The sequence below is a fragment of the Helobdella robusta genome (assembly GCF_000326865.2).
Source record: "Helobdella robusta unplaced genomic scaffold HELROscaffold_9, whole genome shotgun sequence".
Taxonomy (NCBI): domain Eukaryota; kingdom Metazoa; phylum Annelida; class Clitellata; order Rhynchobdellida; family Glossiphoniidae; genus Helobdella; species Helobdella robusta.
In genome coordinates this window covers 3,325,567-3,387,625 of record NW_008705512.1, presented here as the reverse complement: position 1 = coordinate 3,387,625, position 62,059 = coordinate 3,325,567, and the positions used below count along the sequence as shown (strand labels likewise).

The 62,059-nt window shown below is 33.2% G+C and overlaps 3 protein-coding genes across 3 annotated transcripts in view; all 3 read left to right on the top strand.

Moving 5' to 3' along the window:
* The window catches only part of HELRODRAFT_166252 (hypothetical protein), a gene marked incomplete at both ends in the record, with an annotated part of 5,840 nt that extends 4,122 nt beyond the window's left edge, over positions 1–1,718 (top strand). The window contains one exon of the mRNA XM_009033225.1: positions 234–1,718. Within this exon, the coding sequence (XP_009031473.1) occupies positions 234–1,718 (1,485 nt within the window). The remainder of the gene's footprint in view (positions 1–233) is intronic.
* Positions 1,719–17,402: 15,684 nt separating this feature from the next.
* Positions 17,403–43,774, top strand: HELRODRAFT_96557 (hypothetical protein). The gene is made up of 25 exons (XM_009033224.1): positions 17,403–17,515; positions 20,790–20,982; positions 23,478–23,613; positions 24,567–24,658; positions 28,951–29,020; positions 29,306–29,374; positions 29,918–30,002; positions 30,896–31,018; positions 31,414–31,489; positions 33,420–33,494; positions 34,457–34,561; positions 35,131–35,202; positions 35,315–35,480; positions 35,961–36,055; positions 37,010–37,103; positions 37,403–37,589; positions 39,579–39,728; positions 41,043–41,166; positions 41,331–41,399; positions 41,650–41,824; positions 42,153–42,192; positions 42,445–42,503; positions 42,637–42,728; positions 43,037–43,562; positions 43,587–43,774. Exons 1-24 carry the CDS (start codon positions 17,412–17,414, stop codon positions 43,121–43,123), a joined length of 2,538 nt encoding a protein of 845 aa, XP_009031472.1. The 5' UTR covers positions 17,403–17,411; the 3' UTR covers positions 43,124–43,562; positions 43,587–43,774.
* A 4,250-nt stretch (positions 43,775–48,024) lies between these two features.
* Positions 48,025–51,079, top strand: HELRODRAFT_189900 (hypothetical protein; the record flags this gene model as incomplete). The annotated part of the gene is made up of 9 exons (XM_009033223.1): positions 48,025–48,282; positions 48,371–48,448; positions 48,652–48,774; positions 48,909–49,063; positions 49,432–49,603; positions 49,754–49,935; positions 50,155–50,319; positions 50,443–50,608; positions 50,717–51,079. 9 exons carry the CDS (start codon positions 48,025–48,027, stop codon positions 50,765–50,767), a joined length of 1,350 nt encoding a protein of 449 aa, XP_009031471.1. The 3' UTR covers positions 50,768–51,079.
* Positions 51,080–62,059: the final 10,980 nt, after the last annotated feature.

The window sequence follows — 62,059 nt, the reverse complement described above, 5'->3', positions numbered from 1 at the left end:
CCATCGAGTATGTTGTCGAGAAAATCAACGCTAAAAAATTATTTGCGGTAAGTAGTACTAGGTTGAAGAGGAATGTGGACGATATTAAGGAGGATGATGATGAAGAAGAAAAAGATGATGATGATGAAGAAGAAGAAGATGATGGTGATGATGAAGATGATGATGATGGTGATGATGAAGATGATGATGATGATATCATTCTCAATAACAATGATGATGACGATGAACGTGAGGATGGCAATGATGATGAAGATCGCGATGGTGGCAAGGACGATGACGTCATTTTGGAGAATGTCAATAATAATTATTATGGTGATGGTTATTATTATAATACTTTGACCGGCAAAAAGAGTATTAACGGACCTAAAGATGAAAGATCAAATAAAGTTGGTCGTGATATTTGGGATAGTAATAATGATAATAATAATAATGATAATAATAATGATGATGATAATAATAATAATAATAATAGACTTTCTATGAGCCACAGCAAAAAAACTGAAGCTGATAACAGCCCCGACAACAAAAATAACATTCACGACAACGCAATCAGCAAAGCATACCCCAGCAGCAGCAACAACGACGCCACGAGTTCTGTGGCTCATAATTCAGCCGCACCAAAAAACGAAGGCAATCAAAAAATTTTAAATGACTATTCTGCAAGAGCAGATCAGACATACGATGATGCCAGCGTATTCAAAAGGCCTAATGTAAATTTAAGAGCGGTCGATGATAACATCTCTAAAAAAGCCATTCATGCAACACCATTCAAATCGTCGTCGTCGCCATCTTTGTTGTCTTCGTCTTCATCATCTTTACTCTCATCATCTGCATCACCATCGTCGTCATCATCTGCATTATTCTCGCAGTCATCTACTCACTCAGAACATTCTCGTAGAGTAAAACGATCTCGAAATAATTTAAAATCTTCCTCCTCCTCCTCCTCGTTCTCATCTCAATCGACTCCATCTGAGAACTCACTGTTGCCATCAGATAAACTTCCATCTCGTTCTTCATCAGAAATATCACCATCAAAAACATCAGCATTAGAACCTTCAGAAACACTACTAGCAGCAACCACAACAACTACAGCCCACACAGCCACAACCACAACAGCCACAAAATACATCATCAAACTCATCTACGCCGACTCGAAATGTAGCGATCGGTTTGCGCCCATTGCCGCAATAGACATGTACGTCAACAAATCGGTCCAAGCCTTCCTCGGACCGACATGCGAATTTGCACTGGCACCGATTGCTCGATACGCAGCTTTCTGGAACATTCCTATTTTATCCGCGGGAATCGGAAGTGCTGCAAAGGCTTTCAACGATAAACAAGAAGTCTTCCGAATGCTGACCAGAATGACCAGTTCCTTCCGTCAGCTGGGCAAATTTTTGGTGGAAAGTCTACGGCAGGAGTTTGGTTGGAAGTACATGCCGATCCTCTACGAGAAATACTTTGATGGAGTGCACAGCAGTCTGGGAAGTGCGAGTGATGAGTGTGTTGGGTGCGAGAGAGAGGCGAGAAACATCAAGAGCAGAAGGAAGAACAACAACAGCAAGAAAGAGGACAACCGTCCCCAGCCATGCTACTTCACGATGGAGGCCATCTTTGATGAGCTGACGACGGGGGGAAGGTCATTGTACAGGGCCGAGGTGGACTCCACAAACATCTATGAACGTGTTCACAATGTGTCTAAACGGGGCAGAAGTTAGTCGTAAAATTCTTCAGACAAAATAAAAACATATGAAAAATTGAAAACAATATTTTTGGCATGGGTGTGTATGTTATTTAATTCATTCGAACGCATTTCTTCATCTGGCTGGATGTCGTTGATTTCTTTTGGACAGTCATCCAACCATCAATCAAATTTTAAAAAATTAATTTTCACGATTGGTTGGAGCGTGAGATGGAAGTTTGTGATTGAATGTTTAACGAAGAAGAGGTTTCGTACTGATCAATGAGATCCTGAGCTGACGCAACTAATGAAATGAATATATTCAATGTTTATTTGATAGCATGATTAAATTTAATGCGTTTCTTAAACAAATTGCCTAAAAAATTAATATTCGATGTTTGAGTTTTAAAAATTGATGAGTGTCATAAACAGATTCAAAGTTATAAGCCATGCAAAGAGTTATGAAAATGATGACAATCAAACAAACTAAAAATTATAAAAAGGTACGATCACTTATTTCTTAAATTATTCAATTGTAATCGGTTTTTGAATTTGTAACAAATTATTCTTAGAAGCTCTAGCCACAAACAAACACACGCATACACGCAAACATCGGTACGGTACATGCATATACAACAGCTGGTAGATTAATGAGTATACTCCAGAACAATTTGTACCTCTGGTTCTTCCGTACGTTTTGAGATGTTGAGTTTTGCACCTCTGAATAGGCAGCACGTATCGCCGAGCATTGTCCCTTTGCTAATTGAACTCTTTTTCATTCGGGGCAGATGAGTGAGTGAATGTAAAAATGAAAGAGCGAAGAAAAAACTAACGTATGAATGAGCAAAGAAATTGACAAATGAAAAATTAAATTAAACAAAGAATTGAAAGAATAACGGATTTGTTTCTAAAAAAAAAATGTTCAACATAACAGACGAATCAATTTGCGAACTTGTAAAATTTTCCTTGCGCACCTTCCACTAGCCAGCTTAGTTGCATGAAGTTAAACACCTGTGCTACTGGCTGAACCTCACCACACCACACAAACTTCACCTTCACACACATTTTTTTATGTTTATTCGCGTGTCACAGTATACCCACAAGGTGTTTGATAGTCCTTAAACATTGCGTAGAGTATTTGCGTCGGGTCAGTGCGTTCTATAAAAACGACGACTGAAGCATGAAACTTCTGACGTGTCCGAAAATTTTTTTATGGGAGACTGTTGTAATTTTTGCTGATTCAAGTTTCCACTTTCATTGGTTTAATTTTTGTGTTGATATTTTAATATTTTCATTATAATAGTTACTGTGTTGTTGAAGTTTATTTGATTGAATGAGCACTCACGGTTGTGCAGCCAAGCAGCAATGAAATCATAAACCAACATCTCCGTAACCAAACATTTCGTAATTTTAGACATTTTTTCGCTACTAAATTATTGTCTACTGCACTGCAAGTTATTTTAAAAAATAACTTCCAAATAAAGAAGTAAGAAACATTTTTATGTGTGCAATGTTTATTCCATGCACAAATTTCATTATCATACGTTTAAATGTTGTTATCTTTTTTTAACAATTTTATTTATTGTTAATTGCTTAATTTTATAAACGATCGTAAAAAAATAGTTTGAGATATTTTTGCTGGATGTATGTGCGTGAGTATGTGAGATTAAGCAAAACTAGTTTGGATTTATACGTTTGTATTTGTATATCTGTATAATCATGTGTACACATGTATGTGATTATGCGTTTCAGTTTGTATGCATGTGTTTGTATGTATGTGTTTGTTTGTATGTTTGCGTGTGTCTGTATGTATGTATGTATTTGTTTGTATGTACGTGTTTGCATGAGATAAGAGCGCCGAACTATTTTTTATTTCCACGTTTTCATCAGATGTTTTCCGTCAAATTTGTCGTCAAATATTTTTTTTTCGGTTGATACGGCGAGTTTCCTGTGTTTATATAATTTGATGGGCGCTTGTAGGTATTTAATTTATCTTTGCTACGTTCATGTCTGCTGTTTTTATATCCAGGTTTCGGTTTTTCTGACATTATTGTTTGTCTCATCATTGAATCTGCCTGCTCTGTAAGATGATTGATAACGTATTCACTCGTTTGCCACATTCCAATGTTTATTAATTTTTAAGGTTTTATTAATTATTTTTATGTTAATTTTGTAAAACAAGGTCTGCTTGCATGCTAAGAAGGCACATTTAAATGATGTCCTACGTTGCAGTGTTGTTGTTGTCAATGATGGTGGTGGAGAAGAGGATGAATAAAGATGGAGTGAACGTGTTAATCCGCCAGCGTTATGTATAATCACATGCTTTCCTTGTCCTATATATTTATATCTGCCTATATTTCCATGTATTTGTGTAATTTATTTGTTTTATTTGCATACTTCCACGCTGTAATGCCTCTACAACTTTTTATTTATTTATTTATCTACCGGCATTAAACTATCACGAAATTTAAAATAAAAAAAATAGCCATGGTGTTCCATGTTGCAAGTAACGTGATCTCGTAGAAGACATGTGGCAAAATTAAATGCGTTTGTGAGTGTCGTACAATTAAATTTGGTAGTGTTACACTCCACACTTGCTTCTTCTTGCACTCCATTAACTTGCAGGACGCACCGCATCACATAAATTTTGTGGCCGGTAGCAGTGCTTCGCGTATGGATTCTTGATAGAGCAAAATGTTTTTCTGGGTTGTGGCAGTTGAATCAAATGTATATTCGTAATTGAATTGGATACTGAAATTTGATATTCTAAAAATTCAATGGATTTGAGTGTTTAAAAAAATGCATACACGTGGGTACATGTTTAACACCATCTGTCTTTGCAGTTAAAAAAAACTGCTTGAAGTGGCCGGGTAAAAAGCTGGTAAGCACGCTACAGAAAAAGAGTTCAATAAAATGTTTCAGACTGCTGAAGAATGTTTGTAACGAAAAAAAATTTGATCAAATATCATATATCAATGCAGCGAACACGGGAAATATATCTGTCTCCAACGTTATTTGCTTGCTGAAACAAATTTTCATATATGCCACTGCTTCCATACTATCATTTGTACAATATTATTATATAAAACTCAAATCTCTTAAAGTATTTATGATTATGACTTGTTCATTTTATCACATTTACAAAGGAAAGGTGTATATTTCTTAGCAAAACATTGAACTTATTGTAGTCTCAACAACAGAAATTGTGTAACAACCGTTAAACTGTTCTTCACATAACTCTCCCAACTTCAAAATTGTCACATCGGCACATAGGTATTTAGAATATTTATATTGATAAGTGCATAAGTATACTAAATGTTTCACAATTAAGTCATTTGTGAGGTTCATTTGCCTGCCTGGCGGGTTTGTTTGTACGAACGTAGTGAAATAATCATCAGACATATGTTTGGAAGAGGATGCTAAGTAAACATGTGTTTGCTTGCACGGGGTCGCCGTTCTTTTGTGTGTGTGCGTGTGTGTGTTTGTGTGTGTGTGTGTGTAATACATGTCTGTTGGTTGATTATTACGTTTTGTTTGCGTGTTATATGTTGTTGCAGTCAGTATCTGAAGCGTATGGATGTACATATTTTTAACACTTATTTATTCATGCTTATATCATAGGTATGTATTTGCATGATTTGTACGTAATATTTACGTATTTATGAATGTTTGTACGTAGGTTAAAACAAATCCATAATGTATGTATGTATGTATGTATGTATGTATGTATGTATGTATGTATGTATGTATGTATGTATGTATGTATGCATGTATGTATGTATTTATGTATGTATATATGGATGGATGTATGTATGTATGGATGTATGTATGTATGTATGTATGTATGTATGTATGTATGTATGCATGTATGTATGTATTTATGTATGTATGGATGGATGGATGTATGTATGTATGTATGTATGTATGTATGTATGTATGTATGTATGTATGTATGCATGTATGTATGTATTTATGTATGTATGTATGGATGGATGTATGTATGCAATGGAAGCCAACAACGAGAAAGACGACAAACACTTGAAATTAAAGAGATAAAATCTTCTCCTATGGCTCCCAAGTCAGTTACTGTCGTTTTAATAGCAGCTTTCAATGAACAATTAATTTAAATTTCGCAAATTTTTAGCTAAATGAATGTTTAACTTTTTTTTAAATTGTTTTTAAATTTAATTTAAATCTCATTCCAAATGTCTTATTTCAGTTCATTTCCTTTGAATCAGCCATTATCCAATTCTAACAATTAGCAATGTATAGAGCAGTGCACTACGTTACGATTCAGTTTAGAGTAAATCCCCCACCACCCACCAGCACACACATCGCGTCGTCTCATTATTTTTATCAAATTGATTTGATGTGAATAAAAAAAATTGATAAAAAAATATCAATCTGATCGGTTAAAATTATTTTTCTCAGCTTCTTTTCCCAACTAATCCATTCTTCCATTTTTTGTTTATTTTTCCCCATTTTATCTTTCTTCTCTTTCCCACTTTGATTTTTTTTCTTTCTCTATCTTTCTTTTTTGTTCTCTCTTTCTTACGCTCTTTCTCTTCAACCCTATCTCTCTCTCTTTCTCTCTCTCTCTCTCTCGTCCTCTCTCTGTCTCCCACTCTATTTATGTGAAGTGTATCGAAATACATGTGAATGTGCACGTAGTTGTGTGTGTGTGTTTGTGTGCGTGTGTGTGCATTAGAATGTGTATGTCAATTATTTGTCGTAATCCTATGTTTTATGCTGACTCATACATTTTACATCGAGTTATTAATCTGTTTCTATTTCTTAGTATTAAATAAACATTGAGATGGACGAGAGAGAGAGAGAGAGGGAGAAAGAGTGTGTGTGTGTCTGTGTGTATGTGTTGTGTTTGTGTGTTGTTTATTTGTGTGTGTGTTCAAGTTCGTAAGTATATACTACGTATAAAAAACTTTTATCATTAATGAATCTATATGCATAGCATACATCGCCTAGATTTATATACATGCATATATGTAAGTGATCCATTTATTGATATGATTCTTGTTAAGAAAAATCGAGATAATGATGAAAAGATGGAATGATGATGGATGGATGGTGATAAATGAGTAAAATGAGTGATGGATGGGAAGAGAAACGAGTTTTGGAAGAATGGAAAACATGTTGGAATGAATGGGTGAATAGAGGAAACAATTGAGATTGATGTTAGGTTGGTGTTAAGTGGGGTGACAATCAAAATGGTGATAGTTTTGATGATGATGACGAAAACGAAGATGATTTAAACGTACTTATGATAATAGTTATGAAAACTTCGGCTTCAAAAAATTTGTTTCAAAACATTTTTTTGCAGTTTGTCTTTCTTTAAATATTTTTACTTCAAATTTGTTGCTTATCTCAATTTGTGATGAACTTCTTTACTTAATTTTATGATTTGCACACCTGTTTTTAACTATTGTTTATTGTTACTGTTGTTCGTTTCGTTTTGTTGATAAAGTGCAGATCTAGTTAGTGTATTTTAATTTTCAAAAAAAACAACTTTCCTCTGATATCTATTGAGACCTGAAGAGTTTGAGCGTTTGAAAGAGAGCTTTACTCAAGTGTTATGATTGAAATGCAATCAAATAAACAACGATTACATATGAATATTCCACTTTTGAAATACTAAAATTCAAGTTATGTTTAATTTTTCAATATTTCTCTTTTCAGTAAGCACATTTCGATTAAAAAATAGAGAATTCTCTACTGAATAATTTAAATAACGACTGCAATTCTATAGATTTCTTAACTAGAAAATGGATAATTTTGTAGTAATAAATTTTTTTTTCTTGATTACATTTTAATTTTTCTAATTGCTCGGCACCAGGCGAGTCATTTCTGGAACTAACACGACATGGTACATTAATGTTTTGCTTACATTTTGGTTTTTTTCGACAAAATCTTCTTTCACGATGTCTGATTGTTTTTGTTTGTCAAGCGAAACATAACATAACGAACCATAACATAACATGACATAAGAAGAGTAGTGACACCCAAAGCATATGTTCTTATTTTTGTGCTTATTCCTAACTATAATAATCTTTTTCATTATAAAATAATGATAAAAAGAAAATTATTATTATTATTATTATTAAATGATATAAATGATATATAGTAATAATAACTGATTATTTATTTGTAATTAATCATTTGTATTATTTGACGTTTAGCTTTATTTATTGTTAATTTTCCATGTTGGTTATTTTTCAATATGTTGCATAAATGCTTGCCCGTACCGTTGTGCTTTCGTTCGTTCGTTCGTTTGTTTGTTTGTCTATATTTCTGCATTTTTTGTATGAAGAAACACTTAATCGCTGGGCTGCACGAATGTTTGTTTTAATGATTAATAAATGTTTTTCTATGTCTGCATGTCTGTATGCGTGCGTGTGTTTGTGTGTGTGTGTTCGTGTGTGGGTGTGCTTGTGTGTTTGTGTTTGCGGGTGTGTGGGTGCGTGTGCGTGTGTCTGTACGTCATCTCCATTAAATATTATCACATTAACAACAGAACTACAGAAAGCAATAAAACAGCAGTTGTTATTATTGTCATTCATCACCTTTAAAAAACGAACGAATTTAGATATGAAGCCATCAAACATCTCGTCGAAATGTGTAATAAACAATGAGGAAACATCACCAATCATATCACCACCCAGAGATCAACATTATCACCTATCGAAAAAACGTTCGCACCTCATTTACAAGAGACCAGCCATCAACACGTCAACTTTTGCATTCAACAACAATTGTGTAAATATAACAACAACAGCAACAACACCAAATAAACAACATCTTAAACTGAGTAAACAAAAAATAATCAACCTCACAATCAGCAACACATTCAACGACAGCACAATTAATAACACCACCAACAATAATACGATCATTAACATCAACACCACAAACAACAACACAACAGCATCACCGCAAAGGCCAGACAGCGCATAAATGCTATCGCCTTCTTGACACACAACTTCCTTTCAAGTCATATTTATAAGATGAAATATTATCTTAGACCAAATAATAGGGTGAAACCATCCAAGCAAACAACCGTTTAACCAATATTCAACCATTCAATCAACTAACAAACCAACTGTCTAACCAACAAACTAACCAACCAGCCAACCAACTATCCAACCAACTAACCAATCAATCAATCAATCAACCAACCAACTAACCAACCAGCCAACACAAACGCCTTATTTAAACAGTTGCAACGTATTTTTATATTTTATGTCTCCTTATCAGCAACTATCGTAAATTTTGAAAATTCGACGTTTGTTCTTCATTTTTGTTCCTTGAGAGTACCTTTTTTTATTTTGTAGTTTACTGCTGCTAGATTCAAGTTTGCAAATTATTTCAATAAAAGTTATAAATTTTTTTGAAAAATTAAGTATCTTAATTTTGACGAACAAAGATGAACATAAAATGATGATAGCAATAATTCTACCTTAATGAAACTACTAACCATTTCAAATACTACAGTTAGCTAACACTAACACTACTACTGTTACACTTTTATTACTTAATGTTACATTATTATTACTTAAATCTACAACTACCTTTTCAACCTTTCCCTTGTAACCTACGACGGCTTTACTCTTACAACAATCTGAAGTTTGGTCTGGCGGAGAGCCTCATAAGTAATGCATTTTTATTGCTCTTGCTGTTGACTTTTGAAGCGCGCAGAAAGGAAGTGGAAGGAGAAGTTGCCAGATTTTTGTCATAATTTATTCAACGGGAACTTTCTTCTTTCCATTCTTCTTTCCAATCTCATTCATTCATTTATTCATAAGTTCGATGTACGTGTTAGACTTTTTTTATTCTTTACCAAAAATTTTGTTTTGATTTATTCGTTTCGTATTTAACTCTCAAACCTGTAACCAATTTTGTGAAATAAAATGTGGTATACCAGGGGTGGGCAAACTTTTTGCTGTGAGGGCCACACTGAGAACTATTTTACCTTTGAAGGGCCGTATATGTACTTCAATAACAAATCTTTTCGACCCTGAAGGGAATTTTTTTAAGATTTGTGGCTGCTTTTTTATTTTTTTGGTTATAATGTCCATAGCTACGCGGGCAGCGGGAGCCGAAGTTTTCCCACCCCTGTTGTTTACGCATCAGCATTAAAATTTCTTTATGTATTCTAGACAAAAAAATTTAATTGTCTAGAGAAGTTTTTATAAAAATTTTTGCGGATTCTAGTGAATCGAATAAAATATTTGGAGAAAACGTTTGGCCCTAATAATTTTCATCACACTGGTTTATAGTAATTGCAAATAAACAACGGAATTTAAAGGTAGCATAGAATCATTTCGATTTTGAAAGTAAAATTTATCGTTTTTAATTCAAATTCACAATAAATTCATTCCAAACAGTTTTATCTGGCCTTAAGCCCAGTACTGCAATCTTATTTGCATTCTTATTATTTTATAGGCGCTTCATCTCTGTGGAGTCTGAAATTTTTTTTTAATTTTATAATGTTTATTGCATCTGTAATGAAACCTTGAGAATTCTCAGCCACTGTTCAGTGAATGGAGGTTTGCTGTTTTTGAGATGGTTTTTTTATATCACAGGGAAGGATATAAACTTTGATGTTTATAAATTTTCAAATTTTCAAAAAAATATTTTTCTGTTTGAAAATGTGTGAAGTGTTTTCACGTGACAAATATGTTTCGCTCATGTGATCGTGTTCTAGTGGCCATAAATTGCGCCAAACGATTTGAATAAAAAAATAATTTTTTATCAAAACGGGCAACCATGTTTTTTCTTTAAACCTGATGAAAAGTTTAAAAATTAAACTTTTCTAAAATTTAACAACCATCAACAAAAATAATCATTCGGGAAGTTTTTTATATTTAGATTGACTTTTAAATGATTCAGGTTCGCCTTCTGGTTGATTGCATCTGAATCTATTTAAGTATTAATATTCATTATAAACATGTTAAAAATATACTGCCATTTAGATTTTTAAAAATTATCAAAATAACGTTTGTTTGCACCACTTATAAACATCATTACAAATTAGTGTTTGTATGTATGTAAGTGTGTGTGTGTGTGTGTGTGTGTGTGTGTGCGTGCGTATGTGTGTGTGTGCGTGTGAGTGTGTGTGTATCGATCCGATTGAATGCATACATTTTCTCTCTTTGATTCATTGCGATTTTGAAACGAAACGGATATGGCGAAATGAACAGCCTACAAAATCCATCGCATGTTTGCATATGTTGACTTCTATGAAATTTTGAGTGCCAAATAAAAAATGCTATTTAAATGTAATTGAAAGGGCGAAGGTTAACAGTTCAACGTGCTTCTGTTACTTGCTCCGCTGTTTATTTATTTGGAAATTATTTACAGTTTGTTAAGTTAATATTCACTATTTATAACTCTGCAGTGAGTTTTCTGCTTCTAATCATGTATTTGATAAGATTGTTTCTTGCCAGGGTTCTAAAAACTTTGTTGAAGTTTGTTTTACATGTCTGTTGTTTGCTTGTTCGTGTTCGTTTGTTTGTTCGTTTATTCGTTTGATCGTTTGATGTCTGATTATTTCATTATTTCAAAATTCAGAATTAATGTATGAAAACGCTGTATGATCGTTTGTTGCATTTTATTTTCAACTAATCTGAGTGACATTGCAAAATACAAGAGAACGAATATTAGATCCCAGTGCGAAAACAAGTTAAATAATAAAAACCGGCTGAAAAGCACCACAAAAAGTTATTTTCCTATTCGCTGACCTTTCCACATGCTTCCATATTTGGGTATTAAATTATGGAAATGTTTATTGCGTGAAGTTATTGTAGTATTTTACCTGATTGTATGTACGGATATCTGTCGTAAATTTTTATCAGTGTTTTTAATGCTTAGTGTTGTATCGTTCTTAATATTGTTTGTTTTAATTTTGTTAGATATATCTCAATTTAGCCACCCATTTCTCCCTTTACCATAAACTTTTTAAAAAGAGTACCATCAACCAACCAATCTACTATCCATCCCACCAACCAACCAGCCAATCAACTAACCATCCAACCATTAACCTTTCAATCTACATACCAATAATTCTGGTTAATATCCCAATTTAATCACTCATTTTCCTAGCAAGCGTTAACGCTAGGCATGTCAGCACATTAGATCTGAGACCAAGGTGAGAGAGAGAGAGTTTTGAGACTGCAGCCCTCTAAGGAGAAAAGTTTAATTACAAATTTTCAGATAAATTATGCGCATTCCGGTTTTTTTTCAGTTTGTTCCAGTCAACATGTTGGAATAAAATTCAACAAATTTACGCGGTTATTTTTGTATTAATTCTGTTAATATCACAATTTAATCACTCAACTTTCCTCGTAACATGAAAAAAGTTTTAACATCAAAAAATGTGTCCTTAGCAAAAAAAGTTATCAACATAGTTTTTCTAACTACCAAATTGCTAGATACACACGGCAGATTTCTGGATACACTCATTAGCTTTGCTATAAATAACTATTAACCAAGCCATCTCAAGCACGTTGATGAAGAGAACGTGTGTAGATTAAAACTGAATGAATGAATTGAATTTTTTTCTTGATTTTTTCCAGGTTGAATTTTTCATTTTGATCATTTTTTTTATTTTAAGGCTAACGTGTGCGTGACTCACGCAACATTGCAATTCGTTATCGATTGAAATCCAGTGCAATCATTCTCAACTTCGTTCAGTAATTTTTTCCTTGCTTTATTTCATTTTTTTTGAATTATTTCGTGATAAAATAATAAATTGAAAAAGTTTGATTATTAACTAAATACATATTTCCCATTCGTTTGTTTGATGTTGTTTTTGTTTTTGTTTAAAATATACATGCTTTATGTGATTTAAATTTTTGTTATAATACTACAAATACCACAAATTATTTTTCAAATGTGGCTTTTATTGTTGTGTATATTTTATAGGTTTTTATGTTGTTTATATTGTATATCTTGTAAGTATTGTACATCTAGTGTACCTTGTATATTCTATATATAAGTTGTGTATATGTTAAATACAATACAATACAATTTTATTAGAACCCCTCACAGATATATGTTAAATATATAATAACGTATATATTGTAGATGAGGTGAATGTTGTCTAGTTTTCATGTGTTTTAAGCTGTACACGCTATGTATTGTATTTCAGGTATAGATTGTATGTGTGTATTGTTTCGCATCGTATAATCATTTTGATCACTCATGTAAACTTTTCAATACTTGTTCGGCGTCTTTGAGGATGATTGATTTCGAGATAGTTTCTATACAGGCATCCATCCTACCAGTAAAACCTGATCAACTCAGCAGCCAGATTTGTTGTGTTGTGTTTTGTTATGTTTTGTCGTTGTTTGTTTGTTTGTTTGATTAAGTATTGTTTTTAGTAGTATTATTTTAGGTGTTTGTGGTGGTTTTGTTGTGATTTTGTGGTTTATGGTGTGGTTTAGTTGCGGTTTTTCTAGTATTTCTTTGGTGTTGGTGGTGTTTATTATCGTTTTTGTTGTTGTTATTGTAATGTTGTGGTGTTGTTATTATGGCTTAGTCGCTTTGTTGTTGTTGTACGCTATTATTTATATTGCAATGTGGCATTTTTCTAGGCAGGGTATGTCTTTTATAAATCATTGCGATATTTTCCAGGCTGTGTGATGTATGCATGCATGGTTCAATTGTCCGTTGGTCTTCAAAGCGTTGATTAACTTTCTTGCCTTACTTTACGACTTTCTACGTCCGACCAATCAACGTTGAAAGGTTTCATTGTTTTGAGATTGGCAACAAAAGTAGGATTAATGCTTGTTTTGTCTCAATCGAATGTGCTTTTAACAAAAGTGATTTTTATTAATTATATAAATTATTTACCCAGTAACGTTTAAAAGTCATTCTTAAGAAACTTTTAGAAAATTACCATAGGTTTATTTCCAGTTTCAAATTGCAACTTGATAAAAGGAAACTTATTAAAAAAAACAAAAACAACTGAAATTTTGTTAGCAATGATACTTTACAATTAATAACTGTTACTACTGTATAATATGTATAGATACAAACAAAGGCGAAATTTAAGTACTGCTTAGATCAGCGAAAGATTAGGAGCGGTTACTCTTAAAGTTTCGCCCGCCACTCAAGAGAGGAAGTTATCTCGAAGAACCAACAAATTAAATTGTCTGCAACGCAAACATGAATTTGAGTGCCGGAGTGGGATAAAAAATCTCAGACTCCAACCAACTCCAACCAACTCCGACACTCTGAAGGACAACACACGCCACAACATTCAACTTAAATTTCATAGATCAAATATATTTAAAATATGCATTACCTCAGTGTCCTAGCACTGTTCACAATTAATGAGTTTGTTTTATAATTTAATGTAATGCGTATAATTATAAGAACATTATAAATAAATGTTCATCTTAACATACAAATGCTTATCTAAAATTTCGATAGAGCCAGATGAGTACAGATTCATTCACATTTCAATTTTTCCTATGATGTATGATTTATTCAGCTGTCAGATCAGAAGAATGTGTATGACGTATGTATGACGTAGCTGCTTCAGGTTTTTCCAATGACGAAATCCATCATAGAAAACACAAAACTTCAGGAAGGAAATATTTCACGTCGTCGCATGTAATTTATTTCCACGTCAAATAAAACTTACGTCATTTTTTAATTGTAGTTGTGCCGGGTACCTACCGTATAGGCTCATGTCACATTTTTTTATGTTGTAATTAGAAACATGTTACTTGTCTTCAATGTTTTGTTGTTCAATTCTAGTTTATTGATTTTTATCACAGTTATCAAGATAAATAGTTCATCAATTACAAATTAAATGCCTAAAATAATCTCAAGATAATGAAAATCAAATTATTATCTCAAGATAACGAAAACCATTGGAATGAAATGAACGCAGTAACAATATTAGGCAAATCCAATTAATTTCTATCTATTGATTTCTAAACGACGGTGTTTGATACATTTAGTGAAGTGTTCACAGAGCCGTGCTTTAAAACCTCAATTAATTTCATCTAACACAAACAACAAACATCCAAAAGTAATGTATCAAGGTTTATCGTACGATATCAAAAGCTGCAGACATTCATTTTGTGCTTCTTACGTACACAAAGTTTTAATTTCAAACGTTTTTCAAGTGCATATTTACTCCAAAGACACACTCACACGTATATCTATAGTATTAAGTAAGTATTGAGTTGCTTCTACGTGAATACCACCACGCCAATATTTGTGGTTGTCAAGTGTGGCTTAGCTTAAGTGCAGTTGAATGACACAGAAGATATTGACTTTAATGTTTTAATTTGAATAAAAAATTTTTAATTAATTCAATTGTTATGTATTTTGTTAAAATTAAACAACATTAATATCAGAAAAAAAGTTCACTTCACTTCTGTAGAATTGGTCTTTTGGCACATAGCACATTGTAGAAATAACATCTTTTATATATAGCAACAATTTTCACTCTAATCATTATTTTGAAGAAACAAAACACTAAATGTGACATTAATTAAAAATAATATTGACTGCAAATAATAAAAAGCATTTAATTCAGGCATTCAATTTGAAATTAATTTATTTGTAAATAAACGCTGCTAGCCTAGGGTTAGGCACATCTCATTGCCAACTGTTATCTATATTAAATGATTTTGCAGTTGAGATTTCAATTACCCCGCTGTCACTCCTTCTTAAAAAGTCGAAAATTTTACGTTTTAACGATAATTTGTTATAATTTTTAAGATCGTTGGTCGGGAGTGACGCTTAATGTGGAAACAATCCGTTAGAAACAAAATGGGAGTGAATGAGAGAAAGTCGTGAATGGGGGGGAGGTCGTTGGGGAGGAGTGTCACTGTATTTGAAAAGTTCGTGTAAGCGGCCCAAAACTTTGAAATAATTATTTTACATGTTTACAATTTCTAAATCAAGATGATAATTTAGGTTTCATGGTGAATATTTTTCGACGCATGATATGTTACACCTCAAATCTTCATTCAACCTACCTACAACTGGCAATTAATTTTCCTTATAAGTATTTCTTATCAGCAAGCAATTCGTGAACTGAAAAGCGACAAAAGAGAACAATAAAACCACCATTATCACAGATCGTTCTGTTATCATCATAACATTGGATGTAACGCTATTTGTCCGCATAAAACTCAACGACAGAGTAGCAGTATGATTTGAAGATGTTTTTTCTTTGTTTTTAAAATTGAAAAAGTTAAAATATTTTAAAAATTCATTAAACATCGCATGTGAAGGGTTCTTTTTCTAATGTGAATTAGAGGACATATTGTGGTTATGTTGTTGCTGATGTGGTTCCAAAACAAAATGAGGTAAAAATAAACAGCAATCCATTACTTTCTGCGTGCTTCTGAAAATTTTTTTTTTCTAAACAAAATTTTTAGTCAACTTCTGGAAATGTATTTTTCTTTCATTCATAAATGATCATTTTTGAAAGGAAGGTAAACATACAGACACATGCAAACACACACACACACTTAAATTTACACACATACACACGCACACATACACACACACACATATATACACACACATCAAATGTATGCAGGTAAGTTTTACCAAGTTCGAGTAGAGTCGTTTATGTAAATGAACTTATATGTGGCGTATATAAGTGTATGTGTTTGTATGTGTATGTATGAATGTGTGTGGATGTGTGTGTGCATTTGTGTGTGTGTGTGTTAGTGTGTGTAAGTTTTGTGAATGTGTGAATGAAAAATAAATTGAATTTTGCATAGAATGTTGTGTGATGAATGACTGATTAATAGAGCGATTGGCCCAGTGGTGCATCAATTTATTATCTCTCGCGTCCTCTGAGTTATGAGTGATATTAAGGATGTGATGGGCGTTCATGCAAGTTCAGCTAACATGTTTTATTTATTGGCTGGCTGGATGGTTGGCTGGTTGGTTGGTTGGTTGGTTAGTTGGTTGGCTGGCTGGCTCCCTGTCTGGTTGGTTGGCTGGCTGGCTGGCTGGCTGGCTGGCTGGCTGACTGGCTGGCTCGCTGGCTGGCTGGCTGGCTGGCTGGCTGGCTGGCTGGCTGGCTGGCTGGCTGGCTGGCTGGTTGGTTGGTTGGTTGGTTGGTTGGTTGGTTGGTTGGTTGGTTGGTTGGTTGGTTGGTTGGTTGGTTGGTTGGTTGGTTGGTTGGTTGGTTGGTTGGTTGGTTGGTTGGTTGGTTGGTTGGTTGGTTGGCTGGCTGGCTGGCTGGTTGATTGGTGGGTTGGTTGGTTGGTTGGTTATTGTTATATTAGTTATTTATTTATTTTTATTTTACGTTATCCTTATGATGATGATAATCTTGTCCAGGGTGGTCCACTACAAGAATTTATTTTCTTCTTTCTGGTCTCCCGACCACAAATTTTTTCTGTTCTGTTTGGATTAAATAAATATGTTGAATTGTATTATATATTTAATTTCAGATGTTCTGTAATGATACTTGTTGTTTTAATGTTCTCTTCACTGATGTTATTGTTTGTTGTGGTTTTATGTTTGTTATCAAACCTTCCAGTTTCAATTTTTCAAATTGTATTAATGAACAATTTCAAATCACGCTTCAGCCCTTACAATTTTACTACAATTGTAAATACAACGTTATCGTTACTTTTGGACTTTATTACCGCTATCATTATTATCATCATCACCATCATCATCATCACCATCATCATAATCTTCACCATAATCACTGACAGTAATCCTGATGTGTGCCTCCAACAAGGTCATCAGGAATATCATGCTGGTGGCAGACGAGATGGGCTTCAACAATGGCGAGTACATCTTCATCAACATTGATCTATTCAGCAAGTGAGTGAGCGAGTGAGTGAGTGAGTGAGCGAGCGAGTGAGTGAGCGAGCGAGTGAGTGAGCGAGCGAGTGAGTGAGCGAGCGAGTAAGTGAGCGAGTGAGATTCTGCTTAAGATTCTGACTTTGTTGTAGAATAATGATAAAAAAATTATTACTGCTATTAAAAAATAAGCATAATTAGCTACGATAAGATATTTATAGACAACAACTCAGGCCTGGTGTGCAAATCAATCTGTCACAAACAAAAATAGAATTTATGGTTTATGAGGTGGGAGTTTGTCGGCAATGGCATGGCATTATTATTTTCCCATTTTTGACAAAATATTAATTAATAATTATTATTTAATAAATTGATTTAGAGCAGTGATTTATTAAAACGTGTTCTTTACGTGCATCGGTCAATTTTGTCTTCAGCATATCAGTGTTGTTATTTTTGGCAATGTGATTCATTTTACGGTTGAAAATAATGAAGTTGTTGCAAGTTTTTAAAGTTTTAACAATATTATCACCATCATATTTTCTCACATTCAAAACGCTCATCATCATTTTGGCAATCATCATCACTATTACAGACTCCATTGTCAACATAATCATCATCGCTATCGTCATCAATATCACCATCATTATCACCATCTCCATCATCATCATCACGATGACAAATGCCATTGTCCTATGAAAGCGTGTCAAAGCTCCCGGCACTAAGTCTATAATTTTTTTTATGAAAATCTTCTGACTTTATTTTCTGTAAAATTTTTCACAATTCGATTGTCCACTTGAAAAATAATTCCATAACCCCTGATTTTATTAATATTCATATTAATATTGTTATCCTGTGTGTGTGTCACAGAAAAAAGAGAGAGAGAGAGAGAAGGAGATAGAGAGATAGAGAGAGAGAGAGAAAGAGAGAAAGAAAGAGAAAGAAAGAGAGTGAGATATTATGTGTGGTTGTGTTGTCGTGAAATTAATTGGTTGATTGAGTTGAATTTTTTACGTCAATTCGTTCGAGAGTTGTTGTTGTAACTTTTTAATGTAGGTGGGTAGTTTCTGTTATTGTCATCTGCGTTATTGTTAATGTTGTTGATGTTATTAATAGTTTTGTTGCTTTAATTATGTCGTTTTTGTTAATGTTGTTGATGTTATTAATGGTTTTGTTGCTTTAATTTTGTCGTTTTTTCATTTGGTTCTTGTAACTATGCTGTTGTTTTTGTTGTAGTTTTTGTTTTGTTTTGTTGTAGTTTTTGTTTTGTTTTTGAGGTGGTGCAATGAGTAAAAGATAATTGGCGGCTTTGTTTATAAGCTTGTCTCCGAAATAGGTGAGTGAGGTGTATCAAGTTTTGTAGTTTGGTCGTGAGTTGTGTGATGATTGGTAGCTGGGTAGTGCTGTTGTTGTGGCTGTTTTTTGTTTGTTGCGTTTGATGGGTTGTTGCGTTGATGTTTGTTGTTGTTAATGTAGTGTTGTGTTGCTGTTTTTAGATTGTGATGTTGTTTTTCTGTGTTGTGTGGTTTGGCTGTGTTGTTGGGTTTTATAGCTGTTTAGTTGCTTTTTAGAAAAGTTGTTTTTAATTTGTTGTTGTTGCATGATATAATCATAATTTAGTGTTTTTATTTTTTTTCAGTTTAGTTGTTGCTATTAAATAATGTCGTTGCTTATGTTGATTGTTGTCGTTGGTGGTGGTGTTGCAGTTGTTGAAAAAATGTCATACTGTTGCTAAATCTAATTGCGGAAACATGAAAAATTTTGTTGTCATGTTGTTGATGTTTTTGTTGAATTAGGTTGTGGATGTTGGCTGGAAGGCTAAAAGATGGCGATGATAGAATCGATAGAATGTATTGATGTTTTGTTAGTCGGGCAACTCTAATATCAAGTTGCTTTTAAGCAACCATTTGTAACCATTACATATTCCGTATCGTACACTTAACAATTTTTACAACTATATAGAAAGTTTCGAAGTGTTGTAAATATATACACGAATATCTACATCAGAAATGTAACCAAATGTAAGGAAGGAAGCGAAACGAAATTTTATTTAGCAAATAATATTGAAAATTTAATGTTACAGAGCTTACAAAAGTAAAATATAAAAAAAACGTATAGAGTTTGACCTATCATTACAGTACAATACAACCCTTCTATGCAACGCAGATGCAAAAGACCTCTACAAAACCCGATCTTTGACACTTTGTAGTAGTTGAAATGTGATGATATTCACCAAGTGAAACAAGGACTTCACGAATGTTGTTCGTTGTTGACCGCGACCCTGCAATCTTTCCAGTAGTTGTTAGCTTTTCCATTCCTTCCTTCCGCATGATGTGACCAAAAAACTTTAACTGCCCCGGTCGGATTATCTGTAGTAATTTCCTCTTTGACGTAACGTAACGCTTACTTTATGGCTTTTTTAAATAACAGTTGAAAAAATGAATTAAATAAATAATATAAATATATGCCTTGTTTATTACTTACTGTATTGCAGCATTCAGATACACAGTAACATTATTTGATAAAATAATTAAATAAAATTAGAAATGAACGTTTCAGTTTTATTTGGCCTAAAATATTTTCAATCAAAATTAAAAAGTTAAATTTTTAATCTAATAAATATTCGAATAGTCTTGAGACTTTGAATGCAGTCTGTTTTTCCATTTCTACAAAATTTTTCAGGATATTTTGAAAGTACAAAAAAATTTAAAGCTAAAGATCTCAATTCCCTAGTGAAAGCAACAAAATGCAAAATAGCCATGAATGATATTCAATAAAAATTTTATTAAATTTAAAACAACGAAAATATTCATTTTATTTTTTTTGTCTGAATGGCTCCAGACATTTTTATATGCAATATTTCAATCATACTCTCAATTTAATCAATGCAATTTTATTTTTTTAATCAAATTTATAGAGAATTTTTTTTTATTTATTCGATAAATATATTTGTTTATTTTATCTTTTGTGCGTTTGCATGTGAACTTGTTTGTATGCATGTTGGTTCACTCTTCCGTAGAGTTCGTTCTGTTATTCAGATATCTGGTTTACTTGTTTGTGTTTATCCTCTGCATTAGTTATCCTTTTTTATTATTACTCTCATTAAATCATACCTCTGTTCATTCATTTTATACAAACATTTCAAAATTCATTTATTCATTCACACATTCCCAAATTCATTCATTTATCCATTTATTCATACATCTGTTATTTCATCCATCTAACCATTTATTCGTCCGTACATCCGTCGACTCATCCATCCATCCAACTACCCGGCACGCATTCACCTGACAACCAGCAAACAGACGTTGGAGAGGCCCTGGTTCCAACTTGACGAGGCAAAGGAGAAAAACGATCGAGCGAGGAAGGCCTTCGAATCCATGCTGACAGTGACGGCCACCAAGAAGGACAGCCAGGAGTACAGGCAGTTCTCGGAGGAGGTGCGAAAGAGGAGTGTCCAGATGTATCAGAAGGATGTCTACGGGGACGAGGTTGGTAGGTCGGTCGGTCGGTCAACTGATTGAATTGAACTTGAATTTTCATTTAATCAGATTGTTGAAATATTCGTCTGCTTGTAAGATTTATCAGCTTCACTAAATATTATTATGCTGCTAAAATGTTCTTCAATCAATGGCGGATCTATGGGGCCGGGGCGATGTTATTTGTGTTAAAAGTTATTGCGTTAAAAGTTATTAAAAGTCGTTGTCTTTACTGACTAAGTAGTGTTTTTGAAGGAAAAATGGGCATTAGTAGAAAAGTAGGTCCCCCCCGTCAAAATGTTCCCTCCCTAATTTTCACACGTTAAATGATGCGGAAATATGAACGAAAAAAATTTCTTGAAACGGCGACAATAAAATTTACTTTCTTGAAATAATTTCGGACGCCTCATATTGAACAAATAAAATCAAATCAAGCGAAACAAACGATAAGACGCTTCGTTGGAACTGCGCTGTTACCCTCCGTTCTATTTTGTTGATTGATGCTTCGCTCATTCATTTGTCATTCTCTTATCACTAAATTATTCAATCAACCGTGCAACAAAAGTCAACAAACAAAAACTTTCTCACCTAAAAATCGTCATCGTCGTCATCCAGGAAACATCATCACTATGAAAATCATCATCATCATATTGCAATCACCATCATTATCTTTATTTAAGAATCATCATCACAGCCATATTACAATGATCATAATCTTCATCGTCTAAGGATCATCACCGTCATCGTCAACGTAGCATAAGATTTAAAATTGTTTTCATTTCGTGGCATCCTGACATGGGAGATTGAAAATAAAGTTCAAAAGTTTGACAATTTCAAGTTTTTAAAAAATTTTAAATAATATTAAATATTTCTTGAATGAAAAAATCTCTTCAATTTTACTCAATGAAAAAATCTCTTCAATTTTACTCAATATGACATCAAATAATTAAAGTTCAAAAATTCGGTAAATTTTGAAATAAAATATTTTTTTCAAAAATATGTTTGAAAACTTGTCTGAGAAAATCTATCAAAAAAGTTTTTATGGAGAGTTACGTCAACATTGACTGAAATGAACACTCAACTTTTTGCTCTCAAAAATTTAAAACCAAATGACGTTGATTGACATTAAATTTCAAGTTTTTTCAATCAAAATTTTTCTTTATTTTTGATAAAAATTATGAAAATTACCCTAAAAAATAAACCAAAAAATTAATTATTCAACAGTCGTTATAATGTTTGCCAAGTGCTAGAACTAAAAACTTATTTCCAACTTCAAATGAAACCCCAAAAAGATAATGTTGCTTCTAAATATTTGAGGGAACGATAAATGGCTTCATGTCACAACTAACATTGCTAAAACTACAAACAAAGACATGAGATAAAACAAATAACTAACAAAATTAAATAACAAAATTGGAAAAAACAAAATAAAAATCAAACAACAAAGAAATCAAAAGTAGAAAATGCGCAAACAAACATCCTTTAGAACGTCTGACGTCACTTAATTCGCGCCATTTCATAATCTCAAACCCAGCAGATTTTCCCTCCCATTCATCGCAGTCAATTTCTTACCTTTATTACTTTTATTTTTGACGTTAAGGTCAATTTTATTTGTGTAATATCATCGCGATATATCACTTTATTCGTGTTATATCATCAGATACATCATTTTATCAGTGTTATATCATTACAATATATCATTTTATTAGTGTTATATCATCATGTTATTTTCTGCAATGTCATGGTCATTTGTATAATAACTATTATACTTATCATCATCATCATAGTTTATATCATATTCCTTAGTTTATTTAACAAAAATGATACAACCTATATCTATCGCTATCTATCTAATCATCATTCTACTATTATGTCCATCAAAATGATGATGATATTATCATTATCATTAACAATCGTTAGCTATCATTAATAACCATCATCGTCATACGGTCATCATCATTATCGTCATCGTACTGCCATCATCATACTCGGTAATCATCTCATCATTATCGTGTGATCATTATCACCTTCATTCTCATTGTTTATAAAACTGACCATTTACAATAACTGGACTGCAGTTATAAAAATTAATTAATTAATTAACTGATCAAAAAACCAGCAACTGATTCGTTATAATTTATGAAATCGTCATCACTATTCTTACCATTCTCACAGTAGCGAAATCATTAGAACACAATCGTCAACATATTATCATCATTACAAACTCTATAACCATCATTATGTTATCAATCTGAAATCATCATCATCTAATCATAAGATTTACTCACACATCATAATTGTAACCGTTGTTACAATGCCATATTACCATGCTGTTGCTATCACAAACATTATCACCTCATCATTTCTTCATCATCATCCTCATTTCATTATCATCCTCATCATTATCGTCATCATCATCATCATCATTTCCTCATCATCATCCTCATCATCATCATCATCCTCCTCATCATCATCATTTCTTCACCATCTTCATCGTCACCACTCAGGTGAATGATTACGTGGGTTCCTTCCATGACGCCCTGCTCCTCTACTCCCTGGCCGTCAACGAGACCATCCAGGCAGGCCTTAGTCCCAGGGACGGGCAGGAGATCACGAAACGAATGTGGAATAAGACTTTTAAGGGTATTCCCTGCCTGTTTGTTTGTTTATTTGTTTGTTTGTTCGTTTGTTTTTTTGTTTTTTTGTTTGTTCATCTGTTTGTTTGTTTATTTGTTTGTTTGTTCGTTTGTTTTTTTGTTTTTTTGTTTGTTCATTTGTTTGTTCATTTGTTTGTTTGTTTGTTTGTTTTGTTCGTTTATTTGTTTGTTCGTTTGTTCGTTTGTATGTTGTTTGTTGTTTGGTTCATTTGTTTGTTCGTTTGTTTGTTTGTTTGTTACTACTACTGCACTACTACTACTACTGCTGCTGCTGCTACTACTATTATTACTACTACTACTATTATTACTACTACTACTATTATTACTACTACTACTATTATTACTACTACTACTACTACTACTACTTCTACTACTACTTCTACTACTACTACTACTACTACTACTACTACTACTACTACTACTACTACTACTACTACTACTGATACTACTCTACTACTAATACTACTATTACTGCTGATTCTACTGCATCTCTTATTTCTACCTGTACCTTGAATACTTGAATGCTGCAATTATACATTAGCTGAAAAAAGGAAACGAGTAGTTTCGTTTTGAAGTTTTGAAAAAAATTACATTAGACGTTTCAGTTAGTTGGTATTTATGATTGCGTGTATAAGATTGAATGTTAACCTTTTGACTGGGTGAAATTTAAGAGCATTATGTAAAATTTAAGAATATTTACTTCCCATGCCAATCTTCTCAGAAAAAAATTAATTTAACACTGCCTGATGCATGTATTTTAAGTACAACAACAACAACCAACTATAGTATCATAACAACAGCAACAATCAACAACAACAACATCATTACAACAACAACAACAACATAACCAGTGACAACACGACTACGAATCAACTTCATAAAGCATGGACAGCAAAAAGACGATACCCACAATAAAATGACACCTATTACACTATTCAGGGATTACAGGTTTGGTGAGCATTGATCAGAATGGAGATAGAGAAGAAGATTACTCCATTCTGAACATGAATCCAGAAGACGGCGTGTTTAGAGTAAGTTTGATCATAAAATTACTTATAAACATTAGCAAGTTTTAACATTTAAACAAATTTACATATGTTTATGTTTATAAACTAAACAATCACCGAAACACATACATTTACACATACATTGTTGTTTGATTGCTTTTTGTTGTCTTTTAGTGCTATTTTGATAAAGGCATATATAACTTACGTTTAAGCCCATTAATTATTTATATTTTTATTTATTTATTTTATTCATACAAATATTTAGAATTTATTTTCAAAAACACTTTTAAAAATTGCATCAAAAAATAATTTAAACTCAAAAACAGTCGTACAACAAATTTATACGTACGTATAAATTCTAAAAAAAGGTATTATCCGGTTTCGAACTTGTCGTCATAAATCGATGCGTAAATTTTTAATGTGAATTTAAAGTTCAACTCCGTCTTCGTTAATTTGAACGCATGATTCGATGCACCATTCAATGTCAATATTTTTGATTCATCTCTATTGAATTTTTTGCAAACACATGTCTAAACACGGTTGTTCCTGGTGTGCTATCAGCTTTCATGAAAATAATGTTTCTATACTAATGTTTTTTCACTTTTAACAAGTCTGGGTTATTTTTTAAGTTTATTTTTTTATTTTTCCTATGTTTAACGGAAGATTTTTTGAAGAATTCTTAAATCACCTTTCTAAAAGTGTATAATTTCGGGAATTTTCAGTAAACTCAGTAGTTTAAAAATTAAGTTTATTCAATTTTTGACCTTATTTACGGTTTATATGTTCACATAAATTGTATAAGTGAATAAATTGAAAATTTAAAATAATTTTTTTTTAATTTAAAAAATACTTTGAAGTTAAATTCTTCAAACTGATACTTTTTAAAACGCACAGTTGATTTTTAAAATTTATTTTAAAATCAAGTTGAAAACAAGTGCGAATCAATTTTGATAGAGCTAAAACAACAAAACCTTTTCAGAAATTGCTATAACATTTTTAGGATTTCATGTTTAGGAGTACCTATATGAGATTATCAATTTACTTATTTGTATGTTTATAATTTATGTATGTGGGTATGCATGGTAAAACCAAAACATAATGAGTGACACTGAACCGTCAAACATCAAGTAAATATGTGGGTATGTATGTGTGTATGTATGTATGTGTGGGTATGTATGTATGTGTGTGTGTATGTTTGTATGTATATGTGTGTGCATGTATGTGCATTATGTGTATGTATGTGTATATGTATGTATTTAATTTATTTATAGGTATAAGTCATCAATAACATGTGTTATCACATTTTGTTGAACGTAATAAATCTAACTACCTGGGCTAATGCCGACGCAAGCCAAAATATGATACATCGATGTTCCGGTTTTCAAAACACTGCACCGTTATAATAGTAATTCACGACGAGACAGCAAATTTACAGACATAAAGCAGCTTAATATAAAATAATAAAATGTATAATCAATCAGAGCATATAATACTTTGTATAAGATTGAGGTCAGAATTTATCTGAAGGAAAGAATGGAAAATGTAACTACTGGAAAGATTGCAGGGTCGCGGTCAACAACAAATAACATTCGTGAAGTCCTTGTGTCACTTGTTGAATATCACCACAGTTCAACTACTACAAAGTGTTAAGGATCGGGTTTGCGGAGGTCGATGTTTGCCAATGCCCTGAAAAGATAAAGCACGAGAAAGAAAGAAAAAAAGGTGTGATATTGTACTGTTGTCAGAAGTTGTGTAGATTTATGTTGGCTTTAATTTTGTAGCACATAGCCGACTTCTCTTTCATGATTAAATATAGTTAGTTTTACGCAGAAAAACTAGCTAGGACCAGTTTGTTTTGAAAAGAAATTGAAGAACCTTTCAATAAAATGAACTGCTCGTAGCTGATTCACGTATGTTTTCCTTCAAAGTTACGCAAGCACTGTATCGCACGTTACGTTATTTATGAATCTCTACCTTATGTTGTTATTTACGATTTTGTATGTTCCTGTGTTAGTTGGTTTTATTTATTGCATTACATTATGAAAGTTTTGAAAGATGTCATGGTTTCGTAAGTTAATCTTATTTCTATAATTTCATATTTTACGTTGTAATGTGTGAAATTAAGGTTTTAAGCATATCTTATTTGGACAGTTTTCTAATCAAAAAATTTATTCAAATCAAAAATAAGCGTAAACTTTATCCGTTGTAATAAACATAACAATAAGCAACGCCTATGTTATTAATAATGACAGATTTACATCATGTTTAAAAGATAAAACTTTAGAAAAATTATGGCGTTTGAGAATATAAATTTACAAATGTTACAATCTCATTTTGAATTTACGATACAAATATAAACTATTCAGTAATATGAAATTAAATAGAATAATGTAATGAAAGCATGCAGACAAATGAAAGCAAGCATATGCACAAATATTCAGACACGACATACAAATTTTATTTGATAGCATCAATCAGACATTATGACCAAAAAAGGAGCCACAAATCTTGAAAAATTCTCCTCCAGGTCGAAAAAATTTGTTATTAAAGTACACATGCGGCCCTTCAAAGGTAAAATAGTTCTCAATGCGGCCCTCGCAGTAAAAAGTTTGCCCACCTCTGCTTTAGCTCATCTGCTCGGAGACTTATCAATAATTGATGAAGAATAAAATGTGATATGTCATAAAAAGTTTTTGGTATATTTCAATTTCACCAGTTTCTATTTTTACCTGTTTCCATCTTTATGCATATATATCATCATGATTTAAAAACATACTCATGAATTTTTGACAAAAGTTGAAATATTTTTAGCGTTAGAAAGCTCGTAAACTGTTCCATTTTATTTTATCCTATTCTATTTAATCCCATTTTATTACATTATATTTTATTTCGGTCTGATTAATTTTATTTCTTTCACTTATATTTTATTTTATTTTGTATAACTTCATTTCATTTTATTGCTGTTGCACTGGGAAACAAAAGCAGCAGACAGGTAGACAAGTCACGAACGAGTAGGTCTAATTAATCATTACATAGCCAACCGAGCCATCATCGGCGCGGTTTTCAAACGTCAGGCTTATGAATGAATTCATCTAAAATTTTAAAATTTGTATTTATTTATTTCAATATTTAATAAAAGTTAACGGTATTTTTTACATTGTCTGTCTCTGTATTATCATATATTATCTTTTTTATGAATGGAAAGTGAAACTACGTTAATCCTTATTAATGGAAAATATTTAAATTTTCCAAAAATTGTTATTGATATGTTTTGTCATCAGTTTTGCTTTAAAATAGTTTAAAATGTATTGGTCATAATTGAAAAGTTAACTATGATTTTAATGTTTAACTCTGGTCGTGTTAATGGTTAAAAGTATATTGCTATCGTTAATTTCAATAGAGACAAAATATTTTTTAACTTGCATATAGTTTGTGTGTTTATATATATTTGTGTTTCCTATGTGTATATATGGGTATGATTGCCTCTGTGTGTGTGTGTGTGTGTGTGTGTGTGTGTGTGGTGTGTGTGTGTGGTGTAAGGTTGCGAAAGTTTTTATTTCATAGCAAAGTAATTGAAGTGAAAATTTTTCAAGAGTGGTTTGGGTAGAGGAGAGGGTGAACGGTGTATGATCGATCGAGTTGATTATATTGTTATTGCAAAAAGAATGTAGATGATGCTGATGATGTGGATGATGATGACGATGGTGATTAAGATAGCTATGATGATAGTGATAGCAAAAGTATAGATGATGATGATGATTGTAACGATTATATTCGCACCGATGATGATGACCATAATGATGATGATGAAGATGATGATAATGACGGTTATGTATTTATTTACAAAAAGCGTTTAAAAGAAATTTTCACAATTCCATTCAACAAAGCCCAACAACCTCTTCCAACCATCTGGCTGAAGATCTCGGCAAACATTTGATCGCTGAATGACATCCAGCTGAATTTATTATTATTATTTTACTCCATTTTAGCATTTTTATTAGTATTACTATTATTATCGTTTCTGTTATTATTAACATTTTTATTATTGTTGTTGTTGTTGTTATAATTGATTTTATTGTTGTTATTAAGCTCTTCTGTCCGCAATTAAACCTTTTAATTTTACATTTTATTCATTCATTAATAACATTCTCATTCTAGTTAATCCTAAATTTTAACAATGTGTTTTTTTGTGTTAAAATAAAAAATATTTCGATTATTATTATTATTAATAATATGCTTATTATTATTATTATAGTTATTATTATTAATATGTTTATTTTATTATTATTATTATTAATTTATTATTTTATTTCCAGGTCATTGGAAATTATTTGGGCCGCCAAAAAGTTTTTGAGAAAGTTGAAGGAAGCCCTATATTTTGGCCAGGTTTCAATTCAGTAGTTTTCTACCGATCAATTATTTATTCAATCATTCTTTCAATCATTCCTTCTTTTTTCATTCAATCAGTCAATCAACTAACAATCACTCAACCCGTCATTTTATCTGTCAGTTAGTCAATCAACTATCTAATCAATAAATTATTCACATATTTTTTTTATCTAATCAATCATTCATTCGTTCGTTCGTTCATTAGATTTTTCGTTCATTCATTCGTTTGTTCATTCATTTATTCATTCATTCATTTATTCATTCATTCATTCTTTCATTCAGGCAACCGCACCGATCCACCCCCCGACATTCCGAAATGTGGATTTGACGGTAAAGGCTGTCCGCCAAAAGGTTCTTGAGGATGATGATAATTGTACGATGATGATGATGATGATAATTGTATGATGACGATGATGATAATGATTGTATGATGATGACGATGACGACGACGAAGGTGGTTATGGTTTAATTACATTTATTGATAACGATCCTTAAAATTTGTTGTATTCATTTGTGCTGTTCGTTTAGATGTTGTTGTTGATGATGGTTTTGCAGGTTTTTAACGAATGAACTCTGAGATCACTTCTATCGATTTTCGCGTCTGCTAATAGTCAAAAAATATTCCACGCTTTTATTATGATCTGATGTTGTTTCTGTTTTGAGTTTGTTAGTGCATGTGCAGTGCATGAGTCGTATTTGGCTTGTTTCTTCGCGTTTTATTTGATGTTATTGCTGAGGATCTATTGAATATTATCAAATCGCTTAATATTCCTTTCATTTTTTTTTATTTTGGACGTTATGAACGAACATTTGAAAATTGCAGAAAAAACACTAAATTTGCAACATTTCAAATCCAACCAGTTCACTAAATTTCCAGTTTTTTCCACCTTCCAGAAAAGTTGCCCGTGTCTGCATTCGTGGCAGTGGCACTGAGCATCATCCTCCTCATCGTCCTACTCGTCGTTCTCATCCTCTACAGGTCAGTTGTTTTCCATCATCTTCATACGTTCATCTTTTTTCTTAAATTTATGTTCACTTGTTTGCTTAGCTCAATAACAAAAGTGAACAGTTTGAAATAAATTGCGCGGAGTTAACCTTTCATTCTATAGAACTTTCATTCATGAAATTTTGATGAGTTGTTTAATCATTACGGATCTAAACAACACAGTAGCACGATGAAAATGCATTAATGCATATGAATGAATGAATGCATTTATGTATGTATTTACATATGCATGCATAAGTTTATTATATGTTTGTTTGTGAATTTGTAAGCATAATATATCCGTGGTAGTGTTTGTAAATGGGCGTGTGTGTGTCTATGTAGGTATGCGGTGAATGTGTGTGTATGTTTGCATATGTATATATGTGTGTGTGTGTGTGTGCGTGTGTGTGTGTGGATGTGTGGAAAATGTCATCACCATCGTTTTTTGACTTGCAATAATTTACAAAAAACGTACTAAACGTCGGATGGGACATTAATCAGAGTGAGAGAGATAGAGAGAGAAAGAAAGAGAGAGAAAGAAAGAAAAAGAGAGAGAGAAAGAAAAAGATAAAATATGTAGAAAATGTGAAAATGTGATTGGTCCAATATGTGAATGATCATATCATGCGCCAGGCTGTACTGCTTTCAATCTCAAAAATATTATTATATAACCATGAATACAAATTAAAGAAGTTTCTATATCATGTGTACCAGCAAACAAACAAACAACAGACACACAAACAAACATACGTGTAACAACATACAAACAAACATGTAACAACAAACAAATAAACAAATACACACACACAAAAAAAACAAACATACATACATACAAACAAACAAACAAACGAACGAACGAACAAACACACAACCAAACAAACAAACAGGCGAATGAAAGAGGAGGCGGAACTGTCGGAGGTACACTGGCGAGTTAAGTGGGAGGAGATAACATCCCCAAACTCTGAACTTCATATGGACAGAGTTGGCAGTATGCACAGTCTGGTCAGTCAGTCTATCTATCTGTCGGTCTATCTGTCTGTCTATCTGTCTGCCTGTCTGTGTGTGCTTGTTTGGATATCTATGCCTCTGTCTTTACGTCTGTCTGATTGTTTGTTTGTCTGCATATGTTTGTGTTAGGCTGGGTCTAAGTGTTTGTCTAGAGACAGAACATTATTTTACCTAGAAAATTGTTATTATCATATTTCCAACAATTATTTAAATTCAAACTAAAAATATTTAAATTCAAACTAAAAATATTTAAAACATTGATAATATTTTACATTGTTAAAAAAATGACTGCTGTTGCAGTTATGCCTAAAAAAAGATTAATATTATTATTCATAATGTTTGAAATGATGACGTATGAACCATCACCGACCATTGAGCAGAAGGGGTCCATAGGTAGCCACGCCTCCTTCGACACGTTGGCCGTTAGTGAAACCGGTCCGAGACAGATATTTACAAAAACTGGTCACTACAAGGTTGGTGTTGTTGTGTGTTGTTGAGTGTTGGTTAAAGTTTGTGTGTTGTTGTTGTTGCTGCCTATGTCTGTCTGTTAAGATGTCTTGCGCAGACACGTGTGTTGTGCTGTTGTGTAATTGCTGTTTCCGATGTTGCGTGTTTTGTTGTGTTAGTTGCTTTACGCCATTTTATGTTTGTCGTTGCGCGTATAAAAGTGGTTTTTTTAATTTTGTTGTTGTTCGTATTGCTGTTTGTTGCAAGCGTCGCCGATTTTTCAATTTTCAAAGTGGGTTTTCCATTTTGTTGTTTTTACACACAGATGTTGTCTAATGCATAGTAGTTGGTATATCGTTATTTCATTTGAAATCTTGTGAATTCTTTCGTTGCTGTTGTTCATAATCATTGTAACTTAAAGGTAAAACTATTGCTCTCTTCATTACAAACATAAGTCCAACCGAATAATGAGATTTTTTATGTGTGCGTTTGTATGTGTTTTGTGTAGTTATGTGAGTGTTTATGCGTGTGTGTATGTGTGTGTGAATGTGTTGTGTGTTTGTGTGTGCATGAAGTTCGCGTGTATATATTTGCTATTTGCAGGTGGGTTTTTAAATAATAAATAACACGTCAATCATTTTTGCCAATTGCAACGAAACAAAGAATAGGTACGTAAACAACAACAACAACAAAAACAACAGCAACAACAACAACAACAACACCAATAACAACAACAACAACGAGTACTTCAACTCCATCATCTGCGCTTTTTTGCAGGAATCTTAGAAAAGAAAAATAAATTGAAGCGTAATGTAAAAACGAAATTGTAGCAGTGTGAAACTTTACAGGGCAAAAATTATTTAAAAATTTAAACTGTCTAGTTATTCATCTATCTGTCTATTTATCTATCTATTTATCTATCTTTATATCTATCTGTCTATCAATTAATCACATTGTTCTACGCAGCGTTCAGCATAACTTTAGCAAACTAATTAATAATATATCATGACGTTATATAATAAAATCAAAACAAAATAATTAGTTGTTAATATAAAAATTTTCACACATAAGTTTTTGATATCATGATATCATGATATCCAATGAGACCACAATAGATATCTACTGAATTGTAGGGTATCCTATATATTGTAGCACTCCTAAATGAATTGTTTCTAAAAGTGCATGAGTTTTTTGGATGGTTTTTTTTCTGTAGTGTGCGCATATTATGGTACACGAGTGAACAGATTTGCCAAATTCAACAATTCACTTGAGGAGGTTGTTTATTTAATGATATGTTGTTGTTGTTGAGTTGTTGTTGTTGATGTTGATGTTGTTGTTGTTGTTGTTGTTAAGATTTTCGTTACACGTTCGAGTTGTTGTTGTTAAGAATTTCGTTACACGTTCGACAATTAGTGACAATTTTATCGGCTAGTACTCTTACTGGTGCCCATTTTTTTGCTAAAGGAGGTTGTTTGTCCAATGATGTGCTGCAGCTGCTACTGTTGTTGTTGAGTTGTTGTTGTTGTTGCTGCTGCTGCTGCTATTGTTGTTGTTTTTGTTACCTACTAGATCCCATTCAGTGTTTTTTCTCATTTTGTTTTTTGGTCACACATAAAGAATTTTAATTAAATTATTTCTATTTCAACATCTATTTCTGTGAAATATTTCACAAAACTTTTTTTTATATCGATCAAATTAGCAAATTTTTAAGATCCAAATGTGAACTTTAGATAGGAACAATGATGAACCTAAGTCATAGATTAGAAAAATATTTGTTTACTGTATTAAAAAGTTTATTTAATATATCAAAATATTTATTTATTATATTAAAATATTTATTTAATATAATAAAATACTTATTTAATATATTAATATATTAAAAACAAAAACAAAAACGAAAACGAAAAAAAATCAATTTTAAAAGTTGAAAAATGAAAAAAAATGAAAAAATTACAGTCAACAGTTGTGGCCATCAAAACATTTGACAGACCTTTCAATTCAACAAAACCTCTCTTAATCAGCATCAAAAAGGTTAGTTAACTCTTTTTTTCATTCATTCATTCATTCATACACACACACATACGTTCCATAATTCATTTATTTAGTTACTCATTCATTCATTCACTCATTTGCTCATTCAGTCATTCTTCGAGTTTATTCATTCTAACAGACTACCAGCCACACCTCGTTCGACCGCTTTTCATTTTTTTTTTTTCCTGCATACGTTTAACCTTCTATAGATTGATAAATAAATCATTTCTCCGCTTATTCAGTTATTATTTATTCATTCATTTATTTTATTCATTCGATTATTCCTTCCTTTCTTCATTCATTCATTCATTTATTCGTTCGTTCGTTTGTTTATTCGTTTACATTCATAAAATGCAAATTTTCACGATAGTAATTGTTTCGCCCGTTTCAGTTTTATTACGTAATTTGTTCTTTGTTCATATTGATCATAGGAATAAATTATTTCAAATAATTTTATACGTTAATCCGTTGAAATGAGGCTTATCAAATTAAGATGAAATCAACAACTACCTTAATTGAAACCAATTTATTTCAAATCAATTTTGACTCAAAAATATGCAAAATTATAGCTGCATTTTTATCATTTTTAGTTATTTGCAATTAAAACTGTAATAAAACGAAGCCACGTTGTCTGCAAGGCACGTACACGCACTCGCCACAAATGCGTCACACCCACGATGGTAGGAGTAGTGCCTGCCTGACTGTTTCTCGCAATCTGCTATCTCGAAACATGTCGGCCAAGCCCTGCCCTGCTCGCTAAGTTGTCTTGTTGCGTCATCACTATCTTCTCATTATAACAAATTTACATATAGACCGTTTGACTAGTTGGTCTGAACGATTTCAATATTAATCAATGTCTATGCGGATAAATTATGTTAACGCGAATAAATTATGTTAATGTGAATAAATTATGTTGGTGTGAATAAATTATATTGGTGTGAATAAATTATTTTAACGAATAGCTGAGGGACCTGACGAACGATCACGTGGCACGATTCATCGGAGTCTGCATCGACCCGCCCAACCAATCAATCATCACTGAGTACTGCCAGAAAGGAAGTTTACAGGTCTGCTGCTCCTGCTGATGCTGATGACGATGACGATGATGATGACGATGATGAGAAGAAAGAGTAGGATTTTGATGGTTGTGATGATAATGATGACGAAAATTTTGTTGATGGATGCAATGATGACGGTAATTGCGGAAATGGTTGTCGTTTGTCACATCATCCCCATTTTTACATGGCTGAAGTCGATGACGTCATTACTGAGGTCATATATTGTATTAGGGTGGTGTATTTAATAAATGAGAACAAATAACATTATAGCTTACATTTTTTTTAAGTAATTTCAAATATTTTAATATATATACGCACACACGCACACTAATACATATACACGCACATACTCACAGACACGCACACGCATACTCACAGACACACACACACACATACTCACAGAGACACACACACACACATACTCACAGAGACACATACACACACACATACTCACAGACACACACACACACACACATACTCACAGAGACACATACACACACATACTCACAGAGACACACACGCACACACATACTCACAGAGACACACACACACACATACTCACAAACACGCAAACAAAGGATGTCCTTGAAAACGACAGCATCAAGTTGGACCGCATGTTCAAGTTCTCACTCATTCAAGATCTTATAAGGGTGATAATTATGACAATATTAACGTAATAATATAAAATAGTAATAATAATAATATAACGCAGTAATAAATAACAATAATAATAACAATAACCCCCAACTACCACCATTCCAGGGCATGTGCTACCTACACAGCAGCGACATCAAGTACCACGGCAACCTCAAAAGCTCTAACTGCGTCGTAGACAGCAGGTTCGTCCTCAAGGTCACTGACTTCGGCCTGCTAGAACTTCGCTCTAGGAGATCTTCGCATGATGTCGATTCCTTTGCCTACTATAGATGTTAGTTGGTTGGTTGACTGGCTGGCTGGCTGGCTGGTTGATTGGTTGGTTGGTTGGTTGGTTGGTTGGTTGGTTGGTTGGCTGGTTGGCTGGTTGGTTGGTTGGTTGGTTGGTTGGTTGGTTGATTGGTTGATTGGTTGGTTGGTTGATTGGTTGGTTGGTTGGTTGATTTGTTGATCATCTACAATAAAATCTGTCAGACATTTACGTACAAATATTTTTGTTTGTATCAAAAGGCACTAGATATCCAGTCAGTCACGAGTTTATGACTTTATTCTGACAGAGAAGCTTAGCAGCTCTCATTCGCTGAACAAACTTTATGAATTAAATTTTTAAAAACCATTTGATTTTTATGACTGAAATTATTCGGTATAAATATTTTATAATAGATTATGCAAAATATAAAATGAAAAAAAAACTAATTTTCCGAGCCAATAACTAATTTTTCACCTACTTCCCACCCACCTAATACCCACCCAGCTAAACTATGGACGGCCCCAGAGATCCTGCGCATGGAGGATAGCAGGAAGTGCGCAGATTCAACGAGCAGAATCAACTTGTATGAAAAATCTCACGTGGGTAACATACGTGCCGTGTAGCAACGTGATGTTGTTGTTGTTGTTGCTGCTGTTGTTGTTGTCGTCGTCGTTGCCGTTGTGGCTTGTGGTCGTTATGAATCATGCGACATGATAATGGAACGCATCGTCTATGAAGAACAATGAACTTGAACTTTAATTAGTTTTGCATACAATGTTATCTATTGCTGTTACATGATGTATTTTATAAATTTTCTCCTGTGTTATTCAGGGGTGCCAGCGTCAAACTCACAACGTAAATCAATGCATCACACACATTATAAGTGGGGAGCTCTTTGCAATCGAATCCAGTCACTGCAACGTCAATGTCAGGCATCTTATCTATTCCGCCATCGCGATTTATAGTTGTTATCAGTTGAGCTAACAGATTTGAAAAAGTTCTTATGTGGCGTATCAATGCATGTTCCGTGGTTCTTTCATGAAATGTATTAAGCAGCACTTTGTACGATGATAAGCAGCGTATAAATATCTTCTCAACAGTACATCACAAATGCTACAAAAAAAAACAATGGAAAATAATGCACGAATTACCAGACAAACTTTTTGTAGTAGCAAAAAACGAAACATCATAACAACACAACATCACAACAACACAACACAATAGCATTATGACAACACACGCACAGCAACAAGCGTGAACATACAACTAATCAACCTCGTATCAACATTCTAACGTTTACAACACAGAAACAATGCAACAAAAACAAATAATCAGAACAAAGAAGAAGGAAAACAATACCAAAATCAAGAACACAACAACATCAACCAAAATATACGGCAGCAAAACAACAACAAACAACAACAACACCAAACAACGACAACAACACCATCAACGACAACAACAACAATAACAACAATACAACAACAACAACCACATCTCAACAACAGCTCTTTCAAAAGCAATCAAAAGTTCGGGAGTTGGCCTTCGTGAAGGGGGACGTGTACAGTTTCGCCATCATCTGCCAGGAGGTGGTCCATAGGAAGGGGGTATTCTGGGTCAGGAACGTGGAAAATATCTCGCCGCATGGTTCGGTCACAGTCATAATTCTAAATGAATGCTGTATAATTATTATAAAAGGTAACATTACGCAACTTAATATAATGTTATGATTTGTTAAATGAGTGAAGACTCAAAAGTCTCAAATGTCCAAATCAAAGTTAGACGAGATACTTGAAAGAAATGTCCCAATGTCTCAATAAAAATACGGCTTCGAACAACTGAATTAACAAAAAATAATTCATCAAGTTAATAAAACTTAATAATATAACAAAACAAGGTCAAAATCATTCAAACTCAACCACAAACCACAAAAAATATTTTGACAGAAATCTACCTGCTGGTGAAGAGCGACAAGAAGCCATGTTTCCGACCGACCCTGCTTCAGTACGGCGACGACAGTGACGACACCTGTGCTGATGACCTTTGCACTCTCATACAGAAGTCATGGACGGAGGATCCGAACGAGAGGCCAGAGTTCAATCAGATCAAGAACAGCGTCAAGAGGATGAACAAGTTCGTTTCCATGGAGTGTGGTGATGTGAAGTGATAAGATGTGGCGTGGTGGCATTAGAAATGTAATCTGGTATAATTATTCATATTTATTAACATAATTGAGGCAAAACTTTAAAAAAACGCATTAATTTTTGTGCTGTTTTCTTCCTTCTCTGTCAAGTTTCCTAATATAAGAAAGCATCTGCTGAGCAATACATCAGAGTAAAATGGTTGTTGTGCACATGTTACGAACTGTTCACTACGCACCTGTACAGATGTACGCAAAAGTACATTGCATATAATTAGCAATATCAGATTTTCAATTTTTATTTATAAATTTGGTGTTATAGAACAACTCTTGAGCGATATAGCGTCGCTTGATTAAACATTGAATGCGTGAGACCGGAGAGCTAACAAGAAGATACATGACTGTAGATTTTGTTTAGTCATCAACGCTTCTTGAAATTAATTGTTTTAGGGAAACCTGGTTCGAAAGCAAAGAAATCCAAATTAACATACGTGAATCTGAGTTAGGATGGTTTAAGTGTTCAATAGCCATCGCATCGAAATTAAATTAAAAAATGAACGTCTCAATATTAAAAAAACGTCGTTAAAGTTTTGAAACTTTTACTCCATTCGTTGGTGCTATTAACAAAGATGATGTTGCCAAACAATTTTGTCTGCCGTGTTGTTTTTTGCTGTTTTGTTTAGTTTTTTGATGTTGTTTCGTACAAAGAAGATAGCGGGTTTCTATCTTGAAATGTTTTTGTGACAACATAATGGTTTTATATCGTCCCGATTTATAAATGCGTTTCTAAGTCTTTTGTGCTTGTTCAGTTCGAGCCTACAATATCAGTGCATTAATATTTGCAAGTGTTTAAGGAAGGCCAGGTGTGTGCGTGTGTGTGTGCGTGCGTGTGTGTGTGCGTGCGTGTGTGTGTGCGTGTGTGTGTGCGTATGTATGTGTGTGTGTGTATAACATATGCCACTAAAGTAATTTTTTATAACTATTTAGGATCGCTCTTTCCAAACGCTGCCCTGAATCCTGAGTAGATTTTTATTTTTCTGTTTCTGGCCTGGTGTGATATTTTTTTGGCAATATTTCTCAGGGAAAATTTTTTAGCCAAAAAATATTTTGAGAAACGATTGTCACTTTTGTATTTTTTTCCTTTTTTGACGTATACATAGAAGTAGACGTCTTATGGTTTTTTATTGCAATGTGGTTTGTAACTATATTTCGATCGTTGTTCCTCTAGATTAGTCACACGACTTAATTTCAAACTTGATTCGTTTCCATTATTCTCATTAGATGAGAACAAACAAATATAATAATGAAGATTCTAAGTTGTAACATTATAATCTTTCCCATTGTAAACCTCAGGACGTTTAATTTCAAACATCCATGGTTTTCTTTTGCAAATGACACAGATTAATTACTTGATTTCAGTGAAATTACTACATGATTCTTTTACAGTTTTCTACCTTTTGATATGCATCGTGTGCTTGTTCTCGTGTTAAATGTATAACTCTGATGTAATGTGCATCCGGAGGTTGTCGTTTCAACTGGTGTCTCGGAGGTTGTCGTTTCAACTGGTGTCAGCCTCTAAATAATGATCCCCCTGATTAGCGTGTATATCAGGAAGACAACAAATCAAAGAAAAATTAAAATGTGCTTTTTAAAATGAATATTCATTGTTGTTCTTGATTATTTTTTACTATGCACATAGTTCTATCGAACGCAGTGTTGCCGATAGTTTGGTCTCTTCTCATCTTACTAAGTGGCTATCAAACTTTTGTGCCACGAACGCACTATCATGCACACTCCACACACACCTCACCAGACGCCACACCACACCACACGCGCACAAACAACAAATCGCACGCCCATAGCATATGATAGTCTACGTGTTTCAATTTGAATAAAGGCAGTATCAAACCACATCAACGCAACATTCTGCATCCAGACTCTACCATTAAAATTAAAAATGATGAAAAACAAAATGAACGCAGAGACATGGGGGGTGGAAACTTGCTGGACAACCTGCTGAGTCGCATGGAGCAGTATGCCTGCAACCTGGAAGGCCTCGTGCAGGAAAGAACTGCTGACTACCTCGAGCAGAAGAAGAGGGCAGAGAACTTGCTCTATATGATGCTGCCTAGGTGAAGATATGATGATGATGTTGTTGATGGTAATGATGATGATGATGATGATGATGATAGTGTTGATGATGTCTGGTTTTATGTTGGTGATGATGATAACGATGATGATAATGATAGTACTGATGATGTCTGGTTTGATGATGGTGATGGTGATGATGATGATGATAATGATGATGATGTCTGATTTGATGAGGTAATGGAAAGGTTGAAAACTTGTTACTTAGGTGATGAGGATGATGATAACGTTGATGATGATGGCGTGAGTGATGATGGGAGTGGTGATGATGATGAATAAATGGTTGATGCTTACAGACTTCTTAACCACCATTGCCGTTGGAGGGAGATGATTAAAATTATGTCACCATCATCATTTAATTACTAGCAATAAAGATGAACAATGCAATGGCAAGCGTGCAAACGTCAAAAATACTGTCACGCTATTTTAATCTTCGAAACCCTCATCAGCATCGTCGTCATATTTATCATCATCTCGCATCATCTTCATCGTCATCATTGTCATTTTCTCATCATCATCTTTCATCATCACTATCATCTCTATCATTGTCATCTTCATTCTTGTCATTATCATCATCACCGCCATAGCGTTAATTAATCTTCAATGATAATTATTGTTATACACAGCAGTTATTATCACCAGTCAATCCATCACAAAATAATGAACATCCTTTAAAGCTTCACGTCATCATCTTTCATCATTTGAAAGTTTTTATCATCATCAACTGAATCTTCTAATCATTTTGATATTTTTTTGTCGATTTTTGACGAAGGATGGCCGTGATAGAATCTATATATCATGATATATTATAATACTTGATATACAATGATATATATGTGATATACAAAGAACCATGCATGGCCACCTTAATAGAAACTTTCGTTTCACATGTAGATACATGTCTTCATATCATCATTTTTTGTCATCATTCCCATCTATATAAATGTTAAACTTATATAATCGCCATTGCCTCCATCACCGTCATCATCTTATTCATTATAAATATCATCATTGTTGTCGTCATCATCATCATCATCTTTTCATCACATCATCATCAACGTATTCGCATTCATCGTAGTTTTCTTCAACCTCTTACATTTCTTCCGCCTTTTCCTCTTCTTTATCATCATCATCTTCTTCTTCATCGTCATCCTTCCATCATCACCGTCATTTTCATGTCGTCATTATCATCATCGTCATCCTCATTTTATTATCGTCATAATCGCCATAAATACGTCATCGTCATTTTCGTTCCACCATCGTCAGCGTCATTTTCATGCTACCATAATCATCGTCAGATCTGTGGCCACTCAGCTGATGCAAGGTATGAACGTTAAAGCAGAGAAATATGAGAGCGTCACCATCTACTTCAGTGACATCTGTGGCTTCACTTCACTCTCTGCACTCAGCACACCTATGCAGGTCTGTCGTCGGATTGATTGATTGGTTGATTGATTGATTGGTTGGTAGGTTGGTTGTTTGATTGATTGGTTGGTTGATTGGTTGACTGATTGATTGATTTAATTTCTAATAATTATAAAACTAACAACTTGATAAATTTGAAATAAATCATTCTCCCTCGGCAGGTGGTGGACTTGCTGAACGATTTGTACACGAGTTTTGACGTGATCATCGAAAAGTTTGACGTCTACAAAGTTTGTTGGCTACGTTTACTTCAACATTTTAATTGAACATCACAAACGTAGTTGCTTCACTCAACTTATAATAGGAATTTAAATTAAATTTTCTAGAAAATATCATTTTTATATTGCAATTTAAGGGTCCTACACATAACCAAAAAGTTTTTTTTAGCGATTCTTCAAACAGCAAAAACTTTTAAAGTGATAGCAGGTCTTCAAATGCCAAAAACCATTTCCTGGTTTTTATGAAATTCACACACGCTAGGTCGAAACGATCGGCGATGCTTACATGGTGGTGTCTGGTCTGCCGGTGAGGAACGGCCTTCTACACGCCAGGGAGATTTGCAGGATGTCCTTGAAACTGTTAAAAGAGGTCAAGTCCTTCAAGATCAGACACATGCCTTCCGATAAGTTGATGCTAAGGATCGGTGTCCACTCAGGTTCAGTAGATTTTGGTGGATGGTTGGATGACTTGTGTGTTTTATTCATTCATCTATTATTTCTTCACTCATTTTCACTCAGTTTTCACTCAGATTCTTCACTCAGTTTCATTCATTCATTCATTCATTCATCCATCCATCCATCCATCCATTCATTCATTCATTCAGTCAGTCAGTCAGTCAGTCAGTCAGTCAGTCAGTCAGTCATTCATTCATTCATTCATAAGTTCTTTATTCGTTCATTTTTTATTATCTTTTATGCATTCATCAAAACACGCTAAGCGAATTTTTATATATTCATACATACAAAAAACTTTTTCCGACTTAGGCGCGGTATGTGCGGGTGTGGTTGGACATAAAATGCCAAGGTCAGTGAGTTCGCGCCATTTTTTTTATTACCGTTGCAGTGATTCTGTTAAGTTTGTTGATTTGTTAATTGATTGAATGATTGATTGATGCATCAGCAGTTACGTCGTCTTGACGTCATCATCACCTCGCCATTTTTGATTCACTGTTGCAATGTTTTTGATGAATTTGTTGATTTTATCGGCAGTCACGTCATCGTGACGTCATCATTTTCACGTTTTCATCATTCCACCACGAACCACACCACACCACAGGTACTGCTTGTTTGGTGACACCGTCAACACTGCCTCACGTATGGAATCAAATGGAGAGGGTGAATATCGATGGTGACGATGACGATGATGATGAAGATGATAAGAAGGCTGATGATGACAAAAATGATGGCGATTGTGTGATGAGAAGGATTATTAAAACTTCATCAATAACAATTTTTTCTTCCGTATCAGCTCTGAAGATTCACGTGAGTCCAGAAACTAAAGCTACGCTGGACATGTTTGGGACGTTCAAACTGGAGTTCAGAGGACCTGTTGTTATGAAGGTTAGTTGGATGGTTGGTTGGTTGGTTGACTGGTTGGTTCATTGGTTGGCTGGCTGGCTTTTTGGTTGGTTGGTTAGTTGGTTTGTTGGTTGGTAGGAGGGTTAGGGTCAGCCTGTAGGGTTTTCAGGTGATTGAATTGCCTAGTGGCTGGTTGGTAAATTGATCAAATGATTGGCTTCTGTTGCTGATCAATTGCTAATCAATAAAAATTTGAAAATAATTGCATTTTTAGATATTATAACTGTTAGTTTAGTTCATCATTCAATTTTCAGTTGGATAAAGAATTAAATTCATTTCAATTGGAACAGGGCAAAGGTGAGATTTGTACTTGGTGGTTGATGGGGGAAGAGAACCCTGAATTTCCTGAACTTTCACCTGCCGAAATGCATCTGTGAGGTCATCCACTGTTTAAAAAAATACCAAAATACCTAAAAACGAAAATTAATGCGAAACCAACATAATTATTAACATTAAAAATAGTGAATGGCATTAAAAATAACAATGAAAAAGCAGAAAGAAGTTTTGTTGAAAACCTTTAATACACAAGCGAATGTTTTAACAAACATGTTTTATAAAAAAAATTTTAACTTCTCCCTATAAAGTGATTTTATTCATATTTTTTCACGTAAATAAAAGTGTGCTAGTCTTTTAAATATAATGACGTAACGAACGTTTATTTGTGATGTAACTATTAGTATATTTATTAGATTTTTAATTAATTTTATATTAATAAATATTGTAGCGTTGTTTTTTTTTCAATTTTTCAATTTTTCTCAATCTTTAAAATTATTTTTATAAAATTTCTAAAATGGTTCTTTAATTCAAGATAAACTTGTATAGGCTATATCTTACCTACTTGAAGTTTATCAATATAAAATATTTATTCGTTCCTGAAAGAGAATAAATAATAATTTTAATTAATTTTAATTGTCTAAAAAGTATATTTCGTAATTTATATACTTAATATTAATGACAAACCTTTTTCCTAGTATTTCTCGTCCATTTTCTTCGATCATTTATATTTTTCATTAAAATTGTCAACTCTTCGTAAATGTATATTTCATAAACTGCAATGTTTATTTAAGATATAAATGTTTCACATTTTTTAAATTAACTCTATTTTAAATCCAAGCCTACCATACTGTATTATGAATAATAAGAGTACGTTAAAGAGTTAAAGTTCAAATCCAGGACTAAAATTGAATAAACCACGTGTTAGAATCAAAACATTGTGCTAAAATTATATAAACCACATGCTAAAGTTTAAATTACGGGGTTTTCACGGAATAAAATTGAAAAAATTGTTAGTTTTAACTATTATATTATATCACAAATTAAACAACATCTAACACGAAATGTCAAAAGTGTGATTGCAAAACTATACAAAAATTTGTATATATTAAAAAACATCCTTTTAGAGTTGGTGTCTTTTAATGTAGTCTATGCAAATTGTTTTGTAAGAAAATCAAACAAGAAATAAACCAGGCTCGAATATAGTTGAGTAACTTAATAAAGTGAAGTAGGTAGCTGAGTTTGCAAAGGAAGTTTGGTAACGAGTCACCTTTAAGCTGGATGAACAATTTTCAAAACTCATATGTGCAGTTCAAAATCTTAAACACATTTAAATTGCTAAATTTTAAATTTAATTAATTCTTTTTAAATAGTAACATAGAAAGTATGTGTCAATTTATTTCAGTAACGCTTTAAAATTTTTAAGAATACAAAGGAATTTCTTTCTACAAGGTATTTAATTGAAGATTTGTATCGAAAGGCAAACCGTATAAATAATACTCTGGAAAAAATGAAAAAAGTAAAATAAAGAGCAAAATGAATCAAATTGATCGCTCAGTGACCTCATTCAAACATCCGACATATTCATGACGCCAACTTATTGACTAATGAACTGTGAATTTCCTTTCTGACGTTTATATCTCAAAATCTGGCAGTCATCAGCAGAGAAAGCAGCAACGCCAGGAGAATTCTGTCCTTTTGCTTCATTGGTCACAAGAATATAGTTATTAGCATTCCTGCCTTGCACTGATGATGAACTTGAATCACTTGACGTATTCTTCTCCTTCAAGAACTTCGTCAGATCAATTTTTTGAATAATTAGATTGAACCACTCACGATGAAAGATGTAGAGGCAGTTGTTGATGGTGGTGGGTGGCATATCACTAACAGGCATCTTCAGCTTCAACACAGACGACCACTGATTACACTCTACATCATACATCTCTCCGTCCTTTGCTGAATGAATTATTTTTACAAATTAAAATAAATTTTCAAATTGCTTAATAGGAAATTTCACATCTTAAATTATTTTTTGCATGAACTTGGTGACATCAAACAACGTACCTAATTACTCGCGAACGAATAACAAAATTCAAGAAAGGAGTGACAACGAAAAAATGAACCATTGCATTTTTAGATCGCACTGTTTCATCTCCAAAGACGAAAATCTTATTCCCCGTGCACGTCATAACGGGGTCACAACGTGGCATCAACATGGGAGCCCTCGAAAACCATTTGTTGCGAAAAGGGTTATATTGGTATACCAGATTCTGCAAATAGCCTCTTTTGACATAAAATCCGCCCCTGACATACATTGTACCATTGCATACAAAACCTATTGATGGTAATGGCTGGATATGAAAGTTGGGTTATAATGATACTATAAAACAATAAACAGATTTCGAGAATATATATATATACATACAGTTGTTTATGTATAATATATATATATATATATATATATATATATATCAAAGTTGAAAATGCATTGATGTTTTCCTCTTGAGATTCATTTTGCAGTTGAAATTGAAATAGATACCACCAGCACAGGATGTTAAATAAATGGGTGATTGTTCAGTGCCGATACAATCGGTCATTGAAGATTCAACAAAATCATAAACCGGCAAAATATCAAAAAAGTTTTCATCCTCGTCCTGAAATTAAAAACAAAAAAAAGTAACAACGAATTTAAAATTTAAAAAAATTAAATTCACACCTTTTTTACAGTTATACTCAACAAAAACAGCGTACCAACTGCACGAAAAATATTTGAATCTTTATCTGTATCGCAGCTAATATATAAATTCATATCATGAAGTACGGCAGAACATTTCTGTCTCTCTGCGGTTGTCATCAGACTGTACCTCACTTCCGTCAAAAATTTTTCAGCAAAACATTTCCTCGACTGATCCTCCGAAACCCACTTGATTATCAGATTGAAAATATTTATCTTCAGAAATATCCATCTTCAAAAATATCCATCTTCAGAAATATCCATCTTGCTTCCACTTCATTCAACGACTTCAGGCAAGTACCTCTGCTTTCCATCTCGTTGGTTGACAACCTGGATAAATAATCTCTTACTTCTATTAAGGATTCACTCGTTAAACATTCCAACGTAAGCTCTCTATAATGGGCATTTCTCATTCCACTATTCACCAAACCTTGGAAATAATCACTGGTCCGAAGAAGCATGTTTCTGTCAACCGGATGACGACCTCCTGATTTAGAAATTAGTACAATTCGCTCTTCTGTTGAACCATCATTACTTTCCTGAACCTCTCATCATTTCCAACTCTTTCACAGCTTTGTGATAAATAAGAATTCAGATTATACGGCTACAATGCAATACTGTTTATGATGCAATAAAAAGATCTTCTGCATTTATTCAAAATATTATCAATAAACTTGGATATCTTTTAGGCAAATTTCCAATATATATATATATATATATATATATATATATATATATATATATATATATATATATATATATATATATATATATATTCCTAGACATATAAATTATACTATATCCTATTAAACCGTTTTATTTGTTTTTTATTCATCCACAACATGCACATGCATCTATGTGTCCTACGTTCTTCTACGTTGTCGTATTATGTGGTAAAATCATTCACATTTACAACTCATGTTACAATTCAGAATTCACAGGGTTCTTAGCGCAGTAATTAAGTTTCCTCACGATGACTTTATTATCACTGACTTACAGAGTTGTTAACAATACTCATAAAAAGCAGCGCCACTACCCCTACTGCATGTAAAATGTAGCGTCGCTATCACTGCTTGAAAAAAGTGAAAAAAGCATCGATAACTATTTTTTGTTGAACTATCATGTAATAAGCATTATAAAAACATTTTTCACCTAATCCATTTTGGTTGAAATCTTGAAATATCTGTAATATCACAACAAATAATATTATAACATTTATGATCTCGATATTCTAAGTTGAAATTTTTATGTGGAAAAAAGCTTTTAAGCAAACCTGGCAAAAATAGGATATTAAAATCTCAGAATGGTCCTGTCATAGACTCAGTCTTCTTGTATCATTATAAAAATCTTATGTTATGTTAAATGTTACAAAATAGTCAAACACTGCTCATCCATCTTACTTACTACACGGTATCCATGACGACGTAAACTACTCTTTAATGGTTTTTTGCGCGTGCACTTGTAAAGCTCTGTCTTTCTTTTTAGATGTTGGAACAGCGAAATAAAACTTAAATAAATAATTGATTAATTACCTGATTCAAAATGAATGATATAGTGAGTTTTATTTAATCTGTTTTCATTCTTAATATTGAATATTCCATTTTTAATAATTAATGAAACATTTTTAATTTTTTATTGAAGCTGGAAGATGATGACACTGACATGTCAGCTGTCAATCTAAACTCAAATGCTGACAACAAAGAATCAACTCAGTATTTAATGAATCGTCTGCTCGAGTTGGAAGTTAGTGACATTTATTTTTTGAAAAAATAATATTCATTATAATTATAATATAATGAACATTAATTTTGGAATTATTAATTATATTATACTTCAGTCAGAGATCTAAGTGATATAAAAATATAAGAGTGTGAAAAATACTGAAACTAAACTTTATAATTATATATCCACAATTATTAGTTAATTTTGTTAACAAAATTTTTTTATATACAAATTTATTTGAAGACTGAAATAGCATCGCTAAAGAGACAGCTGACCATTGAAAGAGAAAACTTTGAGAAATATGCGAACCACATATCCAGGTTGAACGAGGCACGGGAGGAATTGATTGTGGAGTATGAAACTAAAGAGAAAGAACTGATCAATGAGATCACATCACTCAAGCAACAATTGAACTGTTAAGTTTATACATTTACTTACAAAATTTAACAATTGCCTATTACTTTTTTACCAATTTTAATTCAACAAAACGTTTATTTATAAAAAAAATTGTATCATGTTATAGGTTACAGAAACAGCGAGACTCGAGACATGTTGATAAACCAGGGGATGCAAGACATATGCATGGCACCTCCAGGCCAACAAGTAGCCTACCTCCTCATCGAAAGAGCTCGACTGATGGACACCATCGAAGAAATAAAGCAGCGATACCTACTGCTCAATCAGAGTAACTTCAATGCAAACAGGCTGTTGAGCAACTACAATGGTGGACTGGATAGTGGATACGTCAGTGGCAGGAGTGAGTCTCATCAGTCCTATCCATCCAACAATGATTCGTCTAATTCCTGGGTTAGTGGCTTTTTCTATTTTAATATATAAACCACCTAAATATAGAATTTTTTTTGTTTTACTATTTTGTAACATTACTCATCTGCAGAACATATCAAATCTCAATGAGCTGCTAGTCAAAGTTGAAAATTTAGAAATTAACAACAAACTTCTGGAAGATAAACTCGTTAGTTTTGAAATTAAATAATTAACTTTCTATTTTTATTCAATAAATAATTATTATTAAATTAATCAAAAAATCTAATTTAAAAGAATTTAATTTTTCTTTTAGATATTAACAAATACTCCTTGTTTTCCTATCATTTTCATTGTCAAACTTCCTTACACTACCGAAAAATCAATATTCATTTCACTGCACCAATTTTTTAGAAAGAAATTTCGCCAGAAGACTATGAGGACCTCGTACAGAATGGTGTATACAAGCTGTCACTCAATGATTTTTATGAAGAATTTGATAATTCCATTGATAAGAAGACATCTAGTCCTTCCAATGTTACATCTTCCAATTTTCGACAATTCATTCCTTATCTTACACACACACACGTGTTTACATTCGATTTCTTTGTAATTGTAATCTATGCCCACATCACATCACCGCACACACATGCACAAACACACACACACAGACCATGACCTTTCAAAAGCCTAAATCTTTGGTAGAGGCCATAGAGAGGTTGAGGTCAGCAGAGGTCAGATGTCACAGGGTCAAACATTTGCAAAATGAGTTGAGGTTGAAAAAAAATGAAATTGAAACATTGAACAGTCAACTTGTTGAACTTCGGTTAGTTGTTGTTGGTGTGTTATTGGTAATATACAATATCTAAGAATTAAGTAAATACTTCAAATATTTTTTGAATAAAATGCAGTTGAGATTTTTAAATCACAGTAAATTGCTTTGATACGCTGATATTTATGGAACCTATCTACAGTTACAGAATGCAAAGTTTGTTCATTTATAAACGTAGGTAATACTACAAAAAAATGCTACATATCGTGCGAAATCGATGTAACATTGTGTTACAACAAATTAACAACCTGAACAACTATGTTAATGCAACGCACTACAACAGCATGTAGCAGTACACAGCGACCTTATACACCCATCAACGTACGATATCCTACAACGACGAAATTGAAACATTCCTACAGGCAGCACAGGTCAACAACAACAACAACAACAACAACAACTGAAGACGGGTTGGTGTCACGAGATGAACTGCAACAGCAACAAGACTTGGCACTGAAACACGGTGAGAAGATTGAGACATTGTTGAAGTCTGTTGAGGAGCATCTGATGAACATCAAGTCAACTTCAAAGGAGGTTTGTGTTTGTCAGCGAAACTTTTCTTTCACGTTCGCTTTCAAACAATCTTTCCAGCATTTTACTATCCTAATTTTGCTTCGTTTGTTTTGTCAACGTTGTTAAATGTTGTGTATTCCAAACAAAATGGTTGCGTGATCTCTTCAAAAGACGAGGACAGACGGCGAGAATGAGATCAGCAGTCCTATGATGAATAAGCAGCTGAAGATGGTCCAGAAGGAGTTTGAGATGTTGAAGGAGGAGCTGGTGAAGATGATGAACAAGTACGACGCACAGGCCAGCAGATACCGAGAGCACAAGCTCGCCTGCAAGAACAAAATCTTCAAAATCAAGTTACTCATGTCTTAATTCTTATTTTTTATTCATTAATCTTGGACCTTTTGGTACGCTAAGGACAAGTTGCAGGATTTACAAATTCAAATGATATTCAATTTATTACTAAGTTCACGACATAACAAGTCATTATTCAAAACAGTTAACAATGAATCCTTCTTGAAATTAACTTGTCTAATTATTATCGACAATTTTCTTCCACCTACAAATGTGAGCAGGGACACCGCGAGGCGAGAGAGAGAGGACCTGCTCGAGAGAGTGGCCGACCTGGAGAACAAGTTGATCTTATCGAAAGAGCACCTCGACGGAGAACTCATTTACAAGCAGGACCTGGAAAACAGCATCAAAAATCTTCTCGCTGAACAAAAATCTTTTATTAATCAGTTGGTGTTGCTGTCTACTTTTAACACGATTTCCAAGACAAAAACCACTACAAACAAACAGACAGCCCACGAACAACGGCAAACATAGACAAACAACAACAACAAGCAACAAACAACAATTAGGATATCAGAGAGAGATGAAACGATCCACGTACAGAAGTTGGAGCTGAACAGCTTGCAGTCGAACCTAGTACACATGGAACAAGAAGTCAAATCTCTAACGCAGAAACTCTCCATGTCCAAGGATGCCAGTAAAAAATATGTCTTCGATCATAGCACCAGTGACCAGGTGAGTGGTGGTGATTATGATGAAGTTGATGATGACGATGGTTATATAATAACCTTGACGATGACAATGTTGATGACGATGACGATGATGATGGCGATTCATCTCCAGGGTTCCACTGTCATCATAAGCACACTGCCGACATCTGGAGATCGACTTTGATCCTTTTCATCCATCCATCCTTCTTTCCATCCATCCATTCTTCCATCCATCCATCCATCCGTTTAATTCTTTTTCCCAAATCATCTCATCCAAATGACTTTCAAACATCATAATTTTTTCAATGCTGTTCAGAAGTTTTTCACATTAATATTCATACTCTAAAATTATTTATGATGTTTTAAAAGAATCTTTCATTATAATTCCGTAATTTGTGTGTTCGTGTGTGTGCGCGCGTGTGTGTGTCTTTATTGTAAATTAATTCACGACTTTTTAATTAAAATATTGAATTTTTTAAAATTTTATGTTGAATTTAGGCTGCAGTTTTTCACCTCTTATTTATTCCTTTATTTATATATTTAAATATTCAGCTTATTTTTTTATTCAATAATTTCTTTTTTTTTGTACCAAATTAGGTTGATTGTTAATTTTTTATCATTTTTTATCGTCATAAATTAAACGTACGGTCTGTCATGTTTATTTATAAACTTCGCAAATTGCGTTTCATCAAAGCAGTCAGTCCGCTGAGTTAAGCGTAGAAATTTATTTCAAATCTATCAATCTTGAAATGTGAAACTTTGTTTTAGATATAAATCTATCTAATTATCTAGTGATGTATTTGTTTATGCATTTGTTTTGTTTATCATTCATTTTTACGTCAAGCCGTTCGTTCATTCATTCGTTTGTTCGTTCATTTATTCGTTCAATCATCGGTTCGTTTGATCATTCATTCGTTTTTTTGGGTTACTATTTTATATTCGATTGTGTAATTCGTTTGAATCCATATTATTTAACTTATAAATAAATCAATATGTTCATTCATTCATTTATTCATTCATTCATTTATTTTTCATGCTTGCCTGCTTTATAAAGATAAACTTACACAAACTTAGCGGATCACTTTCCCTGGTGTAGAGTTGCGTCATATAATATTTTTTTGTTCGTGTTGCTTTTTAAATGCGGGACATCTCCAACACTTTGTCATCTTAAGTTGTTGGTTGACCTTATTATTTTGTTGACCTTGACATCCATTTGAATTGAATGAATGAATGAACGAACGAATGAACGAACGAATTAATAAATTGAAATTAACGTTGAATAAATGGATGGATGGATGAATGAATGAGTGTGTAGTTGGTTGGATGGGTGGATGAATGGATGAATAAATGGATTGATGAATGGATGGAAGGATGGATGGGTTGGATGGATGGATGGATGAATGGATGGATGGATGGAAGTACATTTGAAACCATAAAACTTGTTTCAATCATATTTTATTTAACCCATGTGTTTTCTATTATCATCTATTATATCATTATTTTATAATTTTTTGAAATATTAATGTTATGTCATCGTTCCTAACTGAACACTTAACGTCTGTTAGTACTTCGTTATTTTTCTCATTTTTATTTGTTGTATTCTTTCATTTATTCATTCATTCATTCATCCATCCATTCATTAATTCTCTCTTTCGTTCGTTCATTCATTCATTTCATTATTATTCATCTAACTAAGTGTTACAAAACTCAAGTTGTATAATTCATCCATTTGTGATATCTCTAGATACTGTATCTCTTTTAAATTTAACGGATACGAGGCACTTGTCTTTCTGTACCCACACACACACACACACACACCACACACACACACACACATATAAACACGTACTTGCATGTGCATTTCTCTGCATTCACACGCACATACAGACGTGACATACACATATTTACGCATACATACACTGATATATTGTATTTACATACACTGATACATTGTATACATACATACATACATACATAGACTTACACATCGTATACATATACATACATACGTACGTATACACACATACACCTATTCACAAATATCCAAATATAAAGGTACAGTATATCTATGTACAGTGTACACATACATATATGCAAACACCAGAAGATAACACACTTGTATGCACTTATGTTGTGTATTGTTTTACACGAACGTACGGTGTATGTTATCGCATCCTATTTGAATTATCATATCATGATATGATATCATTATCATGATATGATATCATGATACAATAAACCAAACCAGCGTAATTCAAAACATTTTTTCGCTTATTTGATCCGATCCACTTTGAATTTTGAAATGTGATAGAATTAGCACTATGCAGATGCCATGTGTTTGTTTGTTTGTTTGTTAGTCTGTTTGTTTGTTCGTTCGTTCGTTTTGTCAGTTTTTGTATTTATTATGTTTCGTCATTGTTTTTGTTGACTTTTTAGCCAATGTTTATGTACGGTTTGTTGGCGTCTGAGTTGTTTGTTGATGTTTGGCTTATTTAATTTCAAAAGACAGTTAATATTTATTTGGTTAGTACCATATTCTCAGTGATTGTGATCATTTATAATCGTCTGCCTGCATGGCTTATTTGGATATTCCTGCATTTTTTGATTTTTTAAAAGAAAAATAATTCACTTTTGAAATTTTTTTGTCGCTGTAGTTTTGTTGTGTTGTTGTTGTTTAGCTGTTCGGTTCAACGCTTCTATTATATTATATTCAGTTGTGTTTTGCAGTTTTAGTTGTAGTAGGTTGTTGATGTTGTTTTTAATGACAATTATTATTTCAACATATTTTATTTATTTATTTATTTATGTATATATAATCTTTTGTTACTTGATACAAGAAAATGTTTTGAAAAACCCTTTCAGAAAAAATTGATTAATGTGGTTTATTATCAAATAGAAGTCTAACACACACGCGTATGTTGTACGTGTTGTTTACTCACACAAACACACACATTCAACCACACTGTCATACGATTTCATACACTTATTCACACACGCACACACATACTCACACACACACACATATACAGCTGTCTATTTACACATACACACACATTTATTTAGAGAACTGAGGGATATCCTTAGTCATATATATACACACACGCGGGCTCATACACATTCATTCTCACACACTCACATACCCACACTCACATACACACACACACACACACCTGTTATCCATTTATTTTTTATCAGGAAATTTAAAACTCTGTCTCCCACCGTTTCAATTGTGCTATGTTAGTCGATTTGTCGGTAGTTATTAGTTGAAATTATTTCATCTATAAATAAATAATTATAAGCTTTTACGTGTGTGTATGTATATATATATATATATATATATATATATATATATATATACATATATAGAGAGAGAGTGTGTGTGTTTGTGTGTAATTATTAAAAAATAAGTTTGTTATTACGTAAATGTAGGTTAATTAAGATGATTGTAAGCAAGCCTATAGATGTTGTTTGTTTAGACTGAATGAATTATGAATGTTATTGAGATAACAAAAACAAGCTTGGATAATGTTTTGGTGTGAACTACAGATGGGTAGATGGATGGATGGATGGACAGATGGATGAATGGATAACTAGATGAAGGAATAAATGCATGGATGGTTGGTTGTGTCCGTGAATGTTTGTTTTGTTGATGGGTTGCAATTCAATCCACCCTTTCACCCGATCAATCATACCAATGCAAACATTGTTCGTGTAAGGTGTTATGATTGTTGATTCATTCAACTCCGTCTTGCGTGTTTGTATGTGTGTATGCGTGTGTTTGTGTGCGTGTGTGTTGTTAAACAAACTCATCAGCAACTACAGATCACAATTTTATTATTGCAAATTTTGAATAGATTCTTTAAATATATCAACGCTTTCAACTGATGGTATTAAAAATTTGATCATTTTTAACTGGATCATACCAGATTTTTAAATTAAAATGGAATTCGGTTCCACGTACGAGTGATCATTATGCAATGGGTGAATCTCGATTATGATGTTTGAAATCCACTAATTGAACCATCGCCTGACCTCCCGCCACTCAGTCACGTGAATAGTGACATCATTGTTTTGAAAACTCCGATATTGTTGGCCACCATTAGAAATACTTACTGACATGCGCAAATAAACAAAATCCTTCTTAAACTTTGGCTTAATATAAATCCGTTTATGTGTGGATGTGGTGTGTCTGTTTGTGTGTGTCTGTTTACGCCTGTACATGCGTAACCGTGTGTTTGTTTTTGCGTGTGCATGCGTCTATGTTCTTCGCAGGAAAAATCTTATACTCATACGTCAAATCACACACCTTCTTGTTGTGTACTGTACATGCATCTTCTTGTACGTAAATATGTGTACTTCCACGTGTACGCGAATGTATGTTCTTCCACGCACACGCGTACTTCTTCATCTACGAAAGTTATTTGCATGTGATCTTGTACTGATTCATTGACACGTTCGCACTTTCCAACAAAATCTTCAAACGAATTTTTTTCGAAATGTTGTGTGTGACCAGCTCGTTATTATGTTACGTACCACTTTCAAACGTTTATTGTTAAAATATAAGTAGAACAAAGTCATTTTAAGCTGAAATTAACATAAAAATTAGGTGGCTGTTAAAGCGACTTCACTATCTTCTGCAGTCATATAAAAAAATTTCGTATGCAAGTTTTTTATTTTTTCAACAATGTCGTGAATAAATACTGGAATAGAGAAATTTTTAGCCTGCCCACGTGACATGATATATCACCGGCGAACGTACAAGTTAAATGGAAATGTCGGAGATGAAGTGAGTGCGTGTTTGTGCGTGTACGTATGTCTATGTTTGTGTGTCTGTGTTTGTGCCTAGGTAGGTGTGTGTGTACGTGTGTGTTCACGTCCGCGTGAGTCCTGATGAATGCCTTAATGAGTCACGGACACCGTGATAAAGAGAGGAGAGTAATGAATTAATAAATAAGCCGATGACAAAATAGAAAAAAAAAGTTTGCTAGATAAGCGAATGAATTGATGAATGATGCTGTCATTTCGGCTGAATAAGCGAAAGAGCTTATTCATTTTTATTCGTTCATTCATTCATTTATTCGTTCTTTCGTTCATTTAATAATACTCTTTTAAAACCGGGCCAACATCAATCAAATTATGAATGTCAAAACGTAAGGGGAATGAGATTAACTGGAGAGAACATGGTGGGGTGGGAGAGAACATGATGGTGGTGGGAGAGAACATGATGGAGGAGAACATGATGAGGGAGAACATGATGTTCGTGAGAGAAGGAATGGATTGTTGTTAGACAAATATTTCTGTATTTCCATTTATAATAAGTTTGCTTTAGTTAGAGAAACTGATTTATTTATCTAAAATAGAAATTCCAAATAAGTGAATAAAGAACATATTAATAAATGAAATTAATTAAAACAATGTGAAATAATACAGAAATCATAAATTAATGAATAACCAACCTAAAAGAAAAAAAACTAAATTCCAGGTACAAACACCGAGCTATTAACAGACGATAATAAAACTGACCACGTGCTAAAAATTTATTTTGGATCGTAAAAGTCACGCTATAAGCAAAGAATAGAAATTCAAGAAATACTTTAGCATAGATAATTATATGAAATATAACTTAAACATGTTTTCATTTAACCTAACAATTTCTTTTCATTCAATTTATAAGGTGGCCTAACAAAGTGAAAACTTCTGGTCTCCTAGTAATTTATTATTGTAATATTTTGCTGAATAAAAAATTGTTTCAAATCAATTCAATTCAAAAAACCTAACTTCAATGGTTTTAGATATTTATTTTTATGACATTTAGGTTGAATGAGTTTGAACCAGAGAGGAGTAGAACAACTTGACGTGGATTGAAGAGAAGGTTGAACAGCGGACAAACAGGTCCTGCTTTCCTCCATCGATCAATCAATCCAAACATCAAATCAATCAACTTATTCAATCAACTTACTCATCCAACCAACTCAACAATTCAATTTATCAACCCATACAATCAGTCAGCCAATCAATCAATCAATCAGCTGATGACCTCCTGACCTCGCACATAACATACCCACTTTCACTCAATCGAATCACACTTCTACTTCTTGCCTACTTGTGCTATTGTGTCATCGTCATCATACCTTCCACATTTCACGTGTTGCGAGTGTTTATGCACTTTGAATACACACACACACCACACACACACACACACACACACACACACACACACACACACACACACACACACACACGCTTACATACCCACGTACATTCATAAACATAGGTGTTATGTATACAAGTTATATATAAAATGCATACATACACAAAGGCACCAATGTTTATAAACGAGATGTAATAAAATATAAACCTGTGATGTATAAATGTATCATTTTACAAAGAGGTGCGTACACACATACCTAATGTACGTATAGGTTGTATATACAATGTACACATGCATACATGTATACATAGTGTATACGTACAATAACCTACATACAAATGCACTTACATATATACCTATTGTATACGTACACACACATGCATACAAATACGTACATTCACCTATGATGGTGTTATGTTGATTTCATTAAAAGAGAACAGAACCCGCCGATGACTTTTCGCGAGAACATCAAAGGAGACAGCTGGAACGTGAAGATGAACGCATTAAACCGGATGATACACTTTCCATCCAACACTCCTTACTTCTTTTTTCTCACTCCTTCATTCCTTATTCCTATTTCCCTCACTTTCATTTCATCAGTTTGTTTTTCTTGTATCGCTTTTCGTTTATGATTGAATTTCAATTTCCACCTCGTTGTTTTGTACGTCTCAGTCTGATCACTTTACTTTTCAATTTACACATAATAAATTCTCTGTCTAGTTTTCTAATTTTTCCATATCAAAGTGTCCTCACTCCTCCCTCACTCCTCACCATGTCATGTAGTCACGCAATGAAACTCTGGAGATTGCAAGCATGAAGTATGCTATCAAGTGGAGAACGTTTACATTATTGAAGATGTTGTCGAGTCAATGTATATATACGCTTGTGTACGTAATGTATTAATGCATACATAAATACATTTTGCATTCTTGTATTGTATGCATGTAATATATGTACGTACATACATAAATACAATTTTTATACTTGTATTGTACGTATATGTACGTACGCAGATAAATACAATTAGTATTCTGCCATTGTATGCGTATGTACGTACATACACAAATACAATTTGTATACTTTTGTACTGCATGTTTGTGTATGTGTGTGCGTGTGTGCATCTAATGCGCATGCACTGAAGAGTGCACTTAGATATCTACATGAATCTTCTATACAACACCTTCACATACATGCTCCGTTGATTTAATGTCTCAAGCACAAACTGAGCTTTATAACTTATTTATGCACTGATATGCATCATTTAATATAAGCAACCTGGTACATAAACTTACAGAAATGCAGAACATAAAAATTTTTATATTAAGTTACGTGCGTGCGTGCGTGTGTGTGTGTGTTTGTATGTGTGTGTGTGTGCGTGTGTGTATGTATGTATGTATGTATGTGTGTGTGTGTGTGTTTGTGCGTCCATTCATCTCATCTGACGGTCTGCGAGACCTCATACGATATTTTTAAAAAGTTTAATGAAAATATAACAAAACAACTGAACAAGCTTGTGACGCAATAAAAAACATCGAACGAAAAGATAAAGTTGTTGTTCATGTTGTTTGCTACAAATTGAAAGACTTAAAAAATACAAAATCATCACATAAAAACAACCAGTGCATATTAAAATCAGCATAAACTCATAACGAAATTACATTATATAATTGCTCTGTCAATCAGTCAGACAGCTTAAATAGAAAATAAATAAATTTGTATAAATATACAAATATCTGCTACGTCTATTTGAACACACGTCCACACCCACACAAACACACACACACACACACACACACACACATATATATATATATATATATATATATATATATATACATGTGTATATACTAGTAATGTACTACAATTTATTCTTTTCAAATCAATTATCCTATCAAACCGACAAATTATTATTGCCAATTATGTTTGTCGCCGATCAAAACTACAAGTGAAGAAACATCATTGATGGTGATGACGATGACGACGATGATGATGTGTCCTTTGTAATAACCTTTTTGACGCCATAATTTCGCCACAGCCAGTCACCACTTTTTAAAGGAGGGCCTTTTTAAACCCTTGATTTGAGGTGCGTAACTGAAAACAGTTTTCGTTAAGTTCACTCATAAATTTGTTGCAAAAATGCTGCAAAACAGTGAAGAAAAAACATTTTTAAAGATGTGCGGAGGTTGATTTTGTTTCTGTTGCACGTGTTGAGGAGGTTTAGAAACAGTCGACCATGCAGTTGAACAACGAAGGTCACCTTCTGCATAAACTATACTCATATATATACTATATATCGAGGTTTGAAAATTAACAAATTCGAAATAACTGTTTCACACAGATATGTTTTTAAAATATGTTTCATATGTTGTTAAAAAATAAATAAAGCAATACCCAATTTCAAATAGAAGAGGATATGGTTGCATCATTCGATTCAAAATTGTAACGAACTGGCATTGAAGAAAAGTCATGTTACGCTGCATCACTGTAAGCGAGTTTTTAAAAAATTCTTTCCCAGATTGCTTCCATAACACCTTCAGTTTGGATGAGATAGAGCCTCTGGCCCGTTGAGCAGTCAGTAGGACAGAATTCTGAACTACTCTCTTATAGAAATATTTTGAACTGTTGCAATCCTACAATGTCTATTTGAAACAATTGAAAAATTGAACAATAACATTTGCTTGACACATTAGCTTTGAAAACAGACATTAACATAAATATGATAATTTTGAGTGACTCTTTAAAAATCATCATTTGACACTATACATCAAAAAACAGAGACATTCGTACAAACAAACATACAATCATATATATACATACACACATATGTACAAACATACAAACAAACGAACACATATATAAACATACACGAATACATACATACACATATATATACACACACACACACGTAATGATGAACTACAAAGACAGAGCGACGCAATGTGGAATGTGGACCAAAAATCGGAACCATGCAAAAGGTGCATGGAAACACTGGATGAATTAGTGAATGCCTGAGTAGGTAAAAATATATGGATAAATGAGTGTCTTCATGAATGAACAAATGGCTGACTGTCTGGCTGTTCAAGTTTCTGAAAAAATAAATGAATTAATTAATGAACGTCTGAATTAATGCCTCGACGAATGTCTGATTGAAAGAATGTTTGAACGAATGAACGAACAAACGAACAAACAAATGAACAAAAGAACATGCAAATAAATAAATGGATGAACATATGAATGAATGGATGGATGGATGGATGGATGGATGGATGGATGGATGGATGGATGGATGGACGGATGGATGGATGGATGGATAGATGGATGGACGGACGGATGGACGGACGGATGGATGGATGGATGGATGGATGGATGGATGGATGGATGGATGGATGGATGAGATGATGTTATGCTGCGACGTGTCATTCGCGTTGTCTCAAATTTCCTGTTTTTACTTCACTAGTCATGCTAGAGTTGATGATGTTGTTGTTGGGAATGTTGTTGGATGGAGTTGATGATGTTGTTGTTGGAAATGTTGTTGGTTGGAGTTGATGATGTTGTTGTTGAGAGTGTTGTTAGATGGAGTTGTTATTAATGTCGATGATTATGTTATTGTTGCTGTTTTTGTTTGTTGCTATTGTTGTTGTTGTTATTGCTCAGGCTGTGTGTAGTTTGAATTGATTGCACTCTATTAATAAAAAGGATGTTGATGCATTGATGATGATGATTAGGATGATGATGATGATATAAACACTGATGATGATGATATAAACACTGATGATGATGACATAAACACTGATGATGATGATATAAACACTGAAGATGACAATGATGATGATGTGATTTGTTTTCGTAAGATAATGATGATGATGATGATGTTTACGACGACGACGATGATAATGATGATGTTTACGAAGACGACGATGATGATCATGATGATGATGCTTACGACGATGATGATAATGGCCAGATTTATTTTATAATGTTCAGCGATTACACGTGACGAAATTTATTAATGTTGATGTTGCTTTAAGTTCAAATTATGTTTTTCTTATACTGATGACAATTTGTCATATGGGAAAATGAAAAATGATGATGAAAATGCAGATGGTGATGATGACAACGATGATGATGAAGATGATGATGGAAATGACAGTAGCAATTGGTGCTATAAGCAAGTGACAACACTAATGACAAAAATAATAATCATGTAGATGAAGATGACGTTCAAGATGATGAAGATGATGATGAAGATGATGATGAAGCTGATGACTACGGTGATTAAGATGATGATGATGATGAGGAAGATGATGATGATGAGGAGGAGGATGATGATGATATAATGAGGATCATCATTTTTACGTCATCACTTTATGCTGATGACGGAAATAAAAATATAAATAAAAACAACAAAACTTTAATGACGTCATCAACCTTTTAAAAAACATCAACTTGAAGATGACGACATTTCATAATGATCTCATCATTTTTCGGCAATGACTCCATCAATGTTTAGTGATGACGACGATTGTGGTTGGCTACGATGACGCGACACTTGGATTATGACGTCATCGTACCATTGACAATGATGACGTTAAAATTACATCTGACAAACTTACCAAAAAAAAAAATAAGGACTATTAAGTCAATCAATCAACACAATACACACAGAGATTAACACACATGTTAATCTCTGTTAATCTCAGACACGCATAGTTAGATTAAATTATAAATTTATAATTTGGAGGATTTGGATATCAGCAACATCAGAAGAAGCATCACACACTCTACACAAAAAGGACACTCAATCACAACAATATAACACTTATAATATCAGAGCCCAATATAAGATCAAAAATATGTAACTAATAACTTCATGATTGGTTGAATTGAATGAATAAACGAAAAAACGAACGAACGAACGAACGAATGAATGAATGAATGAATGAACAAATAGATAAACGAATGAATGAATGATTGATTGATTGATTGATCACAAGGCACTGATGACGTCAAGCTCAGTTCATACAATTGTTGGTGATTTGAACGCATGGGAGATTAATTCTCCATTCCATTGACTGAATAGGTTACGTTATCATTATCAGTACCAATTGATGATGATGATGATGATGACGAGGACGACGATAACGATGATGATGATGATGATGATGATGATGATGATGATGATGATGATGATGACGACGAGGACGACGACGACGACGACGACGACGATGATGATGATGATGATGATGATGATGATGATGATGATGATGATGATGATTAAATATTGATGATGACGATGACTAGAGACCCAGCGAATATTCGTCCCGG

Excerpts from the sequence above, each read along its gene's own strand:
- HELRODRAFT_96557 (XM_009033224.1), top strand. The coding sequence starts at position 17,412 with ATGTGTGCCTCCAACAAGGTCATCAGGAATATCATGCTGGTGGCAGAC. Across the intron at positions 36,056-37,009 it reads ACTTGTATGAAAAATCTCAC|GGGGACGTGTACAGTTTCGC; the intron begins GTGGGTAACATA and ends GCCTTCGTGAAG. Across the intron at positions 37,104-37,402 it reads GGAAAATATCTCGCCGCATG|AAATCTACCTGCTGGTGAAG; the intron begins GTTCGGTCACAG and ends ATATTTTGACAG.